The sequence below is a fragment of the Hyperoodon ampullatus genome, assembly GCF_949752795.1.
Source record: "Hyperoodon ampullatus genome assembly, chromosome: 15".
In the NCBI taxonomy this organism is placed as follows: Eukaryota; Metazoa; Chordata; class Mammalia; order Artiodactyla; family Ziphiidae; genus Hyperoodon; species Hyperoodon ampullatus.
The window spans coordinates 11,795,434-11,865,831 of NC_136928.1; the positions used below are offsets into that span (position 1 = coordinate 11,795,434).

The 70,398-nt window shown below is 53.1% G+C and overlaps 2 protein-coding genes across 2 annotated transcripts in view; one reads left to right on the forward strand and one right to left on the reverse strand.

Moving 5' to 3' along the window:
• PAX8 (paired box 8) overlaps nt 1-8,978 on the forward strand; it is a gene marked incomplete at both ends in the record, with an annotated part of 115,753 nt that extends 106,775 nt beyond the window's left edge. The window contains 3 exons of the mRNA XM_079720391.1: nt 333-434; nt 7,302-7,439; nt 8,902-8,978. Of these exons, the coding sequence (XP_079576517.1) occupies nt 333-434; nt 7,302-7,439; nt 8,902-8,978 (317 nt within the window). The remainder of the gene's footprint in view (nt 1-332; nt 435-7,301; nt 7,440-8,901) is intronic.
• A 12,517-nt stretch (nt 8,979-21,495) lies between these two features.
• PSD4 (pleckstrin and Sec7 domain containing 4) lies at nt 21,496-38,417 on the reverse strand. The gene is made up of 16 exons (XM_079721158.1): nt 37,428-38,417; nt 36,179-36,304; nt 35,803-35,881; nt 34,730-35,111; nt 30,810-30,986; nt 30,281-30,361; nt 30,033-30,145; nt 29,765-29,823; nt 29,518-29,607; nt 28,421-28,464; nt 27,919-28,079; nt 26,799-26,869; nt 26,545-26,708; nt 25,865-26,009; nt 25,471-25,614; nt 21,496-23,756 (listed from the first exon to the last, which is right to left on the reverse strand). Exons 1-16 carry the CDS (start codon nt 38,400-38,402, stop codon nt 23,499-23,501), a joined length of 3,069 nt encoding a protein of 1,022 aa, XP_079577284.1. The 5' UTR covers nt 38,403-38,417; the 3' UTR covers nt 21,496-23,498.
• Nucleotides 38,418-70,398: the final 31,981 nt, after the last annotated feature.

Consider the following 70,398-nt stretch of genomic DNA (forward strand, 5'->3'; position numbering starts at 1 on the left):
GAGACATAGCCCTCAGCCTCCCTCCAATACCATGACATTTTTATGGATGAATAAGATTTGTGTAAATAAAATCATTGGAGAACAGGGAACCATAGAGGACTGCAGTAACCAGGACACCCTGCATGGTGGAGCCTGTGGCCTGGTCAAGGCCAGCCGAGGAGAGAGGAGCCTGGGCTCAGAGGAGGAGGGCGGGGGAGGAAGTGGGTTTGGAGAATGACTTGGGAGAGAGCGGGAATGGCAGAGGGAAGGCTTGCTGAGCCTCAGGGGAGCAAGACAGTAAGTACAGGAGCCCACAATGGCCCACCTGATGACACTTTGCTGTATTTTTCCAGGACGAGAGATGGTGGGGCCCACGCTGCCTGGATACCCACCCCACATCCCCACCAGTGGACAGGGCAGCTATGCCTCTTCTGCCATCGCAGGCATGGTGGCAGGTAAGGGGAGGGGCTGGGCAGGAGGGGAAGCATTGCAAAGAGGAAGTGGTGGCCCCAGGCAGAGCAAGAGAGGGCAAGAGGTGAGCTGTGCCCCTCGCACAGGCTTCCCGAAGGGCAAGGAAGGGTGGACTGAGGTGCATCTCCTTATAAATGCCTGGAGAAGAGACTTCAGTGCAGTCCTGGCTCCATAACTCTCTCCAGCTCAGCCCCCTTCTTCCCAGATGCTCCTGTATTACCCACCGTGATGAAAAGGGAGGGGCTGAGACAGACTGGTGTTCAAATCGGAACTTTGCCATTTCTTCCAGTGATGCAGTGAGCCTTGATGGAGAGGCCGCTGGGGGCCATCAGAACACTGTGAGCTAAACCTAAGCCTAGCCTATAAGCAACCCGTGGTCTCCCAGTTCTTTAACTCTGGTGAATCCCAGTTTACCCTTTCTATAAAATCATGACCTGGGCAGAACAGGATGTCTTGTCACCTGGCCAAGAGTCCTTGGATGAGGCAGAATCTCATGGGCCTGCAGGACATGGGGCAATGGAAGAAGGTACAAGGGGGAAGCATTGTGGTTGTTGGCACGTGGTGTAGATGGAGAGAAACTCAGCAGGTCGGGTGGGGTCTCCAGAATGGGAAGGTTTGACTACCTTCCCATTTTGCATGGGAAGGTACTTTGCATGGTGTTGGTGATGATGGCAGTGAAGATGGTTGAAATACAACCTTCTTCACACCTCACACTCACTCAACCCTGCACGGGCAGGACCCGTGGCCTGAGAACTCCAAAGGTACTATAAAGTGTGAGATGAGCTGGGAGTGCTTCTCCATCATCACTTGGACTGTTCTGGAATCCTCCCTGCCAGTCACTGGGGTCTCTTTGTCCACCAGTGTGGTCCTCACCCAGCAGTGACCCGGGGTATCAAGGTCTGGACAAGTGAGGACAATGAGAGTTTCTTTGGACGAGTCTCACTCTGTTAGGAAACATATAGGAAGGACCCCAGGATGGATAGGGTCGAATAGAGCCATTTGCACTGCCCAGAGAGGCCTGAGGACCTGGAGCTTCTGGAAGGGGCGCTGAATCAATCAGGGCATCTGTGACCTCCCTGCCAGCCCTGGACCAGCCTCTCTGGCTTTGACTCCAGAGACTCAAGGCATTCACCCAGGCCTGTTTCCCTCCCCCACTGGCAGGGGTTATTCTTTACCAGCCACCCACTCGGGTGCCCTGTGCGAGGCAGGTGGGCTGGGCTCTCCTGGGCAGAGGGAGGGGAGGGAGGAGCGCGGGAGGGAAGGAGGCTCTGCGCTCCCTGGGAACCCGCTGAGCTGGCACTTGTTGCTGCCTGGTTACCTTGGCGATGTGCTTAATGCAGCGTTGAAAATACAGAATACTGACTCCTCTCTCCCTCCTGGCCCCAGACTCCCTCCCTCCCTCCCTTCCTCTTCTGGAGCGTGAAATGAGATTGGTCCAGATACAAAAGGAAAAGATTTGGTTATTTTTTTAAGAGTGTGGATAATGGGGCCTCTCAATCAAAATCCCAGGCTCCAGTCAGCTCCCCCATTCCCCTTCCAACCTCTCCACCTTTCCCTGCCGCCTGCTTAGAAGAGGAGGAGGAGACGTAAAGCACAGGGCTTTTCTCTTAATTATGGATCGTTCCTGGGGGCAGGCCCAGGGCAAGGGGTGGTTCCTGGGGCCCAGAGTCTGACCTGTGAGGTAGCTGGAAGGCTTGGGCCTCTCATCAAAGGCCCCCAGGTTGTTTCCATAAAGACCTCACCCTGAGTGGGTGTTGTGGAAAAAATAATAATAATAACACAGGTACAGCATGGACTGCAAAGTGAATTCCAAGAGGGGGCTTGCCTGGCAAGGTGGATGGGCTCCCAGTAAGTTACATGCAAATCAGTTTTCAGAAAATGCAATGTTACTTAAATGCATCCCTGGTTCCTAGGAACTCCATGGTGCAAATGAATTCTTAAGGAATTTTTTTGTAGAAAAAGTATTCGTGTCCATCTCTTACCAGTGGTTACAGTCTCCAAGTTGACTGAAGCGAGATTCCTTCCATTAAAATCAAACCTTCCTTGAGCACCTACTGTGTGCTAGGTACAGACAAAATGCTCAAAGCAAGGCATACCAATGACATTCTTCAATCAATTGTGGAAGGAAGGAAGAGATCATTTGTCAGGCACGTTCTGTGTGCCTGGCCATTCAGAGGTATACATTTGTTTCTCATTTAATCCTCACCATAAGACTGGGAAGCTGGTATGATCTTAGTTTTATGTAGATAAGGAAACAAGCATAGAAAAGCGAAGGAGTGTGCTCGGGGTCATAACCATACTAAGTGGCTGAGTTGTTCAAACACAGTTTTTTTGATTTCAAATCTAGCATTCTTTCAAATCTAGCGTACCACACCACGCTGCTTCCCACCAAACCAGAAATAATGACATGTGTTTTAGGAGAGCGACATAGGACCCAGACCAGGGCACAGATTTCTCTTATCCATTCATCTTCTGTTGTGCCTTCTGATTGTTGTTGCTGTTGTTCCTGTCTCATCGATCCAGTTAATGACCCTCTAACCAGTTCTGGAGCTGTACCGAGAGCTCCGATAGATGGATCCATCCACCCATCTCTCCATCTTTCCATCCATTCATCTTTACACACATTTTTACATACGTCCGTGTATCTTCTCGTCTATTCCTCCATCCTTCTGTCATTCTTCCTTCTATTCATCCATCCATCCACCCATCCATTCACCCATCCTTCTATCCATCCATCCCTTCTTCTATCCTTCCATCATCCATCCATCTATCCGTCCACCCATCCATTCATCCATCCATCCTTCTATCCATCTCCATCCATCCTTCTATCCATCCTTCCATACATCTTTTCACGTATCCATTCTTCATCTATCCATTATCCACCCTCTCAACCATCCTTGCATCCTACCATCCATTCACCACGTTTCACTTAACAAAGAGTGGTTGAGGATCTATGGTATGGGATGCTGGGGATATAGCGGTGAACAAGACAGGTCCCTCTATTTATGGAGCTTACAGCCTAATAGTGGAGAAAAAAGTGTAGTAAAAAAGTCAGTGAATGAATAAACAAGATAATTTCAGATAGTGATAAGCCCTGGGGAGACAATAAAATGGGATGATGTAATAAAGAGCCACAGGGAGAGAAGATAACTACTTTAGATTGGGTGATCTGGGGAGGCCTCTCTGAGAAGGTGTTCAAAGTGGTCAGCCAAGTGATAAACTGGGGCAGACCGACCCCAGCCCAAAAGAACAGCAAGTGCAAAGGCCCCAAGGCAGGAACTAGTTTAGCATGATCACACAAAGAAAGAGGGTGAAATATCCAAGAACAGTGAGCGAGTGGCGAAAGCACTACAGAATGAGGAGATGTTGTTTGTGGATGGGTCGAATTTTAAAGCTACTCAGGCCACTGGGAAAGCAAATTGTAGACAGTCAGAAGAGGAAGCACAGAGACCAACTGACCAATTGAAGGACAATTGCAGTAGTTCATACAGGACATAACAGTGGTGTGGGCCATGGAGGTAGCAGGGAAGGAGGAGAACAGAGACGCTAAGGATGGATTTTGGTGGTAGAGCCAACAGCACTTACTAGTGAATTGGCTGTAGGGGTTCAGTGACAGGGGAAACAAGCATGAGTCCCTGGTTTGGGGCTTGGGAAACGGCATGGATGGTGGTGACAAGTATATATGTGGGAGGTTAGAAGAGGAAGGGTAGAGTATTTGGCATGTGGGAGTCAAGAGTCCTATTGGGCCATATTAGGACTGAGACACCGCCTAGATAACCAGTTTAATACATCCGTAGGCACATGATGTGTGTCTGAAGTCAGGAAAGAATCCTGGTTAGGGCATACATCTCAGCCATTGTACAACGCTGTTATTTAACGCCAAGGGATTACACAAGATCACTAGAAAGAGAATGTGAATGGAAAATCACAGAAGGCTCACAAACCAAGCCCTGGGATTCTTCAACATTCAGAGACGTAGCAGAGAAGGAACGAGCAAGGCCCGTGAGTCAGAAAGGCCCTTGGGTTCGGAGGCAAACCAGGAGAACTGGCATCATGAAACCCAAAGGCACGGAGGGAGTGATGAACTGAATCAAAGTCGGCTAAGGGGTTGAGGGGGGTGATGGGCACGGAAGTGACCACTGGAGTGATCAGGGTAGAGGTTGTGGAGATGCGAAGAGATCAGTGTTGGCCTGATTGGAGGAGGATGAGGAGGTGAGGGCAGAGACCATGGAGCGGAGAAGGGCTGGTAGCTGGAGAGGCATGTGGGGTAAGAAGAGGATTTTTAAAAGAGAAGATGGCAGAGCCTGTGTGCTGGCTAAGGGAGTGATGAATTGGAAAGGGAGACGTTGATGAAGAGTACAGAGAAGGGATAAACTGTAGGGACCAAATCCTCAGACAGGAGAGTGAGGCAGGATGCAGAGCAAAGAGGATGGGTTGGGCTTTCATGGGTGCAGGGACATTTCATCTGCTTTGGCTGCAGGTGGGTTGACAGATCTGGTGGTGGGAGGATGCTGCACCCAGGGGGTGTACCACCTCCTGAGTCCCGTACCCTACTCCAACTTCTAAGTGACCGAAGCAGATAGGTACTCTGTAAGTGTGTGTTGGATAAGTGAATAAGTGAGCAAGTGAGTGAGTGAATGCATGAAGAAGTAACATGGCGAGAGGGCAAACACATTGGACTTTCCACCTCTCTTCCAGTCCTTTGGAGCCGCTGAGGTTGGCATTGGGTGAGGTGGGGTCAAAGCCCGAGGGCGTTGCTGGGCGACCAACGTAGAATCGGCTTCTTCCAGGGTGCGCTGAACCCAGCAGTAAGCAGGACAGGTCGCATTGTGAATACAGGAAAAAGTACTGGGGGCTAGAGTCCTAGCAGGCTCTAAGGGAGCATGTGGCCTTGGGCAAATGTCCCTCTCTGGGCAGCAGTTTCTTCATTTGTGAAATGAACGGTTGGATGAGATCATTTCTTTTCTTTTGTTTTGTTTTTTTTACTATATTTAACTTTAAAAAATTCTTTTTGATGTGACCATTTTTAAAGTCTTTATTGAATTTGTTACAAGATTGCTGCTGTTTTATGTTTTGGTTTTTTTGCCACGAGGCGTGTGGGATGCTAGCTCCCCGACCAGGGATCGAACCCATACTCCCTGCACTGGAAGGCAAAGACTTAACCACTGGGCCGCCAGGGAAATCCCTGGATGAGATCATTTCTTAGTTTCTGTCTTTCTGTATGTATCCCTTTGCTTTTCTTCTCCCTCCCTTCTTATACATGTACTTGTTGGGCTCCTGACCTGTGGTAGACTTAGGCCCCGCCCCTAAGGAACTTCCTGTTACCACTGCCTATGCTGACCCCCTGGACAAGGACCCAGTAACCTTCCTCTGCTTCAGGCTCTTCCTCCTCGCTTCCATTCCTGCTGTGCAATTGCCTTCTTCTCTGGCAGGGAAGAAGCCCCTACTGACCCCAGCTCAGGCTTTAACACTGGTTGGATGACTGGTGTGAGGCTCTACTGAGCTTTATTTTAGCGCCTACCTAATGGGAAAATCATAAAAGCTGGCATTTCTTGACTGCTTCTTATATTCCAAGCATGGTGCTCATAAGCATTTGACGTGTGTTATCAAATTGAATCCTCAGCAAAACCCCATGAGATAGGGACAATAATCTGCCCCATTTTACAGATGAGGAAACCAAGGCTCAGAGGGGTTCAGTGACTTGTCCAAAGTTGCACAGCTAGGAAGTGGAGCATGGAGATTTGGCTCCAGGCAGGCCAGCTCCAGAGCCAGGCAGCTTCGAGCCTCTCTTCTAGACTCTGGGAAGGAGATCAGGAAGGAACCACAGAAAGCACGAGGCTCACAACAGCAGATCAGATTCTGGACGGCAGTGTGGATTCACCGGAGCTCAGGGTTGGCGGGAACCTGGCTTTGTGGATGAAATTGTCTCCTAAGTACATAAATGGATGATCTGGAATTTCAAGTTAAGAGCCCTCAGGTCAACTTCTGCTCTGCCATTTCCCAACTGTGTGATTTGAGGCCCCCTACTCACTGGTGCTGTACTCCAGTTGCCTCTTCTATAGAGGCTACTGATGAGCACTTCATCGGAAGGTTATGAGAATAAAGGGGCTTACTGTGTGGGAAAGTGTTTTGCCAACTTTACGCTCCGTCCCAAGCCCCAGCAGTAATTGCGGTGGTCTGCTTTGTTATTTAAGGGAATTCTTAGGTAATTTTTTTGGTAAGTAATTCCTTTGGTGAATACAAGAATCCACTCGCAGAAAGAGGTGATCTGATTTGCTTTGTGTAAATCGTGCACTGAATTTGCTTGCAGTGGCAGATTTGAAATGAGACACACATCTCTGTGGAGCAAGTCCCAGGACCCAGATGCCCTCCCCTCTCCTTCCCTTCATCCTCAGCAACGCCCCCCACCACCAAACACACGCCCCTCCCTACCAAACCATATTTAGGGAGGCTACAAAGCTTATCCTTACTGAGCCCTTCCATGACCCCTAACCCCTCTCACTCCCATTGGCCCTTCCTGGAAAGACCTGTTTACAGAAGGTCCAGGCAGCAGCAGAAGTGGTTAGAACCTGGGCCCTGGTCACAGCACAGCTTCCAAATTCCACCAAACCCTCCAGCTGTGTGAGCTTCTGCAGATCCCCAAGCCTCTGTTTCCTCATCTGGAAAATGGGCACAATACTAATATCTACCTCCTGGGGGTCCTGTGAGGGCTGATCTTGATGGGGCAGGACCTCCAGTCCCTGATGGAAAAGGCACTGCCCCAAATGATGCAGACTGAGGGGCCCTCGAAGGACTGATGGAGGAGGACTCGCTCGATGCCTGCCCTGCAGACCATTGTCCCCCATCCCCAGCCTTCCACTGGTGCCTCCACCTCATGGGTCTCTCACATTCTCTTCCCACAGGAAGCGAATACTCTGGCAACGCCTATGGCCACACCCCCTACTCCTCCTACAGCGAGGCCTGGCGCTTCCCCAACTCCAGCTTGCTGAGTAAGTTGCCTCTGGGGCCGCCCAGGCCCTCTGCTCTGCGGCGGTTGGGGGGGGGGGCGGGGTTGGGGTGCAAGGCTGAGCCAAAAGTTGTCTGAGACCTGGGAGGCCCCAGTTAGATGGAGGGCCCGGGAAGACAGGTGTTTTCCGTAATCCAAGCAGATAGAGGGAAGGCAGGGTACCGGGTTGCCTGGGAGAAGAGGCAGGAGAAAGAGAGACTTCCGTGCATCACACTCTCTCTTCTCCATCCCAAGGCCATGTCTATTACATCTTTTGTTTTGTGTAAGATTCAGGGCTCAGGCTTTGGGAGGGCAGTGGTGAGTGGACTCCAGAAATGTCTTGGAGGGGGACTCCCTGCCTTCAGGGACTTAGAGTCCCACAGCTGCAGACGCTGTCGCGGGGGCGCCCTGCGGGAGCGCCAGCTGCCTTTCTGCTGGGGAGCACCCTGATTGCAAACAATGCCATCCTGTCGCCCGCATTAACCATCTAAGCGACTCAGAAATACTCACGATTCAGCCCAGAGCCCTTACACAGAAATTGTCTGTTCCACCACATTCCTGTTATTTGGCTTGAGGTGTGGACAGCCTTCAGGAGGAACGGAGAATGAGCTGTGGGGCTGCTCCTCAGCCCCTGTCTCCCCCTGGGCCTGGGCTGGGTAGAGAAGCTTTCCAGGAAACCAGGCCCCTTAATGGGGAACGTGAGGGATCCCGCTGGAGTCTCCGTGAGGGATGGCCTTAAGGGTCTCGGAGCAAACCTGAGCCGGACAGGAGCCGCAGTGCGGTACGGCCACCCGCAAGGGCGCCGTCGCAGGCCTGGCAGGACCGTCCATTCCCAAGATGCCCCCTTTCCTCCTGATGTTCCAGAAATGACTAGGAGGCTGGCTGAGCTGGGTTCTGTTTGCCAGATAAGTTCAAGCCACCCTTGTGTTCGATTTAGCCGGAAAGGCTGACAGCACTGAGACAGGCCCTGCCCATGGAACCTTCCCGGGCTGTCCATCCTGCAGGTGTGCAGAGCTGCCCGGTGCAGGCCCTCAAATGTGCATCCCCCTTGACCGGTCAGGATCCAGTCCCCCTGCTTCCCCAGAAGAAGATCCTCTGGCCTCGCACCTTTTGGGCAAGGCTGGGGAAAGCCCCAGTGATCTCCCCGTGTGAACTTGGCTCTCCAGGGTCCCAAATGTAACTGCTCTCTCTTGCCCTCTCCCTGATACAAGGGTGTTGAAGGTCAAAGGAGTCATGGCGGGAGGGGCAAGGAGCCACTGTTCTCCTTCTGGCCAGAAACTCAAAGGTGAGGCCAGAGAAGGAGGAAATAGGGCCAGAGGGGAGTTAATCTTTGATGATCAGATAGGCCCGGGGATCAATGATTAACCTGTGCTGTCTTAAAGGTTGGCAGAGGCAGGGAGAGGCTGTGCGGTGCAGGTTCCCCTCCTGACCAGCAGTGTTGTTGTTCTTTTTGCGAACGTGTCCAGGTTCCCCGTATTATTACAGTTCCACATCAAGGCCAAGCGCGCCACCTACCACTGCCGCGGCCTTTGACCATCTGTAGTTGCCATGGGGACAGTGGGAGCGACTGAGCCACAGAAGGACTCGGCCTGGGACGGGCCCCAGAGAGTCACACAAAGGAATCTTTATTTATTACATGAAAAATAACCACAAATCCAGCATCACGGCTCCCTCCCTGTGTGGTTGATTCAATGAACCATGAGAGACCGGACGACGTTGGAGAAGACCACGCTGTCCTCCAGGACTCCTTAATGAAGGGCAGGAGTCCCAGGGGGACAGAACCGTCCCATTCCAAAGAGACAAACTCGGAGGAGAAGTGGGGAGGGAAGAGGGGACGGCCAGAGGCTTGAGAGGCACATGGGGCCCACGACGGGGTCAGGGCCACACAGAGGCACCTTTGTGGCTCCATCACCGACACGCTCTAGCAGCCGCGGGCTGTAAGCGCTTCCGTCCAGCCCACAAGCCGCAGCGGGTGCGAAGGCTCTCCCGCACCGCTGCCCTGAGAGGCACCACCTTCTCTGCTTGGATCTTTCTGCTCCTCTCCCTCTTGGCCCACAGGCTGAATGCTGGGTCCAGCCAACCAGGAGCTCCGCCTGGTGGTCAAGGTGGTCATCCGCCTTCCTTTTACCTGCTGCTGTGAACGTAGGAGCTCCATCCCAGGTGCTCCCCGCCACGGAACCACCCCTTGGCAGCCAGACCTCAGCCTGGCTGAGCCTACTGCAGCTTGAGACAGACATTCCAAAGCCCCCGGGCTCCTGGGGGTGGGGTGCAGCCCTGCCCAGGGCAGAGCCAGGCACAATGGCTGGGGACCCGCCTCCCCTCCCAACAGCCCTGCCAAGCCCACAGCTACCCGAGAGACCCTAAGACAACCCCCCCAAAGCCAGCCATGGCGGTTTCCTCTCTGGCTCCCACCGTTCCTGCCCTCCCCTCCCCAGGCCTGACTGTAAATACTGTAAATGAGGCTCTGCTTGAGTCAAGCTGCCCTTTTCCTCTCAGTGACCTGTCTCCCTGCCATGTCGGGCTTCTCCCCTTGACGCTTCTTTCTTTTTTTTAAAGACAACCCACCACTGCCACATGACTCAATAAACCATGACTCTTGGTCTCCAGCTTTGGGGTTGGCTGGGGAAGGAGGCACCCCAGGACTGGGTTTTCTCCAGAGAACCTCAGAGCCCAGTGGCCAGTGAACTCACGTTGGGGCCAGGCATTGAAAGGACCACGAATGCCCAAGGGAGAGAGCCCCTGACTTAGCATTCACCCTCTGCCCCAAAGAGATGGTCAGCACCGGGCAAATCACGTCTCCCAAGCTTTGATTGTGCCAACTCTGAGTAAACGTGAGCATCAAATAAGCACGTGGCCCAGTGCCTGGCCAATCACAGACTCCCCACAGGTAGTTGCTGTTGTAATTAACAGGAAGCCAGAGAATCAGCCAGGAAGGTTGGTGGTGGCAGATCCGGGAACAGCTCTACACTGGAGCCCATGTAAACAGCTCTTAGGATCCCTGAGGTGGGAGAGGAGGGAAGGGAGAAGACAGTTACTGGGCTCTGCTGGATGGGGGCCTCACATAAATTAAGCTGCCATTTGCCCTATTTTACATATGGAGAAACTGAGGCTCAGAAGAAAATGAAATAACTTGCCCAAGGCAGGAAGTAGTAGATTCAATCACGTCCTCTTACCTTAAGTCCAGCACTTTCACCCAACAGCACAGGGCTCTCTTATCAGGGATATCTGGGGGTTCTAGACCCAAGGGAAGTTCTGAGACTGCCACCGAGAGTTTAATTTTTGGGGGTTTGGTTCCTAAGTATTTGGCAAGACTGTGCAATCAAGCAGCTGAGGCCAGGAAGGGGTGAGGGAGCTACTATAAGGACTTAGGACAACCTCCTTCTGTGAGATTTTAGAGGACAAGTCACAATGGTGACTGCCAGGTCTCTGCCCCCAAGAGGGTGCCTGGACCACCAGCGGCTGCCTGGTGTCTGCATGGACCCTCTCCATGAGGGACCCAGCTGGAGCGGGGGGCAGGATGGCCAGATTAATGCCGACAGCTGGGCAGATAACAGCTGAGGTTGAGTCGGGTGGAGGAGGGGCTTCCTCATCCCCCACTAGCACCCCAACCAGGGGCTCCCAGGCTGGGAAGGCAGCGGCTAAGAGACGGGCCTCTGACCTCCCTGGTCCTCCCAAAGGAGAGGCGAGGAATGCTCGCTGAGGATGGCATAGAGTGGGCCCCCCACAAAGAAGACCAGTCCCCGTGACTTCTGAGCGGATCTGAGATGAGGCTCAGTTTTCAATAACAGGATTTTCCTCCAGCCACGAGCCATGGTGGCAGGACTGCATCCCATTATATCTGGGTTCCTGAGAGCCCTAAGACAGTCCCCACCCAGGAATCACCTTGAGAGGTGGATGGTGCCCCACCAGAGCCTGCAGAGCGATCCTTTGTATTCACAGCCAGACCCTTTCTGGGGACACTGGTGCCCTGGCAGCCTCTCCAAGCCCTGAATGACAAAGGGACCTGGGCTGGGCTTTTGCTGGCTGACCGTGGTTCAGCTCTCCCGTTCCTTCTCGAAGTGAGCTGAGCCCCCCGGGACACTCTGCTCAGAGCAGGTGTCCGCGAGTGTGTGGCATGGCCCAGGTGCAGCAGGTCCTGGCCAGGAGCGCTCCAGACACTCCGTCCACAGTCAAACCGCAGGTCCCCCCTTTCGGGGCTTGGAAAATACAGCCGTCTGTGTGCTTGGGGAGAGAGATGATCTCAGGTGCCCTGACATCGGGGGTGGTGTTGGGACAAGTTGGCGAGGTACATGATGGGGTCGTGGTGAAGAAAGAGTATGAGGGGACGGGTGGGGAGGACAGGTGATGGGAGGCAGAGATGCACAGGAAGGGGCTTTCCTCCTGGGGAGTGTGGGAAGTATCCGTGGGTAGCTGCGTGGGAAGTGGCGGAGAGGTAGTTTACTCTATAGCAGGGTTGAAGCCCTGGTTTTTCTGAAGGCATATGGGAGGAGTGTGTGTGTCGGCGGGAGAACTGGGGACGAAGCCTGGGCCCGAGGCGTTCCCAGGGCAGCGAGGGCCCTGCCCCACCCACCTCCCTACGCCCCACCCCCGTTGCACCCTGGAGCCATCCCTCTCACTGCCTGTGTGGAGAGTCTTCCTCAGCTGTCCAGGCCCTTCTCCCGGGTCTGTCATCCTCACCCTTCCTCCTGCAGTGCCCCCTGCCCTCCTAGCATCGGCCAGGAGAGCCCAGGGTGCCTGGAGCTCAGCGGTCTGTGTGGGCCAGGCAGTCCCTGCATGGTGGTGGGTTTCCTGCTGGGAGACGGAGCAGCTAGAGCCCTACCTGGGCCCACCAGGTGGGGCAGGACCCACCTTTCTAAGGTGGACTGGAGCTGCTGTGACCCTCTGGCCCCTACCGCACGGCCTACGGCGGGGGGAGGCAGGGGCAGCTGGGAGTCCTGCTCCAAGGCCAGCCCCTCCTGTCTCTTCGCCAATATTCTTGGCATTGGTTGTTACCAAAGAACATGTACCTTCTGCCCGTCGTGTGCCAGACACACATTCAACCCTCACAACAACCTCAGGTGAGAGGAGAGCGTGGCCACAGTCTACACATGGGGAAGCAGGAGGCCAGAGGAGGTGAGGGGCTTGCGAAGGTTTCCCCTCCCCCGCTGCGCTCACCATCCTCCCGGCCCCCTCCCCAAATACTCACAACTTTTCCCACCAGAGTCTTCCTAAGGCTCGTCCTTCGGGGGTGGGCACAGGACAAGGGGGCTGGAGACCTCGGGGTCCCGAGTCAGTGCCCTGAGCTTCAGAGGGGATTGGGGCTCCCTCCCTGGCCCTCCCTGAACTCCCCCATCCTCAGAAGATAGAATAACCCTTCTCCCATAGGCTTAGTTTCTGTCTGTTTACAAAACTCATTCACATCCATTTGTGTCTCCAATTCTGAACATCAGCCCCATTTTGCCCTTGGGGAAACTGAGAGCAAGAGATGACTTGATCTTTCAAGGTCATTCAGAGGAGCTGGGGCCACAGCCCAACCCTTAATCTAAGGCCAAATCTGCATCCCAATCTAAGTCCTTGAGTAGCTGGATGTGACCAGGCTTCTGCAGAGACCTCAGGCTCCCATCACTTTGTAGGAAGGGATGGAGTTATGTGGCCGCCTGGGGCACTGCCACACACTCCCAACTTGGGGAATAGTCCTGGATGAAAGGCCCAGAGGTCAGCCTGCAGGCCGGGAAGGAGCTCTGGGGCTGGAGGGGAGTGCTGGGGGAGCCTCCATCCTTGACCCTTAATGTCCCCGCAGGCCGCCCCTTCTCCAACTTTTAGGGTCATAAAGCATTTCCACCGCAGGCAGGGGTCTGATTGTTCCTCTGCCTCAGTTTGTGTGACACCCGCAGACAGGGAGTGACCCAGCCTGCTACCCGCAGCCGCCCGCTGTGATTGTGATGAAAGCATCCCGGTTCCCTCGCACCTTTCTCTTTCCTTTTCCCACCTCTTTTAATTTCTTATTCCAGGCCCTCTTCTGCTGAGTCCGAAGCAATTATTCCTTTGAGAGACCTTTGTGTCTGCAGTGAACGTTCGGGAGGGCTTAGACTTTCCCCGGGTCTGCTCAGGAAAGGCTGGAAGCATTTCTCCCTCCTTCCATCCCTTCCGGTTTCTTACTCTTCTCATTACTTCATTCTCTTCCTCTGGCTCTTGGGGGCTCTCGGGACACGGATGCTGGAGGTCCTCATCTCCTGATGGCAGATCCCGACTCCTACTGCTCCCTGCTCGAGCGCATGCACCCCCACACACCACCAGCAACCCCATCGCCACATCTCTAAGCCCCTCAAACCAAACCAGGTGCCTGGCTTCCTGGACAAAGCTGGAGGAAGCAGGCAAGGCCGGTCCCCGCCCGGGCAGCATCCTCCCCTGGACGTCACCCTTCCTCCTTCTCTCACTGAGCGGCAAAGGCTAAGCCCCAGCTGCTGAGAGGCTGCCCTGAGATTTGGGGCGAGGGCTGGGGGAAGTGGGGCTTTGTTCTGGGGGAGAAGGGAGGTCAGGGCCCAGCTCCTCGGCATCTGTACCCGGTGGCAGCCGGCCAGGCTGGGGAGTGAAGCGCTGCCTCCGGCTCTCCCAGGGAAATGTGATTTCCCCTTGAGTGAAGCAGACTGTGCAGTGTGGAAATTGGCTCTTTTCTGAGTGAGTGGCGTCTGTTCTGAAGTCGGGGGCGGGCTGGGGCCCATGGGAGGCCGCGCTGGCCCCCGGAGTGAGCCGGGAGCAGCCATGTGCTGAGAACTCATTAGGGATAAATCAAACTAGTACCAGCATGAAGCCAACTCCCTTCCCCCCACCGCGCCTCCCGGTCCCCCCTCCTCTGAGACTCCCCACCTCTCCTCCCCCTCCTCTCCAGCCAAGGCGTCCTCCCCCCGTGTAACGGGAGCCCAAGCCCACACGTGCGTGCGCGCACAATCACACACACACAGCCCGACTGCTGCCTCGACTCCCTCCCGGGGCCGGCCTTGAATGAGAACCGCTTTCATTTACAAATAAATCTTTTCGTTTGTTTTAGATGTGTTTGCTTTTTACAGGGAGGAGGGCGTTACTTAGCTTCCCGAACAGCCCAGGCCTGGGAACTCGCATTCCCCTCCAGCCCACCCTTCCACTGCCATCAGGCCCCGATTTTCCTGCTCCTGCCTCCTGGGGGCCCTGAGTGGAGGCCCCGAGCTGTGGGCAACGTTGGTTCCCCCCATACACCCCCTGGGGAGAGGAGTGCACCCCCGTGGGCCCGGCCCAGAGAGCATCCCCCAGCCCGCCCACATGCCTCCCCAGGGGACCTTGCTGCGGCAAAGACATTGCTCATCAATACGGGTGAGCTCGGTCTGAATGGAAACTTACTTCTCCACCAAAGGGAAGAAAGAGAAAGAGAAGAGGGTAAGAAAGAAGGAAGCGGGGCAAGGCCTCTTGGCCGCGGTGAGGACTGAGGTTTTACTTGTAGAAAGTACAGCTGCGCCCTCCCCAGAGCCGCCCTCTTTGCGGATGATGACGACGAGGGAAAGGGCCTGCTGGCCAGCCAGTCTAGGGGCTGAGGTTGTGGTGTCACTGGAGCTGTCACTTATGGTTATCTTAACACCTCTGTTTACTCCCCTGGGGGACAGCGTTGCTCCAGAGCTCAGGCCTGGGTGTGGGGCTGTGTCCCCACCCTGGTTGCCTCCCGGTTGGCAACCCCAGGGAAATCCTCAGCTTCCTTGGCCGTAAAATGCGTGGCTCGGGCCAGAATGATGTCCAGCCGTCACACCGTGATTCAGTAGTCACCTGGGCAGTGAAAGGCATTACGGGACTCATCTGACTGGTTCAGGTATGAAGCCCTCTTTCTCCCAAATTCCCCTGGTAATTTTCCATCAGGCAAACACCATATTTCCATATGCGGAATCTGGTCTCTGTTTGGGGTTGGGGGTGGGGATTGGTTTCTGGTCGCCCACCCACCCGGGGCCCTGGGGTCCTGCCTCAGCTGGCGGGACTAAAGCCAGGCTTCCAGAAGATTCCAGGCTGGGACAGAAATCAGAAACCTGAGTGAAGTGAATTAGCCACAGTTAATACAGTCTGGGGCCTGAGAAGGCATAGTTCTCACATTCATTGATTCATTCGTTCATTCAGAAATAGTTCATAAACCACCTGTTCTGTGCCAGACCCTGTGGTAGGCACCTAGAAGAAAACAAGATGAACTGGACGGGATTATACCACCACCGCCGTCACCCGAAATAAAACCAAGAAACTTCAGAGCTTTTATTTTAAAACTGAGACTTTTGGGCTTCCCTGGTGGCACAGTGGTTGAGAGTCCGCCTGCCGATGCAGGGACACCGGTTCGTGACCCGGTCCGGGAAGATCCCACATGCCCCGGAGCGGCTGGGCCCGTGAGCCATGGCCACCGAGCCTGCGCGTCCGGAGCCTGTGCTCCGCAACGGGAGAGGCCACAGCAGTGAGAGGCCCACGTACGGCAAAAAAAAAAAAAAAAAAAAAAATGAGACTTTTATAAAAGTCGGTATAGAGCAAGATGGGAAAGGGATGAAAGCCAAAAGAGAGGTGTTACAAAGTGCTGTCCGGTTTCAGGTAAGATTTGCAAAATCCCTCATGCCCCTCCCAGGCCTTTCTTGAGCCTCCATAGCTTCTTCAAGAAGAAGCCTCTAAGAACACTGACTGCAAACCCTCAACCTCGGGCCTGAACGAGGGCTATTGTCCTGAGCTTCTGTGACCCACGGACAGCTAAGGAGGGCGCTAGGCAAGAAGACTCAACGTCGAGGAGGCTCACAACGTAAGCGCCCTTTCCCAAACGCCCTCACACCCCACTGCAGCCACTGCACGCCTGCCTCCCCCGCCCCCCATGACTAACTAGAACCCGATGGCCCGGGTCATTCTCTGAGCTGCATCTTTGTTCCTACAGTGGGAGCGGGGTGCAGGGGGTGTGTGTGAGGGGATGCTCAGGGCCTCTAAAAGCTCATTTCCCTGCAGCCCTGGCTGGTCCGCCTCCTTCCCATCTCAGTAACCCCCTGCACGCTGACCACAGGTCCAAGAACTGGAGGGAAGGGACGATGAAGAGGGTCCTGGGTAGAGAGGGTGGGGAAGAGGCCCGGGAGAGGAGGCGGGCGGGTGGCGCGTGGCGGGGAGACACCACCTGGCTGTGAGGTCGACATCTCCATCTCCTGGGTCCTTCCCGGCCGTAAGCTCCGGCTCGGGGTGGTTACGGGGACCGGGGACTTGGGGACAGACCTCACCTCTGAGACCCCTTCCCCCATGCACATTTCCACCAAGCTCTCCTTGGAGGAGGGAGGGAGGGGCATTTAGGGGCTGAAACACAACGATGGGGAGAGGAGAGGGCGTCATCGGAGGGGGACCAGGTGCCTTCTCCCAGCAGCCGGGCGGGGGTGGGGCGGAGACCCAGGCCAAGGCTCGGGGCCCATCTGAGCATGTCGCCTGCTAAAGGAGGAGCAGGGGTGGGGGAGGGGAGGAGGGGGAGGTGAATAAATAATGGGGAATAAAACTTCATGAAGCAGAAAATAAAAGGCAGATTATACAGATGTGGCAATTTGAAGGATCATTGCCCCTGTCCTCTTTTTAACTGCTGCATCTGGAGGTTTGAAGCACCTCAACCCCTCCCCTCCCTCTTCCAGGTCCCCGCCTGGCTGGAGGTCCCTACGCGTGCCTTGGCACCTGAAACACTCAGCCGGTGGCATCTCCTAGCACCACACGCTGCTGCCCAGCCTGGGCCCGCGGGGCTGGGGCACGGGGTGAAAGGGTCGAAGGGTGGGCTGGGCGTGTTGGGGTGAAGACCCGAGTGAGGGGTGACTGGGGAAAAAGGGGAGCATTCGTGAGAGCGGAGTGTGGGCGAGGATGGGGTTAGTTACGGGGAGTCCGGACCGGCAGCGGTGACGGAAAGGAGCCTGGATGGTCAGGAGCAGGGTGAGGATTTGGCTGGGGCCTGAGGAAGGTTACCGCTTGCAAAAAGGGGGTTTGGATGAGGTTTGGCCCGAGGGTGAGATCCAAACTTCTGTATCTTCGTGCCGGCAGCTTCTTTCAATCGTCCTCATCAAAATGCATTTGTTAAGCCTCAATTTGACACCGTGCCAGGTGCTATATAAACAGACATGGTCCCTGCCCTTAAGGAATTTCCAGCCTAAGACACACACACAGGCTGACATTTTGTTTATTTTATTTTAAATATTAATGTATTCCCACCTTGTTCCAGAGAGGATTTGAGACAGCTCACAGGAAATGCATGCCATAAATTAGTGAAATACAAATAAGAAAGAAAGCATCGGGAGCACAGAAAATAAAGAACGGGTGGAAGAGCGGGTCCTGAGTGGCTGCACCTGAGCTGCAAATCGGCCTGGAGTCCCTTGGCGGCCAGGTGAAAGGGTTGTCACGGTCACTGACCAGGCCTCATTCGCTCAGTGAGGGAGTCAGCGCCTCTCTGTGCGTGGACTTCCTCCCCACCCTGCCTGTGTCACACCAGATGGGGACAAAGAGATCCAGAAAATCAGAAGCTTCTACCTGACACCCAAGGTGAAGCAAAGGCCCATCTGGCTCACATCTCCTCATCATCCTGGTATGTTGTCTTTCAAAGCAATGGACGACCTGTCACAGAATCATTCATAGAAAAGGGGAGTCAGCTGGGGACAGGTTTAGGGGAGATGATCCTAAGTTCACTCTGCCGTGTAATGAGTAACATCTGTACAGAAAGTTACCACTTCCACGAGGATTTGTTGAAGGACCACGTCCTGCAGACAGAACTCCAGGTCTGAAATTCAGAGCAAAGATCAGGACTGAAAGCTTAGATTTGGAGGCTTTTCCCAGAAGCTAAACCGACGGCCCTGTAGTCAGCCGGCTGAGATCTCTGAGAGTCCCCCCCTTGGGAAAAGGCTGAGTTCAGGCTGGGCCAGGGGGAGGTTACAAGCGGAGGAAAGACAGAAGAGAACATGCAAGAAAGTAGAAGACGAACCAGGAGAACATGGAGTACCGGAAGCCCAGGGAGGATAAGGTTTTGAGATTTCCCTTTTTCAACACCAGGAGTCAGGCCCTGGGATACAATGGAAAACAACCAGCCCTGTTCCCGCCCTTGGGAGGTTTATGTTCTACTGGGAGCAAAGAGACAGGAAAGACAGGAGGGGAGGGGAGGGCAGGGGAGGGGTGTAGAAAGTTAGGCTTTGATGTGATAGGGAATAACGGTGGGAGAAAGAGTCAAGGAAGGCTTCACGGGGGAGGTGGCAGGTGGACGGCAATGGATTTTGCCTCTTCCCAGTGCTAGCACTCCGAATTTCTCAGCAGCTGGTCCCCCCCATCCTTTGGGTGGCATTGCCTCCACACCCCACCCCCATCTCGGAAGGAGGCCTCTAGTGATTGGCTCAGAGGTGGGCACATGGCCCAAGGTATGCTGCTCAAAGAGACCCTACCCTGGGGCTTCCCTGGTGGCGCAGTGGTTGAGAGTCCGCCTGCCGATGCAGGGGACACGGGTTCGTGCCCCGGTCCGGGAAGATCCCATGTGCCGCGGAGCGGCTGGGCCTGTGAGCCACAACTACTGAGCCTGCGCGTCCGGAGCCTGTGCTCCGCAACGGGAGAGGCCACAACAGTGAGAGGCCCACGTACCGCAAAAAAAAAAAAAAAAAAAGACCCTACCCTGGACTTGAGTTTGAAATTTCCAACGAGCAGACATTCTCTGCGCACTAGATTTGTACCAAGAAGAGGGAGTCTTGGGAGCTCTTGGGGCCACCTCGGTACCGTGAGGGTTGCCCCTGCCCTCCTAGGCCTGGGAGAAGAACAAGAGAAAAACAGATTCCTGGCTCAGTGTGGAGCCCGACCTGGACACAGACTGTCCAGTTACTGGAGCCAAACGATGTCCTATTCTGCTAAAGCCCATGTGAGTTTACGTCTGTCACTTGCAAAGTCCAGGCAGAGGGAGAGCTGAGTGCAGAGGCCCAGCCTCGGAGCAGGACCCCACGTTTGAGGGCAGAATGTGAACCGGAGTCCAGAGGCGGGAGGGTGCCTGAGGAAGGCCAGCAAGGCCGGTACTAATAGCTAACAGGCTTTCCTTCTGTGCCAGGCATTGTTCTGAGCTGTTTACGTGCATAATTTCACTTAATCTTCACAGGGACTCTGTGAGGTAAGTAGTGCTATTATCCCCATTTTATAGAGAAGCAAACGGAAGCACAAGAAGCTAACAAACTGGCCAGATCACACTGGGCCTTGGCAGGTTCCACAGATCAGGGGGCAGATGGGGCCAAAGGTCGCTGAGAGGTGAGGAGCTGGGAAGACTTTGGATTTGATGACTGAGGGTCCTAAGTGGGGAGCAGTGGCTGGAGGCCAACGTGCCAGGTGTGAACGGGACCAGGGGAGGGAGGGAAAGGGCTGGCAAAGACCACACATCCGTGGATCTCGGCTACAGGCAGCAGACGGTCAAGTGCAGGCTTTTCTTTTTCCTCATGATGGCGATACCTCAAGTTGTTTTCGAGGCAAGATAATGAAGGGGTAAAGCATAGGCCGAAAACCCAGATGGGACCCCTGAGAGCGAGGTCAGAGTAGGCAGGACACGGGGAGGGGGAGGGCTGTGGGCACGAGGGGGTGGCGGTCAGTTCCAGGAATGCACGGAGCAACGCTTCCTCAGAAGGCAGGGAACAGGTAGAGATAGGGGCCAGATAGATGCAGGATAGCTGGAGGCAAAGGTGTTGGCAGAGGGGGCAGTGGAAAGGAGCCCTCACACAGAGTGTGGCATTCAGGAAACCCCCTAAGTACGGGCAGCAAGCAAGTTGGGGGATCGGGGGAAGGGAGAGGGATGTGGCCAGATGTGGATAGCCAGGTTGTCCCAAGGTTCCAGGGCATTCTCTCCCCCCGTCCCTTTTTATTTTAGACTTACAGAAAACTTGCATGCATAGTATAAACCATCTCCAGGCCATAATCTACCCTATTCTAGGCTCACTTACTCAAGTCATTCCCTCTTCTTAAAGCCAAACTCTCAGACTATCTCCCAAGCCATGAGCCCGTCACTCTTCTGCTCGAAACCCACCCTCCTGGGCTGCACACCAGGTCCTTTACGATCCAGCTTCGGCCCACCCTGACCACCGTGTGTCTCTCACTCTATCCCACCTCAACCCTCCAGCCCAGCTCCTGCCGAGCAGGACACGCCCCACTTGTTTCCATCTGACTTAGAGCCCCCAGAGGAAAGGACCCAGGCCTCAGGCCCTAGTGATCTTAACTCCTCCCTGGTGCCTGGCAAACAACAAACAAATGAATGTCTTCAGCAGAAAGCCAGACGGAGCAGAGATGCTGAGAGACCAGGAAGAGGTTACATCTGGGGTACCTCCTGGTTAGCTGAGCTCCCTAGGTGGGAAAGGAGGAACTGAGGGCAAGCTTCAGCCAGCCTTATGGAGTCTGAGCTGCTCACCAAGAACCTGTGCCCATGCCCTCCTCCTGCAAAGATACGGACCAACCCAGGGCTGAGTGGGAAAGCAGAGTAGGGTGGACACGAGGCGAGTCTAGGCCCGTGGGGTTTGATCCGTTCCACACCCAGGACTGGGACTGGGTGCTCATTTGGTTTCCATTTTTGTAGGTTCCTTGGGACAGTTCTGTAGGGAGTTCTAGGCTGTCCCCATAAGGTTCCAGAAACTTCTTCCTCTCCATCTGCAGGAAGATGTCAAAGTCCCAACCCTTTGCTTGGATCAGACCTCCCCAGATGGTGGGAGGCCTGGCTGGGCCACTGTGGGTTTGGGGAAGTGGAAGGGCCTGGTTCTGGTGAGGGGGCGGGGCAGGGGGGAAGGCCCGGGGGGCGCCCTAACTTCCTGTTCTTCCAGGAGCACAGCTGTGGCTGGACAACTGGGCCGCCCAGGCTTGGAAGATGCAAGCCCGCCCCCTGGTGGTCACATGTCATAACCACAGCCCAACAACCCATCTCCACCTCCCCAGGCCTCCAGGCCAACCGGGGCCAGGGCAGCACTGCCCAGAGCGGGACCCGGCGGCCACGGTCACTTGGCTCTGAAGGCCTCACATGCCCGGGGGGAAAGGGAGATGCCAGTTTTACAAGAGCAAAGAAGCATGGAAATGTGACACACATGCACACCTGCAAACAAACCTCTGCCTTTTATTCGGGTTTTAGAACTAAGCATACAGGTCAGTGAGGTCAAATAACCCACTCACGGCCATTCAGCCTGTGAGCATCACTCCCGGGCCAAGTCACATCCACCTGGCGCTAGGCTCCCACCTCAATCAAATGAGACGACCGGACTGTGCCGTGGCTGTTAACTGCCGCTGCACAGCAGAGTTGCCCAGGGAGTCTTAAAAATACCTATTGGTGCCCCTGACCCAGATCTACTGTATCTGAATCCCTGGGTGTAGGATGGGAATGTCTCCAGCGTGTCTCTGTGCTGCCAACTGGAAACCAGAGAGCAGGATGGTCATCTCCTGGAGGCCAGGGATGCGCTTAATCCATGTTTGAAGCCCATAGTACTGGCCCATAAAAGGTAGTTAATATTACTTGTGAAATGAAAGAATGAACACATGAGTGGATAACTAAATGATTCCGAGGTCCCCTCCAGCTGTGACAGCCTACATATGTGACTCCTGCGCATGCTCAGTGTGCTACATACACGCCCACAGACATGCACACGCACACAGACATGCACGCACACACGGCAAGGGGGATGCGGCCTGCCACCCTGCAGGTGGCCCCAGCTGCCCGGAACTGGCTGACCCTCCCCTCCCCCTACACTCGTACACACCTCCTTCTTTGTTGGCATTTATTGTGCACGCTTTGGGTGTGTGGCCCGGCCCTGGGCCCTGGCCAGACACCCGTCGTGGCCCCCAAGTGCCAGCCCCACCTGGTGGAGTTCCAGGCTGGTCACAAGCATGAAGCGGAGGACAGGGCCGGCAGGAAGGCCGGAGGGGCCGTGCGTCAGCCAGCAGGCAGGCAGTGGAGAGGCCCCTCTTGGCGGGCCGCCTGCTCGCACACTTGGCTGAACAGAGACAATGGTGGCTGCCCCTGCAGCCCAGCCTCCTTCCCACAGGCAGAGCCTCAGGTCCGTGAGTGCCCGGAACCTCCCCCAGAGAACAGCCCAGCTGGGAGCCGGCCCGATGGAGCACAAGGGGACTTCCCAGGCAGGGTGGCAAAGGCCCCTGGGAGCAGGCTGGGCCAGGCGAGGGGTCCGGGAGCGTCCTGGAGCCCCTCGGGCATGGAGCGTTCAGGGAAGGGAGCCAGGCCTCCACCCACCCCTCCCCCGAACTCTCCAGAGCCCCCAGCGGATGCGGATGCGCCACCTCTTACCCTCAGCCTCCCTAGGGTCTGAACCCGGAGAGAACTCCTTCCCTGCTCTGGGGAGGCAAAGGCCCCTCGTTCCAGGGCTCTCCACTGAGCTCTGGAGGCCGCCACCCTTCCGGCGCTCACTGACTGCCATTGGCTCTGCTCTGATGGTCAGCAATCGGCCGTGGAAGGCAGGGCCTCTCTCGTTTGCCCACTGCGAGTGGGTGATGTGTGGGAGACGAGACAAAGGCAGGGGCCCCAGGGTCAGCCTCACTGAGCCCCTGAACACGCCGCATCCCTGCCCCTACCCAGAAGGCTGTCCCCCCAGTGGGCGGGGCCTGGTTGGGGTCTCCCAGGACCTCTCCCAGCAGGCCACCTGATTCCCAGAGCAAGACCACCCTCAGGGCTGCGGCTCCCCTAGCTTGTCTGCCCAGAGGGCTCTGCTGCCCCAGCCTCTGCCCCGGAGGCCGGGGGTCCCCGAGTACTCTGACTCTCAAATAAGCACTGAGCTGCCCGCAGGCCTGGGAAAGGTGTCCGCTGTGGCTTCTGAAGGGATGGAGGGTGACATGGGATGAGCTGGGAGCGGAGCCAAGTTCCTGACCTCTCATCGCCCTCGGGAGCAGCCAGGGGTGGGGGCAGCAGTATTGGGAAAACTCCTGTGTACGGGGGAGGGAAGGAGGACCACAGGGAAGCAAGGCTATCCTTCAGCGGGGGGAGGGGCGGGGCCTCATCACCATGATGCACCCGCTGAGACAAGGCTCTTCCTCGGGGCTTCATCCCACGTCCAGCCCAGGCCGAGGGGGCAGAGTCGGGGAGGGGGCACCCGCTTCACAGCTGATTGCGGTTCCGCTTGGGGATGATCTTTCGGTAGGTTCTGCGCTCTGAGACGTTGCGCTTGACCTTGGCCGTGGTGGGGGCCTCATCCTGGTGCAGGGACGGGCTGGAGTGGGACTTCTTCAGGCTGGGCTTGGACCCCTGCGGGCCTGCAGCCTCCTTCCCCAGCTGTTCCTCCCACAGGTCCAGGTCATCCGACGGGCAGTGCAGACGGGCCACCAGCAGCTGCAGGTAGGTCTCGTAACGGGTTTTCTGCAACACACGGGCCCCGCCGCCTTAGCACCACCCTGGCTCCAGGTCGGGAGGGGGCTGGGATCGTGAGGGACAGACAGCTCACATGTGAATGATGCTATGGAGATAAAGACTCCTGCAGAAAGAGCGCCGGGCCAAAGGCTAGCATCTGCTTGAGCAATCGTATCTGCAGACCCTGCCATTCCCTGAGTGTTTTATAGTTACACCTGTAAGTCCAGCCCTGGTCTAACAGCCAACACCGTGTAGTGCTGTAACTGACATCTCTGGAGCACGATACATCGCTGAGACACTAAAAGATCCGTAGCCCACTAGGCCCGAGATCTGTGCAGCACTGCACACAAACAGCGCCCATCTGTACTCAACCCTAATTGGGTCTGTGTGGTGTTGTTTCAACAGTTGGCATCTGGAGAGTATGACGCTAACTACCCTCATCTGTTTAACACTCCTTGGGCCTCTGTAACTAGCATCCTTCGGATACAGTTCCCAGTTTACCTAGTGCTTTCCCACCCTCCAGCCTGCTGGGTCCTCATCCCAGCCCTGGGAGGCTGGGTGGGAGTCACTGCTCTGCTTTGTAAAGAGGAAAGTGAGGCCTAGGGAGGGGTGGGCCTTGCTAAAGGTCCCAGCTGGTCAGAAAGTGGTAGGGAGAGGCTGGAAGGCTGCATGCAGAGCTGGGTCCTATCGGCCACACGCCGGGGCCTCTGGGAAGTGGCGTGCTCACAGCCATGGATGCAGCCAGCGCGCCCAAGGGATAAGCCAGAAAGAACGGGAGAGGGTAGTGTGAGGGCCGGTGGGCACAGCCAGGAGGTGACACTGACGCTCCCTCCTCCCCTCTCTGCCCCTGGGTGGCCTCTGACCCCTTCTGTTCCCACACTGCCCCTCGCCTACCCTCCTCCTGAATTTGGGTGCAGGGTGGGTGCAGGGTGGGAAAACATATTTCAGCATCGACCAGAGAGCTAATAAAGGTCATTCCTTAGTTACGACCATACACGAGGCACGGATGTAACTGGAGTCTCTTGAAAATGTATCAGGTTTGGACGAGTCGCTTAATCTTTCTGTGCCTCAGTTTCCTCATCTGTAAAACGAGGATACTGCCCCTACCCCCAGAGTGGTTAGATAATAAGATAATCCATGCAATGCAAGCTTCAGAAATACTGCCTATTATTATTATTAGGTAGGTATTAGGAGAAATAATTGTTAAAATATAGATTTCCCCTCAATGTAGGAAAAGCCAAAAATACTCCTGGGAGAAAAAACATGTATGAGGGCTTCCCTGGTGGCGCAGTGGCTGGGAGTCCGCCTGCCGATGCAGGGGACACGGGTTCGTGCCCCGGTCCGGGAAGATCCCACGTGCCGCGGAGCGGCTGGGCCCGTGAGCCATGGCCGCTGAGCCTGCGCGTCCGGAGCCTGTGCTCCGCAACGGGAGAGGCCACAACAGTGAGAGGCCCGCGTACCGAAAAACAAAAACTACAACATATATGAAAGTAACATTCCCTAAGAGTGTTTCCAGACAAGCAGCTGCTATGTGCCCCCACGACAAGAGGAGAAGCGGCCCGAGTGCACACGGACACACACAAGTTGCGCACGCGTGTGCACACAGCACCCCGTGTTCTCACAGGAGCACCTCCCCCTGCCCTGAGCCAAGGCTGCAGGGACGGCCATGGCCACGAGAGGGCGGCAGAGGGTCCAGGAGGAAGGTGAGGCGCCGGCACCTCACCTCGTACTCCAGGTACTCCTTCCGCAAGCGGTAGTCCTCCAGCTCTCGGCTGCGGCCCCGCCGCTCCGGTAAGTTTCTCTGCAGATCCAGCAGGTCGTCGGAGGCAGCATCCAGGCAGCTCTCGTGGGATCGATGCTGCTCCTCCTGGGAGCGGCAGACAGTGGGGGAAGCTGCTCCAAGCCCTCCCCCTCCGTTCCGGGCCCAGGTGGGCAGCCCAAGAATCCCCCCACACCCCCGCCCCCCGCCTCCGTTCCTGGGCCCAGGTGTTCAGCCCATCCCTCCCCCTCCCCCCCCAACTTTTCCTAGGCCAGCTGCACAGCCTCTCATCTCCCTCTTAGTCCTCCGGGGTGCACCCGCCTCCCGCGCGGCCTCCCGCCGCTCCCCCGGGCCGTACCAGGGAGCTCTGGGCGGGGCCCACGGGCAGGATGGGCCGGACGAATTTGCGCTGGGAGCCCACCGCGGCGGGAAAGGGCGGCGCCGAGTGCGTGGCCGCGGCCAGGTTGATGCGCGCCATCCAGGAAGTCATCTCCTGGGCAGTGCTGCAGGGAGAGGTGGCCGTCTGTCCCCAGGACCACAGAGCCCGGTGCTATCACCTATCCCCGCCCCCAGCCTCCCGTGGTCTGCACAGCAGCCCGGCAGGCAGCTCAGGACTCAGAGCCGACAAAAGCCAGAAGTCCACTACCGGCCGAGGTGGTTGACCCCCGCTTGTGGTTTTTCTCAGCGGACAAAGAGGCACATGTGGGAAGGCAATAGAGTTTATATCAAATGCCAAAAAATGATCGAGTGTTTGTGACTTCCTGAAATCCTCTGTTTGGGACTGAAAGGCTCAGTCGGACTTTCGGGGAAGAGGTGGTGCAGAGGCGAAGTGGGCCAAGGGCAGGGGACGGAAGCAGGAAGCCCCGGCTTCCAGCTGTAGCCGGACCCCGGCCAGCAGCCCATCTCAGGTGGCCTGGTCAGGATGGCACCTCTCCCCCCCAGGGCGGGGCCGGCAGCCGTCAGAGGATGAGAGGGGGTCAGGGAGGAAAGCTGGGGCCCTGCCGCTTGCCTGTTCCCAGCCCCCCCGGGAAAACTCACGGTGCCTGGAAGAGATAGAGGCGCCAGTCGGCCGTGCGCAGCTGGAAGACGTGCGGCTTCTTGGTGTAGTGGGTGGCGGGAGTGGCCAGCGAGTGGTGCACCCCTACCGGTTCGTCCACCGTCTGCCCCAGCAAGCTCTCCCCGTCGAGGCCGTGGTCCTCTCCCTGCCACAGGGCACACGGGCTCAGGAAAGAGGCGTGCATCAGTGGCTCATCCTCCCGTGCTGCCCACTGCGCGTGCAGATCCCTTCCTACCTTCAGGAAATAGAGGACCATCCCTCGCAGGACGGTGTGGAGCATCTTCCAGCCGCGCTTGCCCCACGGCGCTGCCCCAGAAGCAGAACACAAAGGTGGGTGGTGGCCCCCACTCCGGACCCTCAGACACACACTGTCCCCCCTTCCCCTCCACCAACTCCAGTCCCTCCCCAGGGTGTAGAGAAACATGCCCGAGCACACCAACACGACAAAACACAACCGATCACACAAACAGGCAGTACCGTGTCTCTCACATGGGCAATCACTCTTAGCCACCAAAACAGAACTATTTACAGACAACCACAAAAGCCGATGCCCATACAGACCATCCTGACTCCAAACACACGCCCCCGCCCCCCCCACAAGCACAGCTCTTCTCAGACATCTTTCTGGTCCCATCCAGAGAGGCGCAGGGGCTCAGATTCTACGGCAGAAGGCCTGCTTCCCCACGGTCACCTCCTGCCCTTGCTCATGTGGCTTCTCACAGCCAAATGCCAGTTCCCTGGCTGGTCACCGTACCCCAGCCCATCTGGGATCCCATTCCTGCTCTGGTCACGTGGCTGCCCGGCTCCAGAGCCTTCAACAGTCTGCAGGATGAGGCCCAATGCGCCTCACGCCATCCTCTTTCACACGCCCCGTGCTCTTTTCTCGGTGGGGATCCCTCTGCCCAACTACAAATAATCAGACCCTCTTTTCCTCCAAGGTTCAGCTCAGAGACCACTGCGTCCCGGAAGCCTTAACTATCCTGTCCCCCACGTTCCACCCCAAAACAAAACCAGAAACCTTGCCCTCTTCCACACGCCATACTCGATGGAGGCCTCCCTACACCGCGCAGCTCTTCCTTTTATCCCAGACACTGGTGTGCTTGTCTAATTCCCACCCTAGCACAGGGGTTCGGGGGTGGGGGGTCCCTAGGGCTGTCTTGTCTCTGCACCCCTCCCCCACCCCCAGTCCATTACACAGACCCCGCTTCACGGTCAGCACCGAGGAAGGAACATGGGCTGCCTGTCCTCCGCCCGTGCTGTCTCTGCACGGTGTCCCTGAGCACGGACGGCACTTGCACACGCACCCCGTTCATGGGCAGACAGATGCCCCCGCGTGGCAGCAGGCAGACACTCACTCTTCTTGCCATCCGCATCCTGATGCATCTTCCGAGCCAGGATGCCCTGCTTGTAGGTGGGCACCGTGGGGTCCTGGGCCAGCTGGAGGAAGGGGTTGCTCATCTTGCCAGCCAGGGAGGACGGCTGGGCCTTCTCGGGCCTGGCTGCGTCGTCTTCATCCCTGGACATGAGAGAATCAGGCTGGGGGTGCTGACCGGCCAGAGGCCATCAGGAGGTGCCCACCACCACCTCAGGACCCCCATCCTCTCTCTCCTGCTGGGCAGCCACACCTCAGGACCCCCACCCCCGAGAAGTCCTCCTCCAAAGGCAAGGCATCACTCTCTACCATCCCCATACCCTGGCCACCTCGGGCTCCTCAGGTGCTCCCTGGCCCGCTGCCCCGCCTCCGGCTCCACCCACGCAGAGGGGAGCACTGTCCAGGGGCCCAAGTTCTCCACCTCAGGTGGGTGGGTGGAGGGAGGGCAGGGGAGAGGGAAGGGAGGCAAGATGGGTCTCACTTACACGGCCCACTCGAGCTTCTCACTTCGGATAGACCAGTAGAGGGCCTGGAACAGAAGCACACAGGTGGGCCCGGGAGCCTCGGGCCGTGGGGCGCGCGTTCTGTCTGGTAGAGGTACCACGGGCATGCTGCAGCCTGCCGCCTCCACCCCGATGGAGCTGCCCTCCTGCCCCGAGCAGGAAGCAGCCCATGCAGCCGCGCATCCATGCACACATGCAGCAATGTACGGGGCATGTGCCATGTGCCGAGCACTGTGCTGGGAGCTAGAGGCACAAGGATGATCGAAGCAATCCTCGTCCTTACTTGAGCTTAGCGAGGCCTGAACTAGTTCCCTTGAAGGGGAAATGCATCACCCACATACCATCCTGCCCAGAGGAATCTGACGCAACAGGAACAGCTGACTACAGGGGCAGTCAGTGTATGGCAAGTGAATGAATAAACGAGGTGCTGTGACTTTGAAATGACCTGACCGAGAGTACTCATATCAATGTGGCTGGCTGGCTTTTGTAGCCCTGGCCACGCCTAGTGGGGCACCGGGCACCTAGTGAGTGTTCAATTAATGCTCACTGACTAGACAAGAGAATAAATGCTCTAACTGCTTAGGAAAGCAGACTGTGGGCCAGGCCCTGGCCTAAGCACGTTGTGATAACAACCCTGTCACATGGTCACTCGTCCTGGAGGAACTTGCCTTGGCCAAGGAGTGAGCTGCCCAAGACTAGAATCCAAACCCTGGAACCTCTGGCCCCCAAATCCTAGCTCTAGACTTTTACCACTTGAAGCTCTGCCCTGAGAACCAAAAACCAGTGCTTCTCAGACTTCACAGGCCTAAGGATCACCCAGAAGCATGACAGAACATTGTAGGGGCCCAGCCTGAGATTCTGATTCAGTAGGTCCAGGGCGGGGGGCCTGTGAATTCACACAAGCTAATAAGTTCCAAGTTGATGCTGATACTGCTGGCCCGGGGCCCACACTTTTAGTTCCCTTCGGTAAGGAAGGCCTGTCCTCTCAAGGATGTTTCGGCAAAGCCAGGCGTGAGCTCACGTTCCCCTTGGGACCAAGAGGCAAGGCTCCAGGCCCCTGAGCAGCCCCCGTGCCGTACCTTGAGCACCTCCTTGGGGAAGTTCCCGCCGTCCTGCAGGCCGTGCAGGTTGGTGATGAATTCCTGGCAGCTCATGCTCTTCCCGATGTTCTGTGGCCATGTGGAGAGGGGCGTTGCTGGCACACGTGCCCGACCCCAACAGAAAGACCCCCGGCCGGCTACTCCAAACCTTCCCCAGGTCCCCAGGGCCCTCCCTGACCCCATCCCAGGCCTCGGTTCCCCTTTTCCAGGAACCCCAGGCTCTCACCTGTCCATGCAGGTCTGTGTTGAGCAGCATGATGGCACAGGTCAAGGTATGCACGCAGTCTGCCCCCCAGAGAGAAAGCTCGTTGGAACTGGGACTCCTGCATTTCCTCTGCCCACCCTGGGTCGGGTGACCCCCAAATGCTTCTGGGCCCCCAGCGCGCCCCAAACACACTCCCACCAGCCACCACCCAGTGAACCCCCAAGCAGACTAGGGACACTTCCCTGCCAGCCTTCTGCTTGGTCCCCCCAAAGGGCCGGCGTCTCCCTACCTACTGAGGAGAAGAGCCCAGGGTTGCAGTGATAGAAGCGCTTGGAGAACTGGTAGAGGATCCGCTCCCGTTCCTGGGTCTCCCCACTGAGCACCAGGGCGTGGAGGAAGCCCCTGGAAGGAGGGCCAGAGTCCAGGCAGAGCCCAGCAGCCCCAGAGCTCAGGGCCAATCAGATTCCAGCCCTGCTGGTGGTGCCACTGCCCCCCGCCATCCCTCCCTCCTCCCCAGAGAAGGCGCCCAGCTGTTACCGGAGCGCACGGTCCAGGCTCTGGCCTCCGAACTGGAAGAAGGACAGGTAGTTCTCAGCCACCGTCCTGCTGAAGTCGTTGCTGTGGAGGGAAAGCGGGGATGAAGCCTGCTTTGGGGTTCTGGACTGGGGGCCCCAGGGCCTGCACATATCCTGGGGCCCAACAGGGGCTGGGGGCGGGGTGAGATCAAGGGAAAGGCACCGCCAGGCTGGACCCTAGCTCCCAAGAGGGCACTGGCACCCATCCGACGCTGAGTGGGAGGGACGTGGGTTTGGGGTGGGGGAGGCAGGTCGCCGGGTCCGGCGGCTCTAAGCAGGGGTCGAGGGTGACACAAGTGTGACTAAGAGGAAGAGGCAGGCATGGCAAGGGTCTGGGGGCAAAGGGGAGAGGGGTGCAGGGGACGGGACAGGAATGAAGGCTTGAGAGGTCAGCGGTGGGGCTGGAGGGACACGGGCGGGCAGGGAGCCCACTGGCTGCTTCTCCCCCTCCGGACTCGACCTCGGCCTCGCTCAGGTTCAAAGCCCCTTACTTCTTCTGCAGGTAAGCGGCCACTTCGGACTTCCGGAAGCCCTCCAGGCGATAGAGGCGGGAGGCCAAGTTCCAGGTCACCTTGTCGGTCCCGACGCCGTTCTCCAGCCTGCCTCCAGCTGGCGGCCTCTGGCCTTCCTCTGGGGGCTGCGCTTGGGGCATGGGGCTCTCAGGAAGCCTGCGGAAGTCCATCAGTGACCTCAGACTCCCACTTGGGATGGACACAAAGGGGCTCGGGGTCAAGCGTCCTTGAGGTCAGTCGTAGGGGCGGGTGTGCTCAGAGTCCACGCCCAGAGCTCAGGGCAGGAGCTGGAGCTCCAGGGCCTCGTGTGGCCGGGGAAGAGCCGGACCAGGGCCTCCCCCAGGGAAGAGTCAGGGTCACAGCCTGCCTGGCCTGACCTGGGCACCAGGACGACCCAGAGAGGGCAGTGTTCACACAAAGCTAGCAAGGGCTGGAGCCGAGCTTGGTACCAGCACTTCCTAAGGTAAACCACAGGGATGTTCTGAGCCGAGTTCACCTCAGGTGGCAGGTGCAGCCCTTTGAAGACCCCAGTGGTGTTTAGTCCATCCCAAGGAGGGGTGGGAATACCTCCCCAGATGTCAGCAGCCACTTGTGTCCCTCACCTGTCCTGCCCCCCCATCATGCCTCCTTGCCCCCCATCCACTCCCCCAGCTCCAGCCTCCAGCCTCCACCCCTAGATCTGGAGCCAAGGAAGGTGCAAGGATGAACGGAAAGCGAGACTAGCTTTAGGAATGGTGATAGCTGGGATTGCCACACGTGGTTTCCAACCCCTGCCTTCCTGTATCGGCAGCCCTGTTGTATAGACGGGGGCCTTCCAGCAGGGGCTTTGGATGGTGCCTACAGAGGGTGCACAGGCCCCAGCAACCCTCACGGTAGACTCAGAGAACACTCAGAATCTCAGAAGTCACCCAGCCCGATCTCTACCTGACTCTTGCGTTTTCCCTGCAGCATTGCAACCAGGTATTGGGGTACCCTCATTAGTGGAATGGTCATCATCCAGGTTACTGCAGTTAGGGAGTTGTACAGCTAAGAAAACTTATCACAGTAAGAAAATGTTCACTGACAGACTACCCACTTATAAAATTCAGCTGCACTTGACAGCCCTTTCCACTTCACACAAATGTACGTCTCTGCCCCCAACTGGGTCAGCATCTTTGCTGGTAACTTCTCACTGCTTCCTGAGGCTCATCCACATCCAACAAGGCAGGGCAAACATAATGGAAGCCAACTGAAAAGTGAAATTACAAATCTTGCCAAAAAAGGATTTTATGAAGGCCATGAAAGTGATGCTGGAAGATTCCAGGGATCACCTGGGAAGCCACTGACAAGTGAGGAACGGGAAGAGTTAGTCCAGTGAACAACTGAAGAGGAGAAAATAACAATAATGACACGCGTGTCGCATCTACAGAGAACTACTTAGATTATCAGCTGACAAAGCCCTCAAATACTTTTACAAAAATGACCGAGTCAGTGAGTGTTGTTACTAAAATAAGATCTAGATGGGAAGGCACTTTGAGGAAAAAAACCCCACAGGGCAAATATAAATTGTTATGGAATTGTATACTTTCAACAGATGGATTGTATAGTATGTGAATTATATCTGAATAAAGCTGATATAAAATAAAATAAAATAAAAATAAATAAAATAAAATAAAATAGGACTTCCCTGGTGGTCCCAGTGGTTAAGACTCCGCACTTCCACTGCAGGCGGCATAGGTTCGATCCCTGGTTGGGGAAGTTCCACATGCCACCTCAGTGCGGCCGAAAATAAAAAAATAAAATGAAATGATAAATTCAATAGACCCTTATGACCTCACTGTGAAAGTTAAGGATGAATGAAAGACATCTCATTGGGCCACTAAATTAGGCCAGGAAAATTAATCTATAGTGTATTAAATATAAGATTAAATAAATTTACTTATGTAATATTTAGTGCCATTTACCAAGAAAAGCATCAATTAAACCTTTTTTCATTATTTACTATGAAAGTATGGTTCTCATTTTAGGTAGACTTACTTTTATTTGGGGTTGAATTAACTTTAATTTTTGGTAACATGAACCCTCTCTTTTTTTTTTTTTTTTTTTTTTTTTGGCGGTACGCAGGCCTCTCACTGTTGTGGCCTCTCCCGTTGCGGAGCACAGGCTCCGGACGTGCAGGCTCAGCGGCCATGGTTCACGGGCCCAGCCACTCCGTGGAATGTGGGATCTTCCCGGACCGGGGCACGAACCCGTGTCCCCTGTATCGGCAGGCAGACTCTCAACCACTGCGCCACCAGGGAAGCCCACGAACCCTCTCTTTTTAGACACCTAGAGACTCTTCTGATTAGTCTGAACTTCTTCAGGGACAGTGTAGCTTTCCAGCTGCTGAAGGAGGAGGCTTCTTTGGTTTCTGGCACTGCCTGGAGTTCACCATCACCCAATGACTTCGAGATGGGAGTGGAGTTAGCTTTCCAGTTAGTCCAACACTAGGTCCACGCCCTGAACCATCACTAGTTTCCCCTGGTCTCTTTCATATGACCCCTATTTGGCCAACAAAACCCCTTCCCCATGTAGAGATCCTAGGGGCTGACAGCCTTCATGCAGCATCCTTGGGGCAGGTGGACATCTAGGATGGTTTTCCAGTTGGACTATTCCTACCCCTGGTCCCAGTTCTAGGGTTCCTTAGTCCTGCTATGAACCCCAAGATCCACCATTCCTTTGGTCCCAATCAAACCTCTCCTTGCTGCTCCAGCTTCCCCTGAGATCTGAGTCAGCGCCCTGGGCCTCCCAGACACATCCTCAAATTCAAAGCGGCATGTAATCCCCACATCACAAGCTCTGACCTTCCCTCTCCCCAGACCTGCCTAGCGTGGCCCCCATTTTTCTGGGCACATGGCCTTGGTCAGGCCAGGTTCGCTGCACACACCCCTGGTCCTCTCCTGGTGTCCAGCCATGGACACGTCTCCCTGGGTCTGCCTCGACACATTCAAGTCCTGCCCCACATGGATGACTGTCTGCTCTTTGGTTTCTTGTGCTACCAGACCCTCCAGTCGTATAATCCTGGCTTAATAGATATTAGTATGTTAAGTCCCAATGTGCTTTTCTCACATCACCTGACTCCAGTCAGAATGACCATCATCCAAAAGTGTACATATAGTAAATGCTGGAGAGGGTGTGGAGAAAAAGGAACCCTCCTACACTGTAGTGGGAATGTAAATCGGTACAGCCGCTAAGGAGAACAGTATGGAGGTTCCTTAAAAAACTAGAGTTACCATATGATCCAGCAATCCCACTCCTGGGCATATACCCAGAGAAAACCATAATTTGAAAAGATACATGCACCCCAATGTTCACAGCAGCACTATTTACAATAGCCAAGACATGAAAACAACGTAAATGTCCATCAACAGATGAATGGATAAAGATGTGGTATGTATGTGTGTATACACACACACACACGCACGCACACACAATGGAATATTACTCAGCCATAAAAAAAGAATGAAATAATGCCATTTACAGCAATATGCATGGACCTAGAGATTATCATACTAAGTGAAGTAAGCCAGAAAGAGAAAGACAAATATCATATGCTATCACTTATATGTGGAATCTAAAAAAAAAAAAGGATACAAATGAATTTATTTACAAAACAGAAATAGACCCACAGACATAGAAAACAAACTTATGGTTACCAAAAGGGAAAGGATTGCGGGGGGGCAGGGAGAGATAAATCAGGAGTTTGGGATGAACAGATACACACTACTATATATTAAATAGATAAACAACAAGGACCTATTGTATAGCACAGGGAACTATACTCACTATTTTCTAAGGTCCTATATGGGAAAAGAATCACACCGGGTATTCTTAAATGCCTGTATAATTAGGAGGCAGAGGGTGGTTAGAACGACACTCACCCTTCTGTAGAAGTCAAGGGCACGTCAGGCTGGCTGGCTCCAGCCTCGGCCGTCCTGGCCGGGCCTTCACTCCTTCCTTCCCTCCCTGGGCTGGGGGCCTCTCCTGCCTTCTCCTTCTCCAGGGAGCTAGGCTCTGCGCCGTCCGTCTCCAGGGATGAAGGGCTTGACGTATCTAGCATCCACGTGGGAAGAATGCTGCCCGGGTGGTGGCTCCAGAGCTGCGGGCTGCCTTCCTGGGAGGACACGGGGCTGGGCCGGGGGCTGGGGCCCCTGGCCTCAGACTCAGGGCTGCTCGGCTCCAGCGAAGAGGCTGGGCTCCCCCAGGGGCCAGGGGACATGGTGCAGGGAGCAGACTCCTGGGCACACTCTGCATGCCTGTCACCTGAGGCAGAGTGTAGAGTGAAGCTGGCACGGGGCAAGGGGCGGAGCCGGGGAACAGCCTGGGCTGCCACCCCCAGCAGCTCCCCCGTCCCAGGGCTCCTCCCTGGAGCTGCACATTCTGTCCCCTGTCGGGCAGTGACCCACCACATGTAGGGACAGCGGGCAGACGACTCCCAGAACTTCAGCCCCAAGGCAACCGGGGTTTCAGGGCTTGCTAAACCACGGAGACCCAGGCATCCAAAAGGCTGGGACTTTTGTACACTTCTTCATGTACTCTATGAGATGAGTTTTTTTTTTTTTTCTGCAGTACGTGGGCCTCTCACTGTTGTGGCCTCACCCCTTGCGGAGCACAGGCTCTGGACGCGCAGGCCCAGCGGCCACGGCTCACGGGCCCAACCGCTCTGCGGCATGTGGGATCTTCCCGGACCGGGGCACGAACCCGTGTCCCCTGCATCGGCAGGTGGACTCTCAACCACTGCGCCACCAGGGAAGCCCAATGAGATGAGTATTTTAAAACCCATTGTACGGAGGAAGTCACAGAGGCAGAAGCAGGATTTAAGCCCAAGTCTGTTTGGCTCCAACACAAAACAAGGGGACCCCTTAATGACACCCCTGGGGAATGCTCTCTGTCCCCACTCCAGATTCCAATGCCTCCAACCACCCAATTTCCCAGACCCCATATTGGATCTCACCTGTGTCCTGGGGGCAAAGAGGCCCCTGGGGCCAGGAAGGAACCTCCTTGGTCTGCCAGCCCTCGGGACTTGGCAGAGCCTGTTGAGAGAGACACAGACGCATCTGTGAGCCCTGGAGGCACTGAGAGGTGAAGGGGGCAGTGAAGGCACGGGGGAGGAGAGGGAGGGAAGAGGGACCATGAGTATACAGGGCCCCCCCCTCCCTGCTGTCCTCCCACCCAAACCTCACACCCTGGTCTGGGCCTCAGTTCAGAAGTGGCACCCCAGATGGGACCCACATCCCAGGGGTGCTGGTGCTAGGCCCTGGAAATCACTGGCTTCATGTTCCTTCTTTACAGATGGAAAAGTTGAGGCCCAGAGAGGGGAAGTGACTTGCCCAAGGTTGCACAGGATATGTGGCAGGGCTGGCATCAGATGCCACACGTTCTGTTTCCCAGGTCAGTGCTTTGTCCACACAGGATGCTGCAGACAGGGCAGGGGCAAGACTGTCTCCCAGAGGGGTCTAGGGAAGAAAAGGAAGAGAGAGAGGTTTGCCCAAGGGAAACTGCTCCCAGGGCCTCCCCAACACCCTTCCAGCCTTGGGGCCTCATCCATGCTCACTGACTTCTAGTCTTCTCTGCTCTGTCTGCTCAGATGGCCCCGTCTCATGCAGCATCTGCCCAAGGAGGGGCTGTGCTGTAGAGAGGGGGACAGCCCCCCAGGCACTGGGCTGGGCCCTGCCATCCCAGATGAGCGCAAATGGCCAGCTCCCAGGACAGGGCTCCCAGGCCTCCTTCTGAAGACTCCAGGGGCCCTAGAGCACCCAGGCCCCAGAATGCATATCACAGGACCCAGGCACAGCTGCCCTGCACAGGGACCCCAGCCTGTGGATGGAGGGGCCTGGGCAGTGTCAGCAGCTCCTCTGATCTCAGGGTCCGCTGAGAGAGCTGCTCTGGTTATGAGCTCTTCCCCGTTGTCCTCTGGGACCACAGAGATTCGAGAGTGACAGCCCTGCTCTGCCATCTTGAGTTTCCTTATCTCTTAAGCAGAGGCCTCCCTGGGAAAAATGTGCTCACATAACTTGTCCCTACAACGTGTGCTAGTTGATACCAAGACCTCTGCCATTGTCACGTGGGCCTGATCGGGTGACACTGGAGGCACTGAAAGATGGTGAGCTAAAAGTAACAAAATGCTGAAATCTCTCCCCAAAAGAGAGGACTCTTAAAGCAGACATCTCCCCACCAGGGGCAGAGGTCACCCCAGCAGGCTGACCCCTGCCCTGTTACAGTTGGGAATGTCTTCGAGGTGGGAGGGGGAGAGCCCGAGATTGGCCTGGAACACGCTGCAACCGGAGGAGCTGTCTGTTCTCCCAATGTGTCCACATGCAGCCCCTTGGAGCTGGTGAGATGGGAGACATCTGTGCCTTAACATTAATTGCCATCATGTTCAGTTGACATGATGGTGCCCGTAAAATTTCCTCTAATTCTGAAGGCCACAATGGGCCTGCCTTTCTGCTCTATTGCTCCAGGATCCCCAAAGGCCCCAGCACCTAGGAAGAGAGTTCTGGGCCTGGTGACCACAGAGGAAGGCCCTTCCCTCCGTGTCCCCATGCACAGCCTGGGGTTGGTTCCCAGGGCTCTGCTTACCTCGTTCTCCTCCTGGCCGGGAGGTGCTGCGGGAGCCTGCTCGGTGGTGCCCACCACAGCCCAGGAGGAGGAGTGCAGCGTGCAGGTGGGCACAGGAAATGGCGGTGTGGCGTGCCCGCTGGAATCCATTGTGCTGTCCCCCGGATCCGGCTCCCTGCCCAGCTCCCACGGCACGCTGCCTCCTGGGGGTGAGGGCTCCAGGGTCTGCGGGCTCTGGGGCCCGGTCCTCACATCTGCGCAGGGATCTGAGAACCCCCAGGCAAAGCGTGCTTCAGACTCACTGGGGGCCGAGGAAGGGCTCTCCAGGAAGAGAGGGTTGTCGAAGAATATGCTCTCCTCCTCGGGACCCCACTCCGGGGACGAGTCTGGCGCGCCCTCCCTCGGCCATGCCGGGTTCCGGTTCTCCCCTCCAGGCCCGCTGCTATCTTCCCCCGAGGCCCCGTGCACGTCCACGGGTGGGCCGGGGTGGAGGCCTGAGTCCTGGGGTCCCACTGGGCTGGAGGGCAAAGCGGGGAGGTCGGGAGACGCCGTGGGGAGGCAGCATCTCAGCTCAGCTCTGATCCCTTCTGTCTTCTCTAGCTCCTCCTGCAGGTCCAGGAAGCACATCTGGGCCTGCAGGATGCCCGCCCAGAACACCACCTGGGTGGACGTGCTCTGGCTCTGCCTTGGGCTCCCCAGAGGATGGCTGTCCCGGGGTGACCCGGGGGACGCTGCTTTCTGTCCTTCCCCCTCCTGGGAAGAGCCGCTCCCCGGGTGCGTGGGCTCTGGGCTGGAGCCCCTGGGATGAACATCTTGCCTCATGGTATCAGGAGGCTCAGAGGCCCAGGTCTGCTCCCCGCAAGGTTCGAGAGGGTCAGGGCGGCCGCGTGCCTCCCTCAGGTGTGCTCCTGGGTGGAGCTGCATGTGGTCTCCCAAACAGATGTCGAGAAATTCCATGGGTTTGGGGTGTTCACAGAGTCCGTCGTCACCCATCATCCACAGAGCGCAAGCTGCACAGGAGTCCCCAGAAGCATCCGCCTTCACAAGCCCATTGTGTAGATTAGAGGGAGCACCGGCCAGGGGGGTGACTGGGACCCCACATCTACCCTGGAAGTACCCAAAGCAAAGGCAGGTTAGCAATGGGCTCTCAGCCCCTGGAAGCACACGTCCAGGGAGTTACACGTGGTTTCGAGTGCCTGCCACATCCATAGCCCGGGCCAAGGGCTGCTGCCCTCTGCAGCCCTGCAGGGGTGAGGAGTGTACCATACATGCCGCCTGACCCACAAGTGCAACTGCTCACACCTGCCCCAAAGACACTCATCTGTTGGCTGAGGGTGGCCCGAGTGGCTGAGCTGAAAGAGAGGAACTGGGCAAGCCAGACTCTTCTCTGGGGAACCTAGATTGGAGAATGTCAAGGCTAAGATGGCTGGTAGCAGGAACAGAAGGTGGAAATGTCTCAAAATAGCGGGAAAGTAGCAGCAAACCAAAACAAGGATGGGGAAACCAATGTACGTGGAAGCCAAACAGACATGGACTAGAGGTGAGCGGAATGGGTCAGACTCGAGGGAGAAGCAGGCAGCGGGGAAAGAAAGGCCGCAGCTGCTCTTGTTCCCACCTCCCAAGGCTCCTGTCTTTGGGGGCCTGCATCCTTCCCACAGCTCACTGGCCGGTTCTCAGGTACAGCCATGCAGCCTGGCTCAGGAGGGAGCTCGGTCTGGGCTGCTGCAGGAGGACGTTTCAGCCCGCGGGGCAGACCTGCAGCGAAATGCAGAGGGAGGAGACTGCTGCCTTCTGGGGAGCGGGAAGCTGGGGCTGCCCCACACCTGCTCAGAGCTGCCCGGTGCATCGGCCACACTGGCACCCTGAGCCGGGCCTAATTCGGATGCAGCCAAGGATTCTCGTGGGGCATTTTCTAGAAGCATGCATCTCCATCCCCTGCATGTGGTCGCCAGGTTACGGGGCTTTCGGGGTGGCCCTGCTTCTTCAGAACAACTGGCTTCTTCTGATCCTGTGGACACTGTGAAACTCAGAACTCGACCTGTTTTCCCTCGGTACTGGCCCTCAGGAAGTGTAGGTTAAGTCCACAGGCTCTATGCACGCGTTTCCTGTATTAAGTGCACCGCAGACCATGTCACAGCTTTTATTTTCCCTTTGCCTCACTTTCCTCACTCACATATCTCTATTTTGAGGACTGTGTGTACGTGTAAGCCATTTTGAAATATTTGGGGGAACAAAAGCACACACACACGTGAACACACACACACACACACACCTGCTCATGACTTGTAACCATGCGTAACTTCCTGATGCTCACTCCCACCTACTTCATGGTCCACCACGAGACACTCAATCAACGGGAACACTCAGAGCTGGGAAACAAAGGCTGGGTGGGGTCCTTCTGTTTAAGGTCACCAAGAAAGCTCGGCCGGGCACTGTTCCTTCTTTCAGGAGGCGCCCGAGAGAAACGAGAAAGGACCCACACGAATTTCAGTTTCTAACTCCCCTTGAAAGCATCCTCCCAAAGGTCTCTCAAAGGGTAAGCTGGGACGAAGTGAGAGACTGGCACAGACATATATACACTACCAAACGTAAAATAGATAGCTAGTGGGAAGTAGCCGCATAGCCCAGGGAGATCAGCTCGGGTGCTTTGTGACCACCAAGAGGGGTAGGATAGGGAGGGTGGGAGGGAGACGCAAGAGGGAAGAGATATGGGGAACATATGTATATGTATGGCTGATTCACTTTGTTATACAGCAGAAACTAACACACCACTGTAAAGCAATTCTACTCCAATAAAGATGTTAAAAAAAAAGTCTCTCAAAACCAAAATCCCTTTCTGGGCTTTTGCTTCTCCCTCTGTTCCAATCCTCATATTCCTCACTGTGAGCATAGCAAGAAACTGTAATTGCTGAATTGGGGCCTCAGGATTCTGAAGCTTTAGCCCCCAGGAAAGGCCCATCTACCACTGAGCTCTCAGCTGGCCTCCCCAGTAGACTGGGACTTCCCAAGAGGTGGGGCCGTTTCTTACTTTTAATCTTGTATTTGATGCTCTGAAGCCACTAGATTTGAACTCTGCTCGTCCTATGGGTCTCCAACTCCTTTAGCTCAGCCTCAGTCATCATTCGAGGCTCTTTCTCTCCATCCCAGGGGAGAGCCCTGCTATAGTCCTATCGCCAAGAGGGAGGGAGGGAGTGCACCCAGAACCCATTGTCTATACTCGGGCAAGCCCTCTGGGTCCAACCTCCCTCCCCAGGCCTGCCTGGAGAATGACCAAGTGTGAGTAAGGAGGTGAGACACCCCTCCGCCACCACAGGCTTCTCAAGCAACCAGCCCTTAGGGTGCAGGAAACTCTGGGAAGGCAGCTCCATTTAGGAGATGGTAGGCAGAGGTGCCGGGAAGCACCTACTTTACAGGCACCCGAACACGAGGCATCTCCACCTCCCTTCCCAGACTCCTTGACCCTCCCTCCCTGCCAAGACCTGGTCTATGTGTGCCTAGCTGGCTCCCCTCCGGAAACACCCCACCCCGCCCTCCCTCCTCCACACATTCTATCCGATGTGTGCCCGCCTTAGGAGCATCGCAGCATTCCGCCCAAATGACATCAACCCCCCTCCTCTCATTAGTGAATCGCTTGACAGGAAAGTTCAAATGCCAATAATAGGGATGGGAAATGGTGGGCAGGGGCTGGTGGAAAGGGTGCCCTGCAATTTTTAACAAGATAGGAGTCCCACACGAGCCTAGGTCTCATGTGTCTAGCATTTTCTTGGTTTACCTTTTTTTTTTCACCCTTGATGCTTAGTGATAATGGCTTTTGAAATCCCTCAGGCATCTTAACCAGAACAAAGGAGGGAGAAAGTGTCTGCCACAGGCCTCTTAGGTAGGCTTTGTTATCTCTGAAACGAGTAGCCCTTCATTTTTCTAAGCATCATGATGGCTCAGGAAGAGAAAACTTTTAAGGAAAAGTTCTGGAAGAAGTGCGATGGCTCTTTGGAATCCAAAAAAATGCTTTGAGTCCAGAAGCCAGTGAGAGGAAATATTAGGGAGGAAGCTGAGGATGGGGCGGGGGAGGAGAGAGCTAGTGCTCCACTAGGCAGCGCCCAGGGCTCCTGTCTTGAGCGGAGTAACCTCTGCAGGGGCTGAGCCTGCATTAGCTGATGGGAGGTAAAGGACACAGAAATCCATGGCTGGGGGACCAGGCGGACATAAGTCCCTCCCACCACCACCCGACACACCCCCTGGGCTTCAAGGCAAGGTCTGTTTGTTTTTTTTTGCGGTACGTGGGCCTCTCACTGCTGTGGCCTCTCCCGTTGCGGAGCACAGGCTCCGGACGCACAGGCCCAGTGGCCATGGCTCACGGGCCCAGCCGCTCCACGGCATGTGGGATCTTCCCAGACCAGGGCACGAACCCGTGTCCCCTGCATCAGCAGGCGAACTCTCAACCACTGCACCACCAGGGAAGCCCCAAGGCAAGGTCTTTTTGATCTTAGGGCAGGAAGGAGCCCAGATGGCACCTGGATCATCCTTTTGAGAGTGGGTTTGCTTTCCACCCCCCGCTTGGGGACACAGCCTGTGCCCTGAGGTGCTGAAGGCCATGGGAGGCCGGGGGAGAGCCTGCCTGAGTGCGAAAGATGACAGCGTGAATGTCCTGCATTTGGCCCCTTCTCGCCCTACACCTGCAGGCTCACAGACTAGACTCAAATCCTAGCTACGGTGGACGAGCCATGTGACTCTGGTCTAAAACTTCACCTGGTTCCTTGCCTGTGAAAGAAGGAAATAAGACGGATAAAGCTACTTGAGAGGTTTGCTATACAATGGGAGGGGGTCTGAGTGCTAATGCTGGGCCCAGCCCTTGGGAGGTGCTCAGAAACACTATGTCTTGCTCAGATTAACTTGGCTTGCAGCCAAACAAACCACCCTCCCTGACAGCACGGACTCAGACCAGTGGGCTCCCTCAGTCCCCCAGGAGTCAGCCCAGGATGTCCTATCTGGAGTGTGCATCTCTCTCTCTCCCCTTAAGCTTCCAACTCAGAAAACTGCTTCCTTTTGCCCTGGAAATGTTTCCTTCCTATGCAAAAAGCAAAGGCTCCTGGCCCATCCAGGGATTTAGGAGGTGACCTGTCCTGTCCCTCAGGAGCCCTGGGCGGGAGCCAGGTTAAGGGTGCTGTCCCTGAGGACAGCTCCCCGAGCGTCTCCGGTTTCAAGGTGCAGGACAGACGCCCCTGCCTGAACCCGGGGCCAGAGCACCCAAGGTACATGACTAGGGGCCACCCCACATCCTGCCCACACGGAAGGAGGCTTCATGCAAATGTGCAGAGAGAGACACACACACACACACACACACACACACACAGAGTTGGTGGTGAGAACCCGGAGGTGGGGTCAGCTGAGACTCAGGCAGAGACAGAGAATGGAGAGGGCAGAGAGGATCAGGGGGCAGAGGGGATGGGGGGAAGGGTGGGCGGAGAAGGCCAAAGGGTCTCCAGAGAAGCTACTGTCTGTGAAGGACAACAAAGCCTCAGGGCCAGGCTGGGCCTCCCTCACCCCTTCTTGGATCCCACCCTCCCACTACACAGAGCCTACAGCCTGGATTCTAATCCCTAGGCTGGTTCCTTATCTGTAGAGGAGGGAGCCCTGTGATGCCCTAAAGCCCTGGAAGACAGGCCTCCTGGCTAAGGCCCCTCAGTCCTCCGGGGTACTTATTATCAGCTGATGACAGGTCACCCTTGCCAGCCTTTTAGCACAGGAGTGACTCCACCCACAGGATCTCAGGCCCTAGAATAAGGGGGCAGTGGCTGAGATGAACAATTACAACTAGAAGGCAGGCCTGACGGTGTCGCAAACAGGGAAGCCTTTGAGAGTGAGCTGGTCCCTGTTACCCAACAGGTCGACGGGCCTAAACCAGCACTGCCCAGGCAAACCCGCAAGCTGGGCCCCTTCCCTCCACCCGTCCTCCCTGCGGGGGCCTGAAGGCAACACGGGACTGGGAGCCCCGAGTCTGAGCTCCTACGGTGACCGCACCCAAAGCTGCCCCCCCTCCAAAGCCCCAGCCCGAATGGCTTCCTTCTCTCCAGGGTCTAGGGGTCAAGGCTCACTTGAGGCCTCTGGCCACATAAGCCACCGCTGGGTACCAGTCACACCAGCCACCAGGGACCTGGGGAGGCTCATGGGAGCTGTAGGAGGGAGTGTCCTTGGCCACTTCATGACCGCAGACCCCCCAGGGGCTCCGGGAAGGCTGGGGTACGTGGGAGCCAGAGCAGGAATCACAGAAAGGGCCAGATTGGGAGGGGCCGGTTGACGGAGAGGAGGAAGGGGAGGATGGGAATGCAGCCCGAGGCCGGGCGCAGCGCTGGTGCACACGCAGGCGCCTACGGAGCCTTCTTCCTGCCCACCTGCCCCGGCGGCCACCACCAGGGTCCACGCGTGACTCTCCGCATCCCCGCCCCCCGGCGCCCTCCGAGCCCCCCACCCGAAGCAGGCCCACCCTGCTCACCTCCAGGGGACCCGGGAAGGGACGCGGGGGCCCGGCTCCCCGGGAGCGGTCCTGCTGCCCCGTCCGTCTGGCCTGTGAAGGGGGAACGTGGCGGCTGCAGCTTCCGACTTCCGTTCCCCTCACCACACTCACCCCCCTTATGCCCCAAGGCCTCCGGGGCTCCCCAGCTGCCCTGCACCTCACACTTCCTGCCCCGAGACCAGAGCACCCGCTCCCAGGCCCGGCGCCTCCGGCCCCAGGGGGTCCCCCACCCTCCGCGCAGCCCCGAATCAGGGGCCTGGGAGAAAGAAAGCGGAAGGCGCAGCGCCCCGGACTGTGAGCACGCCCCGTCCCTCCTCCCTGACGTTCTGTCACAGGTTCTCATCTCTGCCCAGCTCTCGGGTCCTGGCAGGGCACTCGGTAGGCCTCGGGAGGGCCCTGGGGCTGGTAACTTTTCTTTTTCCCTCAATCTGTGTGTGGCTACGTCTAGGCAGGTAATAATGGCACCTGGTATAACTGTCCCCCAGTGACAAAGGGCTCCCCACTAGTCCCTGAGTCCCCCCTCTCACTTACATTATGAAGTGTTACTATATCCAGAGGCAGGCTCAGAGAGGTTAAGCCACTGCCCACGGTGGCACAGCTGGGAAATCACAAAGCCGTGGTTAGAACTCAGAGCATCTGACCACATGGACCGACTGTCATCCGTCTCCCACAGCTGAATTCCCAACATATGTCTGCAGGCCACAGGCCACAGGGGTCCAGGAGTCTGAGTCCGAGGCTGGGGGAACCACGCTCGCCGGACCGTTCTCTCCTCCCTCCGCACAATCTATTCTCCAGTCTCAGTGACCACCAGCGTCCCTGCTGAGGGTCCAAAGCCGCCGGCCCCCTCCCTGAACTCTAGTCCTCATAAACCCAACCGCCCAGAAGACTCCTCGACTTGCAAGGCCCATGATCCAAGGCCCTCAGACCCAGGCCGGCCTGGCCCACAGCACACGGGGCGTGGCTCCAGCTCGAGCCTTGCTCCAGCTGCACCCCCAATGCACACGTACACGCGCGCACGCACACGCACATGCACGCACGCGCACACGGCGAGGAGTCCACAGGGACGTGCCTCCCAGGCCTTTCCCTGGGCACCCAGAAGGCTGAGATTCTCTGCTTCCTGGACCCGTGGAACTTCTACTCCTGTCCCTCTCCAGGGACACCACTGCTCTGTGCAGCCCTAGACCTGGGGGGAGGGGGAGAGGCAGCGAGGGGGTAGAGAGGGCCTGGACCTGGGGGCGGGTCGACGCCCTCCGTGCACGTGCAGTACCAAGCCAGGGCAGGGGAGAGAGAGGGAAGGAGCTAAAGGCTTGGGGTGGCCTCTGCTGCCACATTCAGCAGGGGCTGCGAATCCTAATTCAGAGCTGGACCTCCAGGTCATCATCAAAGTGACAGGCAGGAAAAGAGGACACGCTGTATATAACAGTTTATCAGGTGTGGTGTTATAACACTGACATATCCGAACACAACTTGGGGCTGGGGGGCCTCCACTGTTCCCTTTTGTGGGGCTCGCAAATGTTAGGAGCAGGCTTATGTCCAGGTCAGCGCAACACAAACCGGGTTCGTTACCTTCCCCAAGCTGTTCCTCCTTCTGTGTGGAGGATTTTACAACACTTTGCCCAGCCAGGTAAACCAGAAACCTAAAGTCGCCTCGGCCCAAACGCAGACCCTCCCTCAGGCCTCCAGCCTCACGGGGTATCCGGCACGTGGCCACGGCTCCGTCAGCGCCCGCCCCACGCCATCCCAATGCGAGAAGCTGTGGACTGGCAGGAATAAAGCACAGGACCCCTGTCCTCAGGAGCTTCCAATCAAGTGACAGATAGAAAATAAACAAGCGAGGAAGGAATCAGTGCGGGATTATAAACTGTGATAAATGCTGGCGGGGGGAATGGGACGGGGAGAGAGGAAAGTGAGCATCGGGGAAGCTCACTGCCAAGAGAGACCGGGGGCACCATATCCCCGTAAAGTGGAGCCAGCACGTAAAGAGTGTAGGGTGGGCATTTTAGGCAGATGAAACTGCATGTCTCGTTTCTCACCCGAGAGCGGAAAGGTCTCCGGGAGTGAAGGGAACAGAAAGCCAGCCAGCGTGGCCAGTGCGGCTGGCCTAGGGGAGGGTGGCCAGATCCCGTGGGATCCCCAGGGCTACGCAGGGGAGTGACAGGTGTATTTATTTTTAAGATCACCTGCTGCTGCACAGAGAACAGACAGTGGAGGGCTCAGTGAGAGCGGGCAGACCAGGCAGGGGCTCTGTGACAGTCCAGGGGAGGTGGGACAGTGGTTTGGAGAGCAGCAGAAATGGCAGAGAAGGTGAGACAGAGGATGTGGGATCTATATCGGGGATGCTTGGTAGAATCTGCCACGTAAGTGATGAGAGAGACGTCAAGGTCAGCTTCTGGATTTCTGGCTTGAGCAACTTGGATGGGTAATAATGGTATTTGCTGAAATGGGAAAGATGTGGAGAGACGAGGCTTCAGGGAGCAAACCAAGAGTTTCATTCTTTAAATATTAGGTTTGAAATTAGGCGGATAGCAAATTTCTCTACTTAAGGGATAGAAGCCACAAGACAGTGGGATAAAATATTCAATGTGGTGATAGAAACATAACTGCCACCCCAGAATTTCATATATAATGAAAATATCTTTTAAGAACAAGGATGAGATAAAGACATTTTCTGATACACAAAACCTAAGAAAGTGTGATCTCAAACTAAAGAAAGTTCTACAGGATACACTTTAGGAGGAAAGAAAATTCTCCCAGATTGAGGGTCTGAGATGTAAGAAGAAATGATGAGCAAAGGGTGGTAAAGATGCAGTAAACATTAAAACTGTATAAAGCAGTAAGAATAATATATTGGAAGGTTAAAATAGAAAGGTATAATTTCAAAAATAAATAAATATTAGGCTTGAGATATCTGTGAGCTACTCAAGCAGGAGTAGCTGGTACCTGGAGTTGACAGGAGGGGCTGGGCTGAAGAAAGGAGCTCCTATGTGACCAGCAGGAAGGTGGTCCACACTGGGGGCTGGTGGAGCCTCCCCAGGAAAAGCCCGCAGCGGAGAACAGCAGGGGCTGTCAAGGAGGTAAGAGAAACAGCGTGAGGGTGTGTCATCACCAAAGAAAGACAAGAGAGGAGAAAGATAACTTCAGAAGGAGGAAGTGGTCGGCTGTGTCAAACGCTACGGGAACGTAGAGCAAGATAAAGAGCAAAGTGACCGTCGCACGAGGCCACACGGAGGTTACAGACAAGCTGTGGGTGGGGGCTGGAGGCACGATGGGGGCAGAAGCCAGGCGACCGTGAAGTGAGGACTGATGAGGAGCCGAGGACAAGGGTCTTCGCCCTCCACTCCCAGCCCTGAACCCATCCCAGGGACCCTCGGCAGGCTGGGCTCCCCGGGGCTGCGATGCTGCGGGTCAGGCCGGGCACCAGCGATCGGCTTCCTCCGTGTATTTATGAGTCTCCTTCCTTCCCCTGACTGTAAATAAACTTCTCAAGGGCAAGGACTGGTCCACTCGCCTCTATCGCTACCCAGGCTGTGCAGCAGAGGGCCTGGCTCATAACTGCTCCAAAACCTTCTGATGAATGGATGAGTCAGAGCTGCTCATCTTCTGACCCTCAATCACATCAAGCAGCTCCGTGGGAAACGGAGTCTGCCTCTCCCCTCTCCTCCCAGGCAGCGGGTCTCATACGTGTCTGGTGTGTGCATCTGGGGGGATGTGGGGTGTGGCCGGAGCGGGGGTTCCTGCTTACAGCAAACTCCTTGAAGAGACCCCCAGACTCCTGCAGCCACCAGCTCTGCTCCGTCTCCTATAGCACTTTCACCTCCTTCCCGAGATGCAAGGAGCAAAACTGGATAGGCAGGGGGAGGGGCGGTCCACAGGCAAGGGGTGTCTGCAGCTCACAGGGCGTGCGGTTCAGTGTGGGCGGGCGCAGGGCAACTAGCTCCTGTGCCCAGAGCCCCTGCTGGCGGTGAGCTTTGATCTTTGGTGCCCCCTCCCACTTCTGGGGGTCCCCGCCCACCGTCCCCCTCCCCAGGGCCCAGCACACTCGCAGCCTCCGGACCCAACCACAGCCCAGGAGCAGGCAGCCCCTTCCTGCCTCCCTTGAGATGAGTGACTTCCTGTTTGCCCGCGGCGGAAGCTGCTCAGCACAGGTGGGGAGGTGGCATCTCACACACTGAGCGCAGATGGCGGAGTGGAGCCCACCTTCCAGGAGAGGAGCTCTGGGGCTTTCAGCACACAGCCTGCCCTCCTGAGAGGGAGAGAGGTGAGAGGCGGGAGGCAGCAGAGGCAGGGAATGGGCACCTGACTCCTCACTACCTTGCCCAGAGGGCCCCTAGGGGCTGACACTCACAAGGCCCTTTACAAGCAGCATCTCCAAATCCTAGAGTCCGGGGCGGGGTTGGGGTGTTATGATCCCCAAGCCACAGCACAGATGAGGAGACCGAGGGTCGGAGCAGCCTCTCGGGCTGGACTTGAACCCAGGACTGCCAAACCAAATGCACTGTCTGGTATACCCTGTTGCCACTTACACGCTGCTGAATCGAAGGAGCGGGATTGCTTTCCAAGCGAGCAGGGCTCCTCACGGCCCAGCCTGAGCTCATTTCTACAACGCAGAGCTTATGAAAACTCCAACAGTGATGGAACTCACTACCATCGTTCCGGGGGTACCGGCTACCAGGCCGGGGTAGAGCCGGGGCCAGAAGCCCCTCGACGGGCCCCCATGTCCCTGAATTTGTCACTGTAGAGGTTCTGTCCTTTAGGGAGGCCTGGGAGTAAGGCAGCCACCTGCTCCTTCCTCCAGAAAATGCCTTTTTCCCTCTTAGCTCTCAGGCCTCCACAAGCCTGAGCCCTCAGGAAGGACAGACAGGAGGACACCTACCTTCCTAAATATTCCTCTGCCAGAGTAGATGGTCACAGTCCCCCTGGCCAGCAGCTGGGAGGGAGGGCCAGGGTGAGGGCTTCTAGGGACGGAGCCCATGGCAGGGGCCACTGGTGCCCCTCCCTAACACCTGTGGCCTTAGGCTGGGAGGGAGAGGTCTCCCAGAGACAGGGATCATGGGCCAGCGGTAGCACCATCACCAACCGCCCTACACACAAGGGCACCAAGGCTGCCCTTGTTTTCCTGGACAAGGGCCACAAGTGATTATTACGAAAGTGAGTGACAAGCTTCTATCTCTCGGACTTGGCTGCCCAATCCCGCAGTGGGTACAGCAACCTTGGGAGGCGTCCCTCCCCAGCCTGTGGACAGGTGCCCAGGCCACCACCCCCTGGCCTTCTTATTCCTTGGCACCAAAGTCCGGCCCCAGCTGCTCTCTCCCAAAGCCACCCTGTACTTTCAGATTGGCATTTTCCCTGCAGCCACTTGTCACAGGTCTGTCCTTCTTAGGTAAGCAGCGAGTAGGGCTCTACAGTTATTCACATCTGTCCTTGAGCCCCCTGGGCACCCAGAAGATGCTTACAAACATCTGTTGAAATACATGTGCACTAAGATATTTATAAAAGCAAAAATGCTCACAACCTCAGCATCCACCAGGAACCAGATAAATAAATTATGATATAACCATAGAACCATAGAGCGAACCTCAGCAACCTTTAACTATCTTGTTTTTGAAGAGTGTTTCATGAAGTGGAAAGATTCTCACGGCATATTATTAAGTAAGAAACTTGATTATATGTTCAGTATGGTCTCTTTTTTTAAAAATGTGTGTATTGGGCTTCCCTCGTGGCACAGTGGTTGAGAGTCCGCCTGCTGATGCAGGGGACACGGGTTCATGCCCCGGTCCGGGAAGATCCCACATGCCGCGGAGCGGCTGGGCCCGTGAGCCACGGCCGCTGAGCCTGCGCATCCGGAGCCTGTGCTCCGCAACGGGAGAGGCCACAGCAGTGAGAGGTCCGTGTACCACAAAACAAACAAACAAACAAAAAATGTGTGTATTTAGGCAATGAAATACCAAAACGCTGGTTGATAGCAGCTATCTGGGTGTGGTAACAGTAGACATGATGTTAAGTTCTTTATGTGTTTTTGGTGTGTACCTGCTGTTTAAAAATAAATACGTATGTACAAAAAACAAATAAATAAATAGATATGTATGATGTTTGTCATCAGCAAAAATAAATTAAATCTGTTGAATTAAATAATGATTGAATTTCCCTGCTCACTTTAAAGACTGGGAGGTTCTTTGCCAACCCCCCTACCCACCAGGTTGCCAGTGGACGACCAGAGTGAGACGGTGGTGGGCCTAAGAGGGTCTGCATGGGTATTTGTTGTTTCTGACCCCTCACTGCTACCACCGCTCAACTGGCTGCAGGGTGACCTCTCTGATCTTGGTGTAGGGACCTACTCGGAGCCCCAGAACTGGGATGAAGTTTGAGATGAAGACATTTGAGATTTGACAGTTACGGTAAGAAGCCTTCTCAGAGCTTTCCTTATCTGACTAAAAGCAGCAAATTCTGAGAAATAAGGCAGCCATAAATTCCTTCTGCAGGGCAGATCTACTCCCAGAAGGGAGAACTCAATAAAATCTACCCCGAGCCCCTTCTCTAGGAGAGATCTACGGCCCACAAGGAGACTGCAAAAACACGCACACCTGTAGAGACCAACATTATCACTACTTTGTCATTTCTCATTTGTTCTAAAAACCCATTTGTCTCTGGAAAAGAAAACTATTTGTTCTTCCCAGAGAAGCCTCTTTCTCCGTGCTCCCTTTCCCCTACGAATTTAGGTATATAAGCCTTTAATCCTTTAACAAGCCAGCTACTTCTCTGACTGGCTCCCACATGCAGGCCAATAAACCTTTTTCTACTGTTACTCTTTTGCCAGTTTAATTCGCAGGTCCCAGTGACAAAATCTTCGAGGGTAGAGGAAAAGGTTTTTTTCCTTCTCTCCCACATAGCGAAGATCATCCCCTCCATGAATCCACTCATCTAAAGCTGTGTTTGCCTAAGTAGGCATATGGTACACATAATAAACATTTTTAATAGTTGAGCATGTATTTGAATATGCATTTAAAAAAACCACGATTTCACAGATATCGTGGCTAAGGATCATGCTAAAGTAAATAATGCCTACTTCATGTTGTTTTTTTCAAATTGTGTGTATTCAAGAAAAAATATGAAATAAAATAGTATAGGTGGAAAACTCTTCTGTCAAAAGTCATGACAAGCTATGTAAATGAGTGGGCTGGATCCAACCTTTCAAGCAGTTACTCTTTTGGAGGAAGACGGGGTGGGGGTCGGGGGTCTTCCTTATAATGCTAATTAGCCTTCATCAGCCATTGACTGACAAACAGGAAATTCAAGTGCACAACCAGCAGAAAAGCAAGGCTCTGGTGTTACATAATAAAGACAACAGGTGTGCTCCCCTGGTGGCGCAGTGGTTAAGAATCTGCCTGCCAAGGCAGGGGACACGGGTTCGAGCCCTGGTCCGGGAAGATCCCACATGCGCGGAGCAAGGAAGCCCGTACACCACAACTACTGAAGCCCGCGTGCCTAGAGCCCGTGCTCCGCAACAAGAGAAGCCACCGCGATGAGAAGCCCGCGCACCGCAAGGAAGAGTAGACCCCGCTCGCCGGAACTTGAGAAAGCCCGCGTGCGGCAACGAAGACCCAACACAGCCAAAAATAAAATAAATAAAAAATTTAAAAAAAACTTTATTAAAAAAAAAGAGAGAACAGGTATATGCTGACATTGCGAAGGAGGGAGACAAGACTCAGAGGTGTCTCGGGCCCCCCCACCCCCGAAAGGTCGGTGTTACCCTGGGGGAACTCACACATAAGCCTGCCCAGAGCAACAAAGCCCTAGCCTGCCCGGTGCCCTCTCTGTGCCAGCTGGAACAGATCATGTCTGTCAACAGTTGCCCACAGGGACAGAGCGGGCAGTCTGGCTTGGCAGCTTCCAGCAGGAACAGCCCTGGGGCCCCGAGCTCCTCCCCGGGGAGAGAGCCCGCACACCTGTGCTTCCGGAGGCCTTTTCTCTCCTGTCTGCCTCAGCCCTTCCGCTCATCCTCCAAGGGCACACTGAGAGGTGCCAGGAAGGCAGGGACCCGTCGTCGGCCGTCCTTGTTTACAAGGACCCCCGCCCCACCCCTGCCCAGGTTCCCAGGCTGAGAGGATGCTTTCCAGAGATTGCGGAGCCAGCCAAGGGCAGAGTTCGAAAGTGCATCCGTGCCTCCTTGCTGGTCCAGCCTGTCCATCCACTTCTCAAGCCTGTTCATCCACAACCCGGGGCTTTGTTCCAGTGCGGCCTCTTTTGCCCTTAATGCTCTCCCACGGTGACCTCACCCACTCCCACACGTTCATCGCCTACCCACTCGCTGAAGGTTCATGAACCCTAACCCCAGCCCGGAGTCCTAAATGCCAACGGAAATCCTTTATCCAGGTGAGCAGCACTTCAGAATCAACAGGTGCCCGATCGCCTGTCCGCACGCCGGTGAGCGTGCCTCCCCCACCCCCCGCCCCGTGCCCAGCCCTGCACTCCAGGTCCTGTCTGCAGCACCGCATGTGCCCCGTTTCCCGAGTTAGCAGGCACCCCTCATGCCTCCAGCGTCCAGTCCTGCTGGTTCTCCCTCCCCGGCAGCCCCACTGCTCCCCACCCATCCGGAGAACCCCAGGGACCTCCTGCCTCTCAGGTTCACGTCCACAGTCCATCCCAATTCTCCTCCAGGAGATCACTCCTGCCCTTGAAAATCCTTCCTGGCTGACCCCCACCCACTACCTCTCCTCATTGTCTTTAGGGAGAACCCAGCACGGGCATCTGAGACCCCCAGCCTCTCCTAGGACCACACACTCCCACCCTGAACCACACCCCCCGTCTATGGGGCTCCTCTGAATAGTTCCTGGAAATTTCACACATTGGCGTGTCCTCATGCTGGGCTCCTGGTCAGCTCTGTTCCCTTCCCCATCCCCGTTTCCACCTATCCAATCCTCTTCAGCCTCCAGAGCTCACTCCCATCATGCCATTTCTCCAAACAAGCTTTCTAGACCAAGCCAGTGAGAATCAACCGTTACGATAAGTCCGTAATTCCAACCTCGGAAAGCAGTGCAGCAATCAGAAGCAACAAACCGAGTGTCCAGGGAGCAGCCAGATAAATCCTCTTAAAAAATAGCACCGGGTTTAGAAGTAAGATCATGACTTGTAGCACAATACAACGTATGTAAGTTTAAAATACATGCGTGTAGAAATCAACATCATATATTTCTCTAAAATAGTCCAGATCCCAGGATAAACATATCATACGTATATCAGAGTAGCTGCTGTGCACAAAGGTAGGGAAGATGGGGAAGGGTAGTCAGTGGGACTAGAGTTGAGGGGTGAAGAGAAAATCATCATAAGACCCCTTATAATTCAATAATAACAACAAGACAAAAATCCAAGTTAAATCATAAGCCAAGGACATGAACAGTCCACAGACAGAGAAAGACAAAGGGCTTAAAACATACAGGAGACTCACAACGCCGCTCACTATAAATACCTATTAAAACGACAACGGGATGCCATTTTTTTGGTCTGCCAAATTGGCAAGAACAGTTTATAACACCAGGCTGGCATCAACTGAAATCTAAAACACACAGAGCCTTTCAATCGGTAATTACACATTTATGGATTTCTCCTGCTGAAACAGTCACAGAAGTGAGCAAAGATGTACAAGTATCCTTAATGCATAGCTGTCTATCAGCAAACAAACAGATGAAAATGGGGAAAACAATTTAGAAGACCATAAAGGAATGGCTAGATAAATATGTTAAATCCATTCAGTGAGATATTACACATTTATTTTAAAAGGATGAAGCACATCTATACGTCCTGAATCTGAATAAGTATATTAAGTTAAAAAGAAGGGGGGCGCGGTACAAGGTACAGACCTGAGTATTCTTTTTTTTTTTTTTTTTTTTTTTTTTTTTGGCCACCTGCACGGCACGCAGAACTTCCCCGACCAGGGATCGAACCCCTGTCCCCTGCTGTGGAAGTGCGGAGTCTTAACCACTGGACCATCAGGGAAGTCCCAGACCTGAGTATTCGTATTCTTATTATTTGTGTAAAAAAAAAGAGAGAAAAGAAAAAGTATAATATGTATATGCTCACTTACAAATAGAACACAGGTCTGCAAGTATTCTCAATTGCCTCTAAAGAAGATTGGGAATCAGAGGACAGGAGAAGGAAGGAGATTTCTCACTGTGTTCCTTAAGGGCCGTTTGAACGAACACTTGTAAAAAGATTTTTAACACAGGCAAGTAGTACCTTTCAAAATATTTTTTTTTTTTTTTTTTTTTTTTGCAGTACGCGGGCCTCTCACTGTTGTGGCCTCTCCCGTTGCGGAGCACAGGCTCCGGACGCGCAGGCTCAACGGCCATGGCTCACGGGCCCAGCCGCTCCGCGGCATGTGGGATCTTCCCGGACCGGGGCACGAACCCGTGTCCCCTGCATCGGCAGGCGGACTCTCAACCACTGCGCCACCAGGGAAGCCCTCAAAATATTTTTAAAAGAACTTTTAACCCATGCAAATATTATCTTAAAAAGCAGAAAAGAAGTGGAATGCACCCATAAGTCCTGCTGTCTTCTCTCTAACCAGCCCCTGCTGTGAGGCACCCTGGAGACCCTTTCTACTGCAGACAAACATCCCTTCAGCCAAAACCTCTCTCTCTCTCTTTCAGAGCACTTGGCTCTAAAACTGCACCACTTGATTATAAATCCTGATTCTTCACTTACTAGCTGTGTAAAAGTGGGCAACTTTCTTATTCTCGCTGGGCCTCAGTTTTCTCATCTGTGAAATGGGGTGGTCCATACATCACAGACGTGCTGTGAGAATGATTTGTGTTTGCACATGAAGTGCTCAAGAGAGCCTGGCATATAGTACATGCCCGATATCCTCTCCTGTTTTCCTTTTAAATCTACTAATGAGATCGTTCTTTTGAAAAACAGAAGATTATTGGAATTTTCCTAGAAGGCAACAGTTTTTCTCCCCATATCAAGTCTTTACTGATTTGGAAAACTTGGTGTGTACCTCCCACTTTAGCCCATGTTGTTGGATGGATGCTGGGTATAAGGAAAGCAAGGGATACCTCTCCTGCCAAGAGACACGCTCTCCATCTCTGGTGATCGCCTGTTCCCCTGCTAGTGTAAACCTCCAGGCCTGACCCTGAGTTTTCTCAGGAGCATGTAAATCTTCCTGCTGCAGCAGTTGAGAGCATCACCTGCTTTCCTGGATGCCTCCGATCAGCAGGCTGAGCCCCGCCCCTGCCTCCTCTAATGAGAGCCTCAGAGGTGCCTGCTCACCTCTCAGAGCCACCACGGCCTCCTTCCTGTTCAGCAATGCCCAGCCCGCTCCAGCCTCCTTCACATCTCAGGGCCTTTGCACTTGCCGTGCCCTCTGCCTGGAATGTTCTTCCCCCAGCTAGTCACATGCCTGTGTCTTGTCTACATCCGGCTCCTCAGCACAGCCTGTCCTGACCACCCTATTGAACCCAGGAGGTCCCCTCACCTTCTAACCCCTTAAGCTGCTTTGCTTTTGTTCACAGCATTTATCTGACATGACATTAAAATTGCTGTTATTGTTACTGTCCATTTCTCTCCACCAGAAAATAAGCTCTAGAGAGGAAAGACTTTCTTGTTCAGTGATGTATCCTTAACACCCAGAATACTGCCTAACATATGGGCCCTCGGTATTTGTTGAATGAATGAACAAATAATCGAGTCAACAGGGTATGTCTTCTGGGGAAGCTTAAACCTCCACCTCAGATCTAAGCCTCCCAAAAAGAAGGACACTCTCAGGACTCCACAGGGGGGCTACTCACCTCTCATCTTTTATACACGGATCCCTTGTAGGCAGCTCATAAGTCCCTGTTCATGGTCACAGAGGACATCCTATCCTGTGCCCCCAGAATTTGAGGGCCTGAAGATGGTGCCAGTTTCCTACCTCATTTAGAAATCCTGCTTGCTACCTTTTCTAGGTCAGGGCCGAGTTCTCTGATTTGTTTCACGGTCATGCCCATCATCATCCTGTTTTGTTTTGTTTTACAGCACTTAATCACTCTTCATCTGCTTACTTATTTTCTCTCTCCCGCAATTCATGTAAACGAGAGCAGCTGTATTCCCACCGCCTTCATGCCTGATTAGTGGTTGGCAGTCAGTAAATATATGTTGAATGAATGGATGGATGGATGGATGGATGAATGAATGAATGAATGAATGAATGAATGACCCTTCTTCAGAGCCCTCACATAAAGGAAGAAAGAAATGAATCACTCGGCACTTATCTGCTGTCTGAACCTGACCTTGACGTTTCTTATGTAGAGGGGCTCAGAGACATCCAATTAGCTGCTAATTACATCCAATCAGCCCTGGGCCAGGGGAAGGACGGGGTTAATGAGGTCCGGGGCAGGTGGAGCCCCCAGCCGCCCTGGCCTTCACGTTGATGCTGCCCACCTGACCTAGACATGCAGGCCATGGACCCAAGGGCCTGGGTCAGCACACTTAGCAAACATCTGCAAGGAACTCACAGCCCTGGCTCCACTGTTTCACTGAAAGAAGCTAAACTCAATCCTAGAGCCAGAAAGAACCCTAGAGGGGAAAGTGAGTTTGTCTGCTGAGCAGACACTGTTTACCTTCTTAGGAACCTCTGGTGTTTTCTGACCAGACACACCCAGAAGGGCCAAGGAGAGGGGCCAGCATCCAAGCGAGTGGGGAAGAGCTGGGCTCTCCTCCATCCCTGTGCGCTCCTGGCGGGGGCAGCCTGCCAGACTGGCCAGGCTCCCAGCAAGCAGGGAGCAGGGAGGAGGGCCCCGCCGGGTCACCGGCCTAGGGGCCACTGAGGCCAACGGGAGATAAGGAGTTAGGCCCTCGGTGTCGCCCAGGTCTGATGTTGGATGGTTTTAAGGGCTCCTCCTGCAACCAGGCGCACCCCGCCCGGCTGGAGGAGCCTATGGAGCCACCGCACCCCAGGCCGGGCAGTTTGACTCTCCCAGGGAGCGTCCCCCTGCTGTCGGGGGCGCGCCCGCCCCCTGATGAGGTTGAACGCTGAGGACCCCACCAGCCCCACTCGCTCTCGCCCCTCGGAGCCTCTTCCCGCTCTCCCCGGCTGCGCAGATGCTCCCTCGCTCGGCGGCGCCCCCAGTGCGCGGCACACTCTCCGCAGCGAGGCCGGCGCGGGGCCCCACCTGCCCTTACCAGTGTCCGCTGGGCTCCTGCTCCGGCCGCCCGCCCGGCCGCCCGGGCGCCCCATGGCCCGGAGCCCAGGCGCGGGCCGGGGACGGCGGGGAACGCGGGGCGGCGGCTGCGCGGGGAACCAGGCCGGTCCAGCTCCGGCGCGCGGCTCGCGCGAGGCACTGGGTTTCCGGCGGGGAGACGGAGGGCGGTGGCCGGGCCCGCGGCGCGGGGCGGGGCGGGCGAAGCCGTCCGACTGGTCTGACGGCGGCGGGCGGGCGCCTCCTGCGCGACCTGCGCTGTCCCCGTTGGGCCGCCGGCGCCCCGAGCCCTCTCTCCGGTGTCTTCCTCCAGCTCGGAAACCAGCCGGAAGCCCAGGCCAGCCCCAGACGGGTGCCCCCCGCCCCCCGAGCCGGGTCAAAATCCGTGTCCCTCCAAACCCATCCTGTGCCAGCTCTTTCGTGGGCGCAAGAAAAACTTGCATTATTTGAACTCAGAATTTAAGCTGTCTGTAACTCTTGACTTACAGACAACTGGTGAACTTTCGCTAGCCGGTTTGGGGATCGGTGGCTTGGAGGCAAATAGTTGTGTCTTGAAACTTCAATTTGTTTTAGCAAACATGTCCTCAGACGTAGTGATATTGGCAAGAAGCCCTTGTTTTTTAATGTCCCACTTGATGTCACTCTCTGGTTTCCATTTCTGTAACTATATAAGACACCATATGTGAAAATAGAAGTTGATTCCATTTTTCCAGTATAGCCAGTGATAGTTCAGCTTCCTTAGAGGTTGACAACGTGGAGAAGTCCGTCTCTATGGGATGCTGCAGGTCCTCAAGCAACAGCAGCAGCTAATACTTAATTTATGAGCGTTATTGATGTGCCAGGCACTAGCTCTCTACCTGTCTTAATACTTAATCCTCACAACCACCGTATAAGGTAGGCAGCTTTCCATACAATGAGGAAACTGAGGCACAGAGAGGGGAAATAACCTGACCAAGGCCACACAGACAGTCATCACTGCACAATGCTGCTGCTTTGTCTTTTTAGGATGAGCCCCTGATGCTAGGTCAGCGATCCTACAACTTACTAGTAATTCACTAGTTAACCCTACAGACATTTATTGTGCACCTACTGTATGTATGTCAGACACTGACTAGGCGCTATGGGATAGAAGCCTGAACCAAATACTCCAAAAGTTTGCAGCCTAGCAGGAGAGATAAGCAGTGATGTGATGTAAACTGGGGCTGGGAGGTGAGGGGTCGCTCCCTGAGGGGAAGAATCCTGGAAAGGAGGGAACCACAAAGGGGAGAGGTCCAACATCTGCCTGCAAACTTCCCTCAAATCCTTGGCTGACTCCTGAATGAACACGCATGAGGCAAGAATCCACATGACCCAAAGGAAAAATATAGCTGAGCAGAGATTTGAGCAGTTAGTTGCCTGCTGCTGGGGAATTTGGGGTCAAGTCCTGCTATCTTAGAGGGGCTTGGCAAGCACTTTGGACTGTCCATTGACACCTCAGAATGACCACACTCAAGGAGTAAAGACTGCATTCCAGGATTCAGGGATATACCCCAGGATTAGGGACAAGCCAAGAGAAATCTAAAACCAAGCCCCCGCAAAACCAAGGTGCATTTCCAATAATTTAACTTCCTGCTAGAACAAAATTTGACACTCTTCAGAGGAAAATAAAAGCATCCAGAGCATCTACAATGCATCATTCACAATGTCTACCATACAATAACAACAACAACAAAATAGTAGACATTGTGAACAGAAAATGTGAACTATGGTCAAAAGGGGGAAAAGAATCCAGTCAATTAAAATATACCCACTAAAGGAAAACTGTTTTCCTCTATACTCTCAGTACTTCTGATACCAAATATGTGGGTTTTCCCCTCACATTAATCAATTCTCCAACTCTTCAGACCAACAGAGTGTCCTACAATTTAATTATGACACTACCCAGAGTTAGTGCAGACCCCACAGGTTAAAGGCTCAGTCTCATGAGATTGCCCCCCATTGCAAGTCCCAGGTTGCCACCTGTACTTCTGACCCACTGGCTATAAATTGAGGACTCCCAGGACCCCCTCCTCAGGTTTGTTAATTGCTAGGATGGCCCACAGAACTCAGGAATCACATTACTTACTATTACCAGCTTATTATAAAGGATATAACTCAGGAACAACCAAATGCAATGAATACATAGGACAAAAAAAGAGTGCAGAGTTTCTATACCATCTCCAGGCACACCACCCTCCTGGCACATGGACGCATTCACCAACCCAGAAACTCTTCAAAACCAGTTGTTTAGGGTTTTTATGGGGGTTCCATTACATAGGCATATGATTGATTAAATAATTGACCACTGGTGACTGAATTCAGTCTCTAGCACTTCTCCACTCCCTGGAGGTCAAGGGGTAGGACTGAAAGTTCCAAACGTCTAATCACATGACTGGTTCCCCTAGCAACCAGCCCCCATCTGTAGGAGCTTTCCAAAAGTCACCTCATTAGCATAAACTCAGGTGTTGTTGAAATCTGCCTGTTATGAATAACAAAAAACGCTCACCTTTGTCACTGCAGAGCTATTTCAAAAACTGGGGACAAAACAAACAGACAAACAAACAAAAAACCCCCAAGTATTACAACAAAAGATGCTCCTATCACCTTCTCACTCAGGAAATTACAAGAGGTTTTAGGAGTTCTGTGTCAGAAACCAGAGGCAAAGACCAAATATGTATTTCTTTTTTTTTATTAATTTATTTATTTTTGGCTGTGTTGGATCTTCGTTTCTGTGCGAGGGCTCTCTCCAGTTGTGGCAAGCGGGGGCCACTCTTCATCGCGGTGCACGGAACTCTCACTATCGTGGCCTCTCTTGTTGTGGAGCAAAAGCTCCAGATGCGCAGGCTCAGTAATTGTGGCTCACGAGCCCACTTGCTCCACGGCATGTGGGATCCTCCCAGACCAGGGCTCGAACCCGTCGTGTACCCTGCATTGGCAGGCAGATTCTCAACCACTGCACCACCAGGGAAGCCCCTGTATTTCTTATTATATCACAATATCACATGTACAGAAAAATAAGATGTTGGAATCAAAATTAAAATTAAAAATTAAAATAAAAATTAGATAAAATAATTAGATAATAATAAAAATAAAGAATTAAAAATAAAAATTATGATAAAAATGTTAGAGAACCTACAGCAAAAGGTAGATATAAAGGGTGAAGACAGGGAATTTCGGCAGAAATACGATCCCTATTACTTTTAAAATAAACAACCAAGAGGAATATAAATATATCTCCTCCAGGGAGGGAAACATCTCTATCTGTATTAACCTGGAATGAAGAGACACCTCAATCTTTCCCTGCCAGAGGGGAGATAGGCAAGTTTGTCACTTTCTACATAAGATCAGAGCCTCCCTACATTGGGCTTCCTCTGCTATAGCATGGCCCACTGTCTGTGCAGGCAACATCTGGGCCTCATCATATCGCCCTGTGGGAATTGGGGTAGGGAGACCTAAGCAACAATGTTCCTCTTCTATTGCTATGAGTCATAACTTATCTCTTATCTTCCTATTGCTATGAGTCATAAATTATCTCTTATCTTCTGCCAGTGTCTATGAAAACTGTGACATGCTAACTTGCTGGCTTACAAACGGAGTAAAATCAAATCTCGGATTTTTTCACAATTCCTGACTTAACAGAGATAAAGAGAAAAATCTTATAAGGACCCAGGGGAGAAAATACACATTGCATATGGTGACCCAATGATAGGAATAACGGCTAACTTCTCATCAGAAACAATGTAGGCCAAAAGACAATGGGACATTGAGTTTAAGGGCTGAAAGAAAAAAATCTATTAACTTATTGCTCTGTATCTAGTTAAAAACATGTTTTAAATAGAAAGCCAAATAAAGATATTGTCAACTAAATAAAACCTGAGAGTTTTTGCCACCAGCAGATTCACACTACAAAAAAAAAGTGAAGAAATTCTTCAGGAAGATAGGAATGATATAAGATAAAAATTAGAATCTACAGAAAGGAACAAAGAGAACTGGAAATGATAAATTTATGGGTAAATATAAAAGACAATTTTCTTTCTTGTATTAAATGATTTAAAAGTCAACTGACAATTTAGATAAAAAACAATAATATTGGGGGATTTATAACACACGTAGAGTAAGGTATATGACAAGGAAAGCACAAAGCATGCAAGGGGAAGGTAAATAAAACCATATTGTTGTAAGGTTCCTATATGTGAAGCTTTATAATATTAATTCAGAGTAATATCAGTATAGGATATAAAAATAACCACTGAAACAGAGAAATCAGGAAAGTAAGGAAAAAATAAACAAAAAAAGAGGGGACACATAAAACAAATAGCAAGATTGAAAAGTTATCATTAACTACATTAAACACTTCAGTTAAAAGGCAGAACTTGTCAAAATGGCTAAGAAAGTACCCAACCCTATGTTTAGAAAAGACACACTTTAAGTATTAAAGATATACTCTAAGATATAGACAGGTTGAAAGTAAATGGATGGATAAAATATACTTTTAAACATTAAGCCTGAGAGAGCTTGGTGTGGTTATAGTAAGTTTGGACAAAGCAGACTTCAATACAAGGAGTATTCCCAGAAATAAAAAGTGTCATTTTATAAAGATAAAAGGATCAATTCATCAAGAAAACATAACAATCCTAAATATGTATGAATCTAACAACAGAACTTCCAAATATATCAAGCAGAAATTAACAGAACCAAAGAGAGAAATATAAAATTCACAATCATAGTTGAATATTTTAACACCTCTCTCAGTAATAAATAAAACAAGTACAAAGTCAATAATGGTACAGAAGATGTAAACATTATCATTCATCATTACCAAATTGACATTATAGAATATTACACCAGCAGCAGGATACATATTCTTTTCAAGTGCACATAGAACATTAACCAAGACCAACTATATAGACTATAAAACAACCTCTAAATTTCAGTGGGTTGAAATTGTATAGATCATGTCTTTTTGATCACAATGAAATTAAACTAGAAATCAACAACAGCACTTTATCTAGAAAGTGCCCCAAAATTTGGAAATCAAGCAATATGCCTATAAATAACCCATGGGTCAAAGAAGAAACCACAGGGAAAATTATGAAATACTTCAAACTGAAATGGCATAAAGATAGATAAACAGATCAATGTAATGGAAGTAGAGTGTCCAAATATAGGTCCACACATGTATGGTCAGTTGGCATCTTTTGGCAAAGGTATGAAGGTAATTCAATGGAAAAAGGAAAGTCTTTCTACAAATGGTTCTGGAACACCTAGAATCTGTATGGTAAGAAAATGAATTTTGGGACTTGTATCTAGAATATATAAAGAAAACTTTCACCTCAATAAAAAATGGGCAAAGGATCTGAATAGACATTTCTCCAAATAAGATACACAAATGACCAATAAGCATATGAAAAGCTGCTCAGCATCATTAGCCATCAGAGAAATACAAATCAAAATGACAATGAGATACTACTTCACGTCCAGTAGGCTGGATATAATAAAAGATAATAATAAGTGTTTGTGAGGATATAGGGAAATTGGAATCCTCATATGCTGCTGGTGGGCTTATAAAATGATCTAGCAGCTTTGGAAAACAGTTTAGCAGGTCCTCAAGGTTAAACATAGAAGTATCATATGACCTAAATCCCATTTTCTGCTATATCCCCAAGAGAAATAAAAATACACGTCCACATAAAAATTTGTACTTGAATGTTCATAGCAACATTATTCATGATAGCCCAAATTAGAAACAACCCAAATGTCCATTAACTGATGAATGAATTTAAAAAATGTAATGGGACTTCACTGGTGGTGCAGTGGTTAAGACTCCACGCTCCCAGTGCAGGGGGCCCAGGTTTGATCCCTGGTCAGGGAACTAGATCCCACATGCATGCAGCAACTAAGAGTTTGCATGCCACAACTAAGGAGCCCTCAAGCCGCAACTAAGACCCGGCACGACCAAATCAATAACTAAAAAAATATTTAAAAAATAAAATAAATGTCTCACCTTTTTTTAAAAAAATGTAATATATTCATACAATGGAATATTATTCAGCCATACTGGCCCATGATACTACAGTATGGATTAACTTCAAAACTTTATGCTAAGTTAAAGAACTCAGGCACAAAAGATCACATATCGCATGACTCCATTTATATAAAATGTCTGGAATAGGCAAATCTATAGAGGCAGAAAGTAGATTAATTGTTGCCTAGGACTGGGGGGAAGGGGAAGTGGGGAGGTATTGCTAAAAGATATGAGATTTCTTTTTAGGGTGATAAAAATGATGAAATTGTGGCAGTGGTTGCATAACTCTACAAAAACACTTGTATTAGTCAGGGCTCTCCAGAGAAATAGAAAGAGGATTTATTTATTTATTTATTCATTCATTCATTCATTCATTCATTATAGGAAATCTCTCCTGATCTGGCATCTGCCAGCTGGAGGACCAGGAACCCACTGGTATAAGTCCCAGTCTGAGTCCAAAGGCCTGAGAACCAGGGGAGCCCATGTCCAAGGGCAGGAGATGACGGATCTCTCAACTCAAGAAAAGAGAGCCAATTTGTCCTTCCTACGCCTTTTTGTTCTCTTCAGACCCTTAGTAAGTTGGATGGTGTCCACTAGCAATAGTGAGGCCATCTCCTTTACCCAGTCTACCCACTCAAATGCCAATCTCTTCCAGAAACCCCTCACAGGCACGCCCCAAAATAATGTTTTACAGCCGTCTGGGTTTACAGTATCCGTTAGCTCAGTCTAGTTGACACATCAAATGAATCATCACAATACTAAAAACCACTGGAATGTACACTTTAAATTGCATGACATACGAATGATGATATCTCAATTAAACCTTTTTTTTTTTTTTTTGGCCTTGCCGCATGGCTTGTGGGAATCTTAGTTCCCCGACCGGGGGTTGAACCCGGGTCCCTGACAGTGAGAGCACCGAGTCCTAACCACATGGACCATGAGGGAATTCCCTCAATTAAACTTTTAGAAAAGAAAAAAAATCCAAAACAATCTTGTCCCTTACCTCACAACACAGATATGAACTCAAGATAAATTATAGACCTAAATATAAAAACCAAATCTACAAAATAACCAGAAGAAAACAGGAGAAAACCTTTGCAACTTTGTGGGTGGCAAAGATTTCTTACAAATGGATAAAAAGACCTGATAAACAGAACTTTATAAAAAAATTTTAAAATTCTGTTAATCAAAATAACCTGTTAGGAAAATGAACAGACAAACCCCAGATTGGGAGAAAATATTTACAAAAAATATATCTGACAAAAGAGTCATATTCAGATTATATTCAACTTCTACAATTAATAAAAAAATTCAATTAAAATAATGGCCAACATGAAAAGATCCTCACATCGTTAATTATTAGAGAAATGCAAATCAAAACTACAATGAGGTATCCCCTCACACCGGTCAGAAAGGCCATCATCAAAAAGTCTACGAATACCAAATGCTGGAGAGGGTGTGGAGAAAAAGGAACCCTCCTACACTGTTGGTGGGAATGTAAGTTGGGGCAGCCACTATCAAGAACAGCATGGATATATATATACATTACCATGTGTAGATAGCTAGTGGGAAGCTGCTGTATACCCAGGGAGCTCGGTGCTCTGTGATGACCGAGAGGGGTGGATATGGGGGTGGGCGTGGGAGGGAGGCTCAAGTGGGAGGGGATATATGTATACATATAGCTGATTCACTTTGTTGTACAGCAGACACTAACACAACATTGTAAAGCAATTATACGCCATTAAAAAAAAAAAAGGAACAGCATGGAGTTTCCATTAAAAACTAAAAATAGAACTACCATATAATCCATCAATTCCACTCCCGGGCATATGTCCGGAAAAGATGAAAATGCTAATTGGAAAAGATATATACATGCACCCCAATGTTCATTGCAGCACTCTGAACACGAGACCAAGGGCCCCATCTCGGCACACAGCTTCCTGAGTTTCTTCTCTAAACTGGGATCAGACTTTACTATGCCTACAAAATGTTGCTTCTTCTTGGGAATGTGTGTATTATTGAAACCAGTGATGACAGGCCAGATTTTTCACTGGGGACCTAAGGGCAGCTTTGAGTGCTATTTGGGGACACAAGTGCTACACTAGTGGTACAAAAGCTGAGAAAATAGATGTTCTTTTCCTTTCTTGGAACCCTCTTGGACACCTGGAGAACTGGAGACTCTGGGCTTATCTGGAGAGATTGCCTTTGGCACAGACATTGACGGATAAGGAGAGGAGGGAAGTAGAGGGAGATTGGGGATGAAGGTTGTGACAGACATGAGTGAGGGTCCCCCACTGGGTCATCCAGAAATACTGGGTGGAGAGTGGCTTCCTGTCAAGAGGATGGTGAGGGGCTAAAGGGGGAGCTGGATCAGGACCACAACACGCAGGTGGTGTGATCTGCTTTGCTTCCACAGGCTGGAGACATCTGGAGACACTTGGGTTATAACATTATTAAAATGGTTTTTATAGAGAGCTTTTATACAGAGTACTTTCACATATGTTATTTAATCATCCAAACGACTCTGAGAAGTATAATGATTTTTGTTTTTCAAATGAATAAAATGAGCCTCAGGAAGCTTAAGTAGCCCTACCGAGATTTTTGTGGTTCTCAAAACAGAGACACCCAATTTGTCCCCGCAGACCCCCATATCTACCCCAGGAGAAGGAACCGTTATTTTCCCAATTCACCCCACAACACACAAGAAAGAAGACAAAAACTGGAAATACAAATTAATTTTGGGAAAATACTACCCATTACGCGTGGGTATTTGAACTGGTGTCCACTCCTGGCTAAGCTCGCTAGGGGGCGCTCTGTGTGTCAGCTCCAGCACCTGGAACTGACGCGGAGTCCTTGCTCCATGAAAGCTGTTGAATTAATAATCAGGCAGTGATGTAGGGAAATGTCCTTGCCCTAATGGAGCTTGAGATGTAGTAGGGGAATAGACAAACAAGCAAACAAGCAAATATATAACATGTCAGAAAGTAATCATTGCTAGAAAGAAAAATAAACAGGCCACAGAGAGAGCGAATGAAAGAGTCACAGGCGGCTTTGGGTGATAGAATGCTATTTTAGGCAGGATAGTCAAAAAAGACCTCTCGGATAAGGTGCCATTTGTGCAGAGGTCTCAGTGAAGAAGATGAAAAGGGAAGAGTAAAAGGGAAATGCACATGAAATTAATATACTTCAGAATGTATTTGCGATAAGTTTTACAGGTAGCCCCCGCTTTTCTAAAGTTTGCATTACACCGCTTCTCTTTTACAAAAGACTTACTTAGTACCCGTTTTCACCAATGGAATCCGAAGAGGATTTTCGCTTTTACAAAAAAAGGAGAAAAGCAAAAATAGCATCAGCGTTTGTTTTGTAGCCAGCCGTTACAGAGGCAGCACACACTCCAGAAGCGGGAGTAGCACCTAAGCACCTCTGAGCTCCTTCCCTGGGAACTATACTCAGCATCTCAGCATCAAGGCACCATAGCTTTGAACTGTGTCTGTGAGCATCTGTGCTTTATCTCGATTTATTTTGTGCATCTGTTAGCAAGATGTGTCCTAAGCTAATTTCTTCTTCACTTTACGCCATTCAGGCTTATGAAAGGTCTCACAGGAACACTCTACTTCCGGACAGGGGAGAAACCTAAAATCAGTTTCAGGTAAGTGGCCAAGTCTCTGGGGGTTGCAAAATGCAAAACACTTAGTCCCTACCTTAGGTTATTCAGGGGACGGCTAAAACATGCCCACCTGGAAAGACCTCATCAGTATTATGCAAATCAGGGTTCTGGACCACAGGTCCTAGTGGAAGTTTCAAGAAAGTGGGCTTAATGAGGGCTGGCATGGATGGTCCTCAATGCCTTCATGGAAAAAGTTACCCAAGAGCCTGGATTTGAAAGTTGAGTAGGAATTAGTTGGTGCAGAGAAAGAGAGTGGGCACTCCGAATTAGGGCACAAGGTGGTGGAGGGGTATGGGACTCAGAGTTTCCAAAGCCTGTTCCTGCCTTAGGACAGACTATAATGCTATAGCCATCACTAGCCAAGCCCAGCAGGATCTAGCCCCCGCCTACCTCTCCCCCGTCCTTGTGCTCCGGCCACAAGGCCTGTGACGCAAGGAAAGAAAACATCCATGACTCATAAGGAATGCTGCCGAGGAGAGAGAAGAAAGTGGCAGAGTGACTCCATCACGGCCCATGGAAGGGGGTGCCTGACTCCAGGACACAGAACTCCCCTCCCTTTGAAGGGACACCCTCAGAGTGGAGGTGGAGTCACAAGAGCAGCTGTCTGAGTTTACTGGCCACCAAGATCATTCCTCCGCTCTGACTTCCAGTCAAATTTTCCGAGTCATCTGACTCTGCGTGGACTTTCCCTGGGGCTCCAGCCACCACCCTCCAACATGAAAAAGTGCACGTCTCCCTTGCAGACATGCCGCAGGGGTTCCTGTGTTGAGTTCTGGCAAGGTGGGTGTGTGTTCTTTCCCGGGTGGAGGTGCGGGTGGCCGGGGGGTTAATTCCACCTGTCAATCAATCATCCAGGTAAGCGGTCCTCAGCTGGAAACAGGACTACAGTATGTTGGCTTTCAAGCAGGTGTAAGAAGACCTTAGAATCTCTCAGGTCACACCCTTTGGAGAATAGACATGGATAAAAGACAACATTTGCTGGGTGCTTGTCAGGGGTCAGACTCCTATGTGTAAATAGCCCAAATCAGGACGAAACTACAGCTCAATTGACAGGCGAATGAGAATAAACTTTCCCTAGAGTGAAAAACCAGGTTTTTCTTAGGGAATCTTTGAAAGACTAAATCTTCACCCCTGAGAGCATAAACTGAAATAGTTATTTGTCTTCCCAAGATTTTTCCCAAAACTAAGATTTTTCCCAAAACAAGAGAATAATCGGACTATCTTCAAGAAAATGCTGACCCCTGGTGGACATTTCTTGAACTGCGTTTTTAATCCCCCCAGTCTGGTTAACAGCAGTAGACCCAGAGGCAAAATTTTCTTTTGAAAGTTGAACATCTCTCTAAGTTTTCTCAGGCTAAGAACCCCAACAGAAATAGGGTATTTCACTATCTCTCCAAACTTCTCTGAGAGCTGGGTTTAATATCAAGCATGTTGAAATCTGCCATTATGACAGGGATTTCATCGTCATGTGAAGAGAAAACACAAAATTATTTGGTTTCCCCAAGACCTGCAAGAATTTTGCCCCGATTTAACACCTTCAGTTATAGCACAATCTATGTCCCCCCCAAATTAAGCTCAAAGTGTCTTAACAAGACTAAGAAAATAGAAAACCTTCTTCTACTGAAACCAAATCCCCCTAAAACTGAGTTCCTTTACCGAGTTTACGATTAACCTCTCTATCCAAAACTGTATTATTCCCTTTCTTGTCCCATACCTCTCCCGCATCAAGATTGAGTAGTATCAAAGAAAAGAGGGATTGTAACCAAGCAGGAGCCTGTGGGGCCTTCCCAGAACAGACCCACCCTGGCCCCCCGCATGTCCTCTGCTGACCTTTGGAGCTCTCTGACCCAGAGATTCCTGCTGTGCTACTGAGTGACATCGTCTACACACAGGAGCTCCGCTCCGCCAAGTCCCCCTGCCCTCCTCTCCTTCTAAGCAGGGACCTGCTCCTGTGTAGCCTCTGGACGGACCCCTGCTGTGAGGTACCTCCCCGAAAGCATCACCCAGTAGAGTTTGTGTGTGCTGCTGCCACCTGGTGGTCAGATCTTTTTCCTCGATCAGCCTCCAAATACCTCAAGCCTCCTAGACTCTGAGACCTTTCCCTTTCTCTAGGTTTCTTCTTTTCAAGCTTCCCCGGCCCGAGTCCTCTCTCTGCTTAAATTTTCTGACCAATGAAATACATTAATCCCTACTGAGAGGTCAGTGGCCCATTTATTTATTCACCAAATATTTATGGAGCACCCAGTATCTTCCAAGCTGGGTACAACCATGGAACAAAACCGATGAAAGCTCTGCGTGTGTGGAGCTGACGTTCCAGCAACATGAGGGCGGCTTAAAGCTTTTCCTCTCTTAAAGACCATTTCAAGCCAAAGTGAGGAGACGTTAAGAGGGGAGTTTTCGGTACCGTCAGGGAGCTACCGGGAGGGATAGCAAGGATGTTTGGGTTAGTAATTACAAGAGTCGGTTTAACAAAAATGCCAGAGCTTATACATAGTATGCGTACTTCCCTTTAAAGTAGAGCTGCTCAGACTTTAAGATGCATCCAATCACCTGGAGACCTGGTTGAGAGGAAGACCCTAAGTCAGTAAGTCTGGCGTGAGGCCTGGGATTCTGCATTTTAACTCCCAGATGAGGCTGCTGCTGTGCCATGGACCACCTTTTGAGCAACAGGGCTTTAAAACAGATTCCTTTGAGCACTGATTCCTGCAGGACTAATACTAGTCATCAGAACATTCCGACCGACCCCACAAAGTTGTTGCAAAGATTAAATAACTGAGCCCTTTGCATCGGCTGATTTCTGCATCAGAGGTAGGAAAACTGAGACTCCAGGACTTTAACTCATCCATGAGCACAGTTGCAAACAGGAGAGCCAGGAAGTGGCTCCAGCGTTCCAGGGCTCACGTGCGTGCATGGCTATGTGACTGCCTCGCCTGTGGCTAACCTACAGCTGGCTGCTTAACCAAACCGCATGGTGTCTGAGCCTTGGGCTTCACCTTCTGTTTCATGAGGGGAGGATGTCTACGGAGCCTCACAAATGTTAGCTGCTCTTGTCACCATGAAGCCTGGAAGGGTTTTCTGCCTTAAACGTCCTCCTTTTACCAAGATTGAAAATATATCAGCCACACTCACACTCTCATCACACACAGCGTTTCACTCATATTGTCTCACTTCATCGTGTATTGTCCCCATGGAGCAGGTGGCTCCTTCTGTTTTGCACACGAGGAAGAGAAAGCTGAGCGGTGGGGCGACCTCACTGTCGTCTTAGGATCTGGGATCTAGGCGAGATCTTAAAGATTTTCTCCAGTCAGTTGCCCTTTTTTTTTTTGGCCGTGCCACATGGCTTATGGGATTTTAGTCCCCTGACCAGGGATCGAACCCGGGCCCTCGGCAGTGAGAACACGGAGTCCTAACCATTGGACTGCCAGGGAATTCCCCATCAGTTGCCTTTTAACCTACTCAGTTTTGTTTGTTTGTAGCAATGACATCTCTTCAAATAAAGCCCTGCAGGGAAGTCCAGTTTGGGAAGCAGAGGGTTGGGTGGGAGCTGAGTTCTAGGGACGGAGCCTGGCCTCTCCCCTTCCCTTTTATGGGCTTTGTTT

Coding starts and splice junctions, on each gene's coding strand:
- PSD4 (XM_079721158.1), bottom strand. CDS start 38,402: ATGATGGGTGACGACGGACTCTGTGAACACCCCAAACCCATGGAATTT. Junction 36,305..37,427: donor CCGGCCAGGAGGAGAACGAG/GTAAGCAGAGCC, acceptor TTTCTTCCCTAG/ACCCCTCTGGGAGACAGTCT. Junction 29,608..29,764: donor ACACAGACCTGCATGGACAG/GTGAGAGCCTGG, acceptor ACATGGCCACAG/AACATCGGGAAGAGCATGAG.